Here is a 71564-nt window from a genome sequence, read left to right on the forward strand (position 1 = left end):
TCATTGGAATTTATAGTGATTTTGCACTGTACAAAACAAGAACATTTCAGACACGTGTCAGTGATATGGTGGTGGGGAAGGCACAAGCGATGTTAGCATTCATTTCGAGAGGACGAGAATATAAAAGCCAGGATGCAATGCTGAGGCTTTATAAAGCACGGGTGAGGTCTCACTTGGAGTATCGTCAGTAGTTTTCGACCTCTGGTATTAGGAAGGATGTGCTGACACTGGTGAGGGTTGAAAGGAGGCTCATGAAAGTGATTCCAGGCTTGAATGGCTTGTCATATGAAGAGTGTCTATATTCACTAGAATTCAGAAGAATGAGGGGTGACCTCATTGAAACCTATCGAATGGTGAAAGGCCTTGATAGAGTGGATGTGGAGAGGATGTTTCCTATAGTGGGGGAGTCTAGGACCAGAGGACACAGATAGAGTGGATGTGGAGAGGATGTATCCCATGGTGGGGGAGTCTAGGACCAGAGGGCACAGATAGAGTGGATGTGGAGAGGATGTTACCTATAGTGGGGGAGTCTAGGACCAGAGGGCACAGATAGAGTGGATGTGGAGAGAATGTTTCCTATAGTGGGGGAGTCTGGGACCAGAAGACACAGATAGAGTGGATGTGGAGAGGATGTTTCCTGTAGTGGGGGAGTCTAGCACCAGAGGACACAGATAGAGTGGATGTGGAGAGGATGTTTCCTATAATGGGGCAGTCTAGGACCAGAGGACACAGATAGAGTGGATGTGGAGAGGATGTTTCCTATAGTGGGGGAGTCTAGGACCAGAGGACACAGATAGAGTGGATGTGGAGAGGATGTTTCCTATAGTGGGGGAGTCTGGGACCAGAGGGCACAGATAGAGCGATGTGGAGAGAATGTTTCCTATAGTGGGGGACTCTAGGACCAGAGGACACAGGTAGAGTGGATGCGGAGAGGATGTTTCCTATAGTGGGGGAGTCTGGGACCAGAGTACACAGATAGAGTGGATGTGGAGAGGATGTTTCCCATAGTCGGGGGAGTCTAGGACCAGAGGACACAGATAGATTGGATGTGGAGAGGATGATTCCTGTAGTGGGGGAGTCTAGGACCAGAGGACACAGCCTCAGAATGGAGGGGCATCCTTTTAGAATGGAGATGAGGGGGAATTTATTTCGCCAGAGGGTGGTAAATCTGTGGAATTTGTTGCCACAGGTAGCTCTGGAGGTCAAGTCATCGGGCAGAGGTTGAAAGATTCTTGACTAGGCAGGGCATGAAGGGACACGGCGATGGGTGGAGGGCGTGAGGAGGGAGATTGGGGCTGAGGGGGAAAATGAAATGGTGGAGCAGACTCGACGGGCTAAATGGCCTAATCCTCTCCTCTATCTCATGGTCTGATGACGAGCCTATTTTCTGACTCTTTCCGAAGGTCCCCCAGGTTGGACCGGTTGCCCCTCGGTCGCCTGCCCCCGCGGAGCGACTCCTTCGCAGGGACCCCGCCGCATCCCCTGGGCTGCGCTCGGAGATCAGATAAACCCCGCCCGGTCACGGCCAGAAAGTGGAGAATTAGATGCATCTGCGCCCAGCCTGCAGGTTGACAGAGATGTCCATCAGTGATAACGGTGTTTACCGCAGTCCCTGCACCTCGCTAATGAAATCATCCTGACTCCTGCCCCCGGGGCTGCGGTCTCTGCGCCGAGCATAAATACCTCAACACCGCCCGCCTGCTCTCGGCCACACAGCTCGCTCCGCCGTGTGCATCTGGCCAGACGGCGAGAACTGACCGCCACCGCCCCGTGACTGGACAGTGCCGGTGTGCACCACGGACACGGTCAGGGTCACCTTGGCGGGAGGGATGGCGCAAGATGCCGACAGGTATCAGCTTTTTAACCCCCGAGCTTACCTGCAAAACAACTACACACCTCCCAGGGCCAACTTCGAGCGGGAGGACAGCGTGGTTCCCTGGAAACTCCGCTGTCTCGCTGATTCCTTCTCCACAGGTCAGGGGCCGGCGTGGCTGGGTGGGTGGGGGTGGGGTTGCAGGGGCCGCAGAGCGGGTGGGGGGAGGGAAGGGATCAAGTCTTGTCCAGTGGCCAGAGAGAAGCGCGTGGAGGGGAGGAATCAGGTCTTGACCAGGGGCCAGAGAGGGGTGGTTGGAGGGGAGAGGCCAGTCCAGAGGCCGGATTGGAGTGGAGCGGGGGGGGGGGGGGGTCGGTGTTGTCTCGGGGCCGGAGAGTGGTGGGTGGAGGGGAGAGGTCAGTCTTGACCGGCGGCCGGAAGGTCTTGTCCAGGGGCCGGAGAGGAGAGCGTGGAAGGGAGGAGGTCAGTCTTGCCTAGGGGCTGGAGAGTGGTGGGTCAAGGGGAGAGGTCAGTCTTGCCTAGGGGCTGGAGAGTGGTGGGTCGAGGGGAGAGGTCAGTCTTGACCAGGGGGCTGGAGAAGAGTGGAGAAGGGAGAGGGGTGGGTAGAGTGGGGGGAGGGGGCTTCTCTCTTGTCCAGGGGCTAGAGAGGTGTGGGTGAAGTGGGGGGCTTCCCTCCTCTTCAGGGGCCTAAGAGGGGTTGGTGAAGGGGATGGGATGAGTCTTGCCCAGGGGCCAGAGAGGGGTCGGTAAAGTGGGGGGGGGGGGCTTCTCTCTTGTCCAGGGACTGGAGAGGGGTGGGAGAAGGGGAGGGGTTCTCTGTTGTCCAGGGGATAGAGAGGTGTGGGCGAAGAGGAGCGGTCAGTGTTGTCCAGGGGCCAGAGAGGGGCAGTTGGTGGGGGGGGGGGTTGTCAAGCATGTCCAGGGACCGGAGAGGGGTTGGTGGAGCAGAGGGGTCAGTCTTGTCCAGGGACCAGAGAGGGGTGGTGGTGGGAAACGGGTTCTGTCTTGTCCAGGGGTCAGGCACCCGAGGACGGAGAGGGGTGGGTGAAGGGGAGGGCTCAGTGCGGTGTGTGGATGTGTACAGGTGTGGTCAGGTGTGTGTGGATGTTCTCAGGTATGGCAAGGTGTGTACGGCCATGGTGAGGTGTCTGTGGATGTGTACAGGTATGGTCAGATGTGTGCGACCATAGTGAGGTATGGCCAGGTGTGTGTGGGGATGTGTACAGGTATGGTCAGGTGTGTGTAGCTGTGCTCCGGTAGGGTCCGGTGTGTGCAACCAAGGTGAGGTGTGTCCAGGTGTCTGTGGATGTTCTCAGGTATGGCCAGGTGTGTGCGACCATGGTGAGGTGTGTCCAGGTGTGTGTAGATGTGATCAGGTATGGTCAGGTGTGTGCGACCATGGTGAGGTGTGGCCAGGTGTATGTGGATGTTCTCAGGTATGGCCAGGTGTGTACGACCATGGTGAGGTGAGGTCAGGTGTGTGTGGATGTGTACAGGTAGGGTCAGGTGTGTGCGACCATGGTGAGGTGTGTCCAGGTGTCTGTGGATGTTCTCAGGTATGGCCAGGTGTGTGCGACCATGGTGAGGTGTGTCCAGGTGTGTGTAGATGTGATCAGGTATGGTCAGGTGCGTACGACCATGGTGAGGTGAGGTCAGGTGTGTGTGGATGTGTACAGGTAGGGTCAGGTGTGTGCGACCATGGTAAGTTGTGTCCAGGTGTGTGAGTGGTCGTGAAGAGGTGCACGTTCAGGCCTGCTTCTGTGTCGGGCGGCCGGGGTGAGGGGCAGCTGTAACCAGAACCCCGTGCTGTCCACAGGAGAGATCCGGGGCCAGACCCTGCTGGACATCGGCTCCGGACCCACCCTCTACCAGGTCATCAGCGCCTGTGACTTCTTCACCACCGTCATCCTGTCCGACTACCTGGAGAGCAACCGGGAGGAGCTGCGCAGGTGGCTGCGGGCCGAGCCAGGCGCCTTCGACTGGAGCCCCTACGTCAAGTACGTGTGTGGCCTGGAGGGCAGGAGGTGAGTCCGCCGGGGGCCAGTCTGGTGGCGTTGGGAGAGGGGGGGGGGTCCTGCTCCTGCTGAGTGTCTCCCTAATCGGTCAGTGTGAGGGGGTCAGTGTGAGGGGTAAGGGCAGCGACCTCAGTAGATCCGGTGTGAGTGACCAGGTCAGCCATTGAGTAGAGGTTGGTTAACCAGGGCACAGCCTCCGAATAGAGGGACACCCATTTAGGACAGAGACGAGGAGGAATTTATTTAGCCAGAGGGTGGTGAATCTGTGGAATTCATTGCCACGGACGGCCGTGGAGGCCAAGTCATCGGGGTGCATTTAAAGCAGAGGTTGACAGGTTCTTGATTATTCGGTGTGTCAAAGGTTACGGGGAGAAAGCAGGAGAATGGGGTTGAGAGGGATAGTAAATCAGCCGTGATGGAATGGCGGGACAGAGTCGACGGGCTGAGTGGCCCCTCCAGTGCCTTGTGGTCAGTATCAGTGACAGATGTCGGAATCGCACTGAGTTAAAACATAGAAACTTAGAAAACCTACAGCACAATACAGCCCCTTCGGCCCACAAAGCTGTGCCGAGCAGCAACACCTCATATACCGTCTGGGTAGTCTCCAGCCCCTTGGCATAAACATAGAATTCTCCAACTTCCGGTAATTCCCTCCCCCTCCCTTCCCCTATCCCTATCTCACTCTGCCCCCTCCCCCAGCTGCCTATCACCTCCCTCATGGTCCCGCCTCCTTCTACTACCCATTGTTTTCCCCTATTCCTTCTTCACCTTTCCTGCCTATCACCTCCCTGCCTCCCCTCCCTCACCCCTTTATCTTTCCCCTTACTGGTTTTTCACCTGGAACCTACCAGCCTTCTCCTTCCCACCCTCCCCCATCTTCTTTATAGGGCCTCTGCCCCTTCCCTCTACAGTCCTGACGAAGAGTTCCGGCCCGAAACGTCGACTGATCGTTTCCGCAGATGCTGCCCGACCTGCTGAGTTCCTCCAGCGTGCTGTGCGTGAAGTTGTGCCGAACATCTCCTTACTTTGGAAATTACTAGGCTTACCCATAGGTCTCTATTTTTCGAAGCTCCATGTACCTATCCAAAAGTCTCTTAAAAGACCCTATCGTATCCGCCTCCACCACTGCCACGGGCAGCCCATTCCACGCACTCACCACTCTCTGTGTAAACAACTTACCCCTGACATCTCCTCTGTACCTACTCCCCAGCACCTTAAACCTGTGCCCTCTCGTGTTAGCCATTTCAGCCCTGGGAAAAAGCCTCTGACTATCCACACGATCAATGTCTCTGATCATCTTGTACACCTCTATCAGGTCACCTCTCATCCTCCGTCGCTCCAAGGAGAAAAGACCGAGTTCACTCAACCTATTCTCATAAGGCATGCTCCCCAATCCAGGCAACATCCTTGTAAATCTCCTCTGCACCCTTTCTATGGTTTCCACGTCCTTCCTGTAGTGAGGCGACCAGAACTGAGCACAGTACTCCAAGTGGGGTCTGACCAGGGTCCTATATTAGATCTTCCCTCCTAAACTCAATCCCACGATTGATGAAGGCCAATGCACCGTATGCCTTCTTAACCACAGAGTCAACCTGCGTAGCAGCTGTGAGTGTCCTATGGACTCGGACCCCAAGACCCCTCTGATTTGGAGTTAGTCAGGTCCCTTCTGGTGGGGTAAACCCATTCGCCCCGCACCAGGCTGGGAGGGCGTGAGATCACATCCCGAGTCGCCTTGTGCGGGGACAGGTGTCAGTGCTTTGAAAGCAGTTTGGGTTGACGCTCAGGAAAGAGTTGGTGGGCTGCGACTTGACTGGAACTCAAAAAGGCCCGGGGGTCTTGGAAGGATCGGGCTGGAGTGGACGCTTCTTCGTGACGGAGAGCCGTTAACCCAACGCCGTTACTTAGAGGTTAAGGGGTGAACGAGATGGAAGTATCTCCAGGGTGGGTGATGAGGAAAGGAATTTTTTTGGGGGGGGGTGTTAATTTTTTTTTGACTAACTTTATTTGTGACATGCGCATCGAAACACACGGTGAAGTGAGTCGTTTGCATCAGCGGCCAGCACCGCTCGCAAGCGCACCCGCACCCGCACCTCACTCACCCTAACCCGCACCGTGGGAAGAAAGCGCAAGCACCCGGAGGAAACCCACGCGGCCACGGGGGCCGAGGTCCAGACCCCTCGCAGGCGGCGGCGGGAATTGAACCCCGGGTCGCTGACCGCGACGCTACCGTGGGTGGAGGGCACGTCTCGGTATTTGTGAGGCCGGGGTTGGGGAGCGGGCACTGGACGGAGGGTGACCGTGGGGGGGTGGGGTGCTGTGACCGGTGTGGGACGTCTGGTGACATGTTGATCCGCTGACGCAGTGACCAGTGGCAGGCGAGGGAGCAGCGGATGCGGGAGGCCATCAAAGACGTCTGTCACTGCGACATCATGAAGGCCGAGCCCCTGCACCCACGGGTGCTGGAGCCAGTCGACGCCATCAGCACCACCTTCTGCCTGGAGTCGGTGTGCTCGGACAAGGAGTCGCTGGAGCGGGCCCTGAGCAACATCACGTCTCTGCTGAAGCCCGGCGGCTTCCTGCTGATGATCGGGGCGCTGGGCGAGTCCTACTACCTGGCCGGGGAGGTGAGACTCAGCGTCGTCCCCGTGGACGAAGGGTACGTGAAGGAGGCGGTGAGCAGGTCCGGCTACCGGATCTGTGTCTTCAAAACCTACACCATGCCCCCCGAGCTCAAAACCGGCGTGGACGACGTGACGGGCGTGTTTTACCTTCAAGCGCAGAAGCTCTGACCGGAAAACATTCCCATTCAAAGTGCCGAGACGTCGCATGTGGTCTCGTCTTTCAGTTTCAGGCGAGTTCATTCGGCCCGCACCCTGCCACTCCCCGGGGAACGACCCCATCGATCCCACCACCCCTCTCCCAGTACACGTACAGCTAGTTCTCCCTGCTCCCCGCCTCACCCTTTGATCAGGGATAAACACGATGAGTTAGTCTTGATTCAGAGATACAGCACGGTCACAGGCCACTCCGGCCAACGCTGCTACCTCATTGTTTCTTTTATAGCTGCTCGGGCTAACCACTGCTCCGAGCAGGAAATATTTACACGGCCTGAAAACTGCGCAGTACTTTGTGTGATATGCCTACTCTGAATATGAAAATCGAAAAATCACACACTTTTTATTAATTAATTGAAGGGTAAAACGAAACACAGTACAATAATCTTCAACGTTTCACAAACTTTTTCGCATCTGTCTTTATTACAGCTGTGCGGCAACGAAGGCTATGTGCGTGGGAGCATTTCAGTTACGGCGCTGCCGCGCAGCTTAGAGAGAGGGGGGCGGGGTTCCCGCACAACAAGATCGCACGGCCCAATGACAGCCTCGCGAACAATTAACCCACTCACCCGTACGTCTTTAGGCTGTGGAAACACCCGGAGGAATCCCGGGAGTCACGGGGATAAAGCACAAACTCCACACCGACAGTGACGGGAACTGAACCCGGCCGCTGGTGCCATTAGGCCATTTGGCCCATTGATTTCCCTCTCAGCCCCAATCTCCTGTCTTCTCCCTGTACCCCTTCAGGCCCAACCAATCAATAAGTATCAACCTCCCCTTTAAACTTACTCAGTGACTTGGCCCCCACACCCATCTTTCGCAATGAATTCCACAGATTTCCACTGGCTGAAGTAATTTCTCCTCATCTCTGTTCTAAACGGACAGCCCCCAATTCTGAGGCTGTGCCCTCTGGTCTTAGACTCCCCCCACTATAGGAAACATCCTCTCCACATCCACTCTATCTGTGCCCTCTGGTCCTAGACTCACCCACTATAGGAAACATCCTCTCCACATCCACTCTATCTGTGTCCTCTGGTCCTAGACTCCCCCACTATAGGAAACATCCTCTCCACATCCACTCTATCTGTGTCCTCTGGTCCTAGACTCCCCCCACTATAGGAAACATCCTCTCCACATCCACTCTATCTGTGTCCTCTGGTCCTAGACTCCCCCCACTATAGGAAACATCCTCTCCACATCCACTCTATCTGTGTCCTCTGGTCCTAGACTCGCCCACTATAGGAAACATCCTCTCCACATCCATTCTATCTGTGCCCTCTGGTCCTAGACTCCCCCCACTATAGGAAACATCCTATCTACATCCACTCTATCTGTGTCCTCTGGTCCTAGACTCCCCCACTGTAGGAAACATCCTCTCCACATCCACTCTATCTGTGTCCTCTGGTCCTAGACTCCCCCACTACAGGAAACATCCTCTCCACATCCACTCTATCTGTGCCCTCTGGTCCTAGACCCCCCCACTATAGGAAACATCCTCTCCACATCCACTCTATCTGTGTCCTCTGGTCCTAGACTCCCCCACTGTAGGAAACATCCTCTCCACATCCACTCTATCTGTGTCCTCTGGTCCTAGACTCCCCCACTGTAGGAAACATCCTCTCCACATCCACTCTATCTGTGTCCTCTGGTCCCAGACTCCCCCACTATAGGAAACATTCTCTCCACATCCACTCTATCTGTGTCCTCTGGTCTGAGACTCCCCCCACTATAGGAAACATCCTCTCCACATCCACTCTATCTGTGTCCTCTGGTATTGGACTCCCCCACTACAGGAAACATCCTCTCCACGTCCACTCTATCTGTGTCCTCTGGTATTGGACTCCCCCACTACAGGAAACATCCTCTCCACATCCACTCTATCTGTGTCCTCTGGTCCTAGACTCCCCCACTATAGGAAACATCCCCCCCGCCCACTGTATCCAGGCCTTTCACCATTCGATAGGTTTCAGTGAAGTCACCCCCCCCCCACCCCCCGATTGTGGAGTTTGGAGTTCAGAGTGCGATTCCGACGTCACCCATAAGGATTTTGTGCGTTCTTCCCTGTGAACGCGGGGGTTCCCCCCCCCCCCACGGCCCAAAGACGGGCCGGTAGGTTACCGGGTGATTGTAAATTGTCCCGTGATTAGGCTGTGGTCAATCGGCGGCTCGAAGGGCCTGCTGCTTGCTGTATCTCTAAATAAATCGAGAATACGGAGAGTGGTGGGGAACCGGCCGGGTCACTGGACCAGTAACAGCAGGACACTGCCACGATGTCACTACGGTATGGCCAGAGCATCGTCCCTGGCTACTCTGTGTCGGAGCACGAGTAACGCCCTCACTGAGAGTCACCCCGGGAGTCTAACGCCACCGCCCCCGCAAATTACACCGTCACTCCCGGTCCCGCGCTCCCTGTGTCCACTGGCTGACTGCCGCATTTAAATACAATCTGATAATAGCTGATACATTCAAACCGCAGACAGGACAGGGAATAAAGGAAGACCCTTCACCAGGACTGGAAAGGAAGGTGGCAGAAGTCAGGAGAAGATGATGATGGCGGGGGTGGGGGGGGGGGAGGAGAGGAGGATGACAGGTAACAGGTGAGGGGGGGAAGGTGGGTGGGTGGGGGAGTACGAGCTGGCAGGTGAGGGGGAAGGTGGGATAAGCAATGATCGGCAGACTCCCTCACGCACACAAAACACTGGCGGAACTCAGCAGGCCAGGCAGCATCTGCGGAGAGTAGAGAATAGTCGGCGTTTTGGACCCAGGCCCTTCATCGGGATCTGATTTTAAATTTTAAAGACGCCACACCTCGTGTTCTCGATATTTATTGCTTATTTATTTACAATTATTCCGTGTTCTCTTTTATATTGACACATTTTGCCCAGTGGTTGTTTGCCCGTCTCTGTCGTGCGGGGTTTTTCCATTGATTCTACTGTTTCTCTTGGCATCTACTGTGAATGCCCGGCAGTGCATGAATCTCAGGCTGGTAGATGGTGACAGATAACAACCTTACTCTGAACTCTCCCTCCAGGGACGCTGCCTGACCTGCTGAGAACACCTCCGCCGTTTTGTCTGCTTTGCAGCACCTGCGGACCATTGTCAGGGGGCTTTGGGTCACCAGCTTTACCACCGGGGCCACGACCCCTCCCATACCCCCTGGCTGCCCCGACTGGCACACGGGCACGTGGCCAGGACGCTGCTCTCCGACATAATATCCCCTCCCTCATTTCGCGGTATCGGGAGGTGAGGGGTTTTACCGGAAGGGTGGGTGGGGAAAGAGCCAGAATGCTGCCCCTCCCAGACCACAAGGCCAGAGAGAGGAACTGACAGCGGCAGCGGGGCACAACGTGACCCTCCCCTACCCACATGGGCCCTTCCGGCAGCCCCAGCTTCACCCCCTCCTACCACACCCCCCCCACTCTGTGTCAAAAGACACAGGAACAGAATCAGGCCATTTGGCCCATCGAGTCTGCTTCACCATTCCATTGCGGCTGGTTTGTTATCCCTCTCAACCCCACTCTCCTACCTTTGACACACTTACAGATCAAGAATCTATCAACCTCTGCTTTAAATTTACCCGATGACTGGTCCTCCACAGCCGCCTGTGGCAATGAATTCCACAGATTCACCACCCTCTGGCTAAATAAATTCCTCCTCATCTCTGCTCTAAAGGGACGTCCCTCTATTCTGAAGCTGTGCCCTCTGGTCCTAGACTCCCCCACTATAGGAAACATCCTCTCCACATCCACTCTATCTGTGTCCTCTGGTCCTAGATTCCCCCCACTATAGGAAACATCCTCTCCACATCCACTCTATCTGTGCCCTCTGGTCCGAGACTCCCCCACTATAGGAAACGTCCTCTCCACATCCACTCTATCTGTGTCCTCTGGTCCTAGACTCCCCCACTATAGGAAACATCCTCTCCACATCTACTCTATCTGTGCCCTCTGGTCCTAGACTCCCCCACGACAGGAAACATCCTCTCCACATCCATTCTATCTGTGTCCTCTGGTCCTAGACTCTCCCACTACAGGAAACATCCTCTCCACATCCACTCTATCTGTATCCTCTGGTCCTAGACTCCCCCACTATAGGAAAAATCCTCTCCACATCCACTCAATCTGTGTCCTCTGATCCTAGACCGCCCCCCCCCCCCCACTATAGGAAACGTCCTCTCCACATCCACTCTATCTGTGTCCTCTGGTCCTAGACTCCCCCACTACAGGAAACATCCTCTCCACATCCACTGTATCTGTGCCCTCTGGTCCCAGACTCCCCCACTATAGGAAACATCCTCTCCACATCCACTCTAACTGTGTCCTCTGTTCCTAGACTCCCCCACGATATGAAACATCCTCTCCACATCCACATTACCGAGGACTTTCAGCATTTGTTAGGGTTCAACGAGGTTATCCCTCGCTCTTCTAAACTCCAGTGAGTAGAAGCCCACAGCCATCAAACGCTCCTCATACGTTAACCCTTTCATTCCTGTGAACCTCCTTTGGGCGCTCTCCAATGCCAGCCTATCCTTTCCGAGATCAGCAGCCCCATCACGTTGCTGGGGTCAGAACCTCCCTCCGCCCGGCAGTCCAGACGGGGAAACTTTCTCAGACTCCGTTCACGTGTCTGGTGAGGAAAGGCTGAGTGCGTTCCAGCCTTCCTCTCTGCAGCGAAGGATAAGGGGTGCCTCTCCATTCTCGGTCTCAGTGCCGAGGAGACTCAACAGGGTGCTGCCTGGATTGGAGAGCCTGGCTTATGACGACGGGCCGAGCCAGCTTGGGCTTCTCCCTTTGGAGTGAAGGAGGATGAGAGGTGACCTGATAGAGAGGTGTACAACATGATAAGAGGGCATAGGTAGAGTGGACGGCCACAGACTTCTTCCCAGGGCAGAAATCGCCATAATTTTCAAGCGATTGGAGAAAATTATAGCGGGGATATCAGAGGTAAGTGTGTGGAGCGCCCTGCCAGGGATGGTGACAGAGGCGGGTACATTAGGGACATTTAAGAAATAGAGGGGAGGGTTAGATTGATCTTAAAGGTCGGCAGAGCATTGCGGGCCGAAGGGCCTGTACTGTGCTGTGGTGTTCTATGTTGTATAAGGTCAGACTCCCAACCAATCATGTTCAGACTCCTGTCCCACAGGGAATGATCCGCGCTTTTTCAGACTCTCCACTTTGGCGTAAAACCTCTTCTGTTGTCCCGGAATCACGCTTCCAGCTCCAGCCGCGGTGTGGTGTCTCACCGCGGGACAGGTCGCCAGTGGGGCCACATGACTGAACGTTCAGTAAAACGTCCGCGGCAGGCAGGTCTGCAATTGGACCGCGCTCCTAACTTCCCCGCCATGATCGACCGCGCCTCGGCCTGAGCAGAGCTACTCCGTCGTGTCCTCGCGCGCCGCACTCTTCCGAACTCATCTGTAAAGCTTCACCTGCGTCGCTCGTGTGTGAAAGCAAAACTTCCGCAAAACTTTTGAGAATAAAGGCAAAGTGGAAATACAAAACTGTCTCAGGCCCACTTCACGTCAAAATCACCCGCTCCTGACAAGACGGAAATCCTCTCGTTTACACGCAGTCAGGAGTCGGGAATCATTCGGAAGCTTTAGCACCCCTGGGTGGCGCGGATACTCCCACCGACGGGGGGGTGAATGACTCACAGTGCCAAGGGTCAGGAGGCCAAAGGTTACGTACTGGCCACAAAGTGCGAAGAAAAGTCACAGATTTATCAACGTTATTCAGAACATTTCCCTGACTTTCAGCGGGCAGAGTTCGCAGGCCAGGGTCACTCAGTGTGCTCTGGGTCCCGGGACCCAGGGAATGGTGGGTGAGAAAGCAGGGAGCAGGCTTTGGAGGAGGATGGGGGATGGACAGGGGTAATGCATTAGGAATGGCTGCTCGCAAGGCAGGCCTGCTGACGGGCGGAAGCTGTTCCCTGGGCAGACACGACGCCACAACATACTGAGGCCCAAAACCGCACCAGCGGCATTATCAGCGCAGAAGGCAGGGCGGTTCAGAAGGGCTATGTTGGGCTGGCGTTCATTAGTTTTAGAGATTTGAGTTCAAGGGCTATGAGGTAACGCTGCAGTTCTGTAAAACCCTGGTTAGAACACACTTGGGAGTATGGTTTCACTGGCACACATCAAAGTTGCTGGTGAACGCAGCAGGCCAGGCAGCATCGCGAGGAAGAGGTACAGTCGACATTTCGGGCCGAGACCCTTCGTCAGGACTAACTGAAAGAAGAGTGAGTAAGAGATTTGAAAGGGGGAGGGGGAGATCCAAAATGATAGGAAAAGACAGGAGGGGGAGGGATGGAGCCAAGAGCTGGACAGGTGATTGGCAAAAGGGATATGAGAGGATCATGGGACAGGAGGCCCAGGGAGAAAGAAAAGGGGGAGGGGGGGAAACCCAGAGGATGGGCAAGGGGTATATTCAGAGGGACAGAGGGAGAAAAAGGAGAGTGAGAGAAAGAATGTGTGTATAAAAATAAATAACAGATGGGGTACGAGGGGGAGGTGGGGCATTAGCGGAAGTTAGAGAAGTCAATGTTCATGCCATCAGGTTGGAGGCTACGCAGATGGAATATAAGGTGTTGTTCCTCCAACCTGAGTGTGGCTTCATCTTAACAGTAGAGGAGGCCGTGGATAGACATGTCAGAATGGGAATGGGATGTGGAATTAAAATGTGTGGCCACTGGGAGATCCTGCTTTCTCTGGCAGACAGAGCGTAGGTGTTCAGCAAAGCGGTCTCCCAGTCTGCGTCGGGTCTCGCCAATATATAGAAGGCCACATCGGGAGCACCGGACGCAGTATATCACCCCAGCCGACTCACAGGTGAAGTGTCGCCTCACCTGGAAGGACTGTCTGGGGCCCTGAATGGTGGTAAGGGAGGAAGTGTAAGGGCATGTGTAGCACTTGTTCCGCTTACAAGGATAAGTGCCAGGAGGGAGATCGGTGGGGAGGGATGTGTGTTGCTGGGAGTGTGGTGCTCAGTTCTGGTCCAGTATAAGGAGGAAGCGGGACTTTCAGAGAGGGTGCGGAGGAGATTTACCAGCCAGTCTTTCGAGGAAGGGCTGAGCGACCTCGGGCTTTTCTCTTTGGAGCGAAGTGATTTGATAGAGCCGTACAAGATGGCACAAGGCATAGATCGAGCGGGCAGCCAGAGACAATTTTAAGCTGATCGGAGGGAAGTATAGGGCTGACATGAAAGGTAGCTTTCCTTACACAGAGTGGTGGGTGCGTGGAACGCGCTGCCAGGAATGGCAGTATAGGCAGGTACATCAGGGACTTTTAAGAGAGTCTTGGATAGACACATGGGTGGTAAGATACAGGGCTATGTAGGAGGGAAGAGTAGGTTAAAAGGCTGGTACAACATCGTGGACTGAGGACCTGTACTGTTCTACATTCTAGGCTAGGCAGCTCAGGGCTTTGGCTGGTGTGGTTTGGATTCCGCAGGTGGTGGGCAGAGGGGAGGGGGTGACGTTGGCACATGGAGGTCCGGAGTCACTGAAGCCGTGGCAGAGTGTGCCCCTCGGTGGCGGCGTCTGGTATCGCGCGCACACACCACACACACCTTTACCTCCAACTTCACACCTCGAATCATCAAACCCTTCACCGAAAATCACGTCCTCCCCGACGCAGGATCAGAAGCCCGGGCTCCAACACTGTCCGCAGACTCACACGCCAGGAATGGACCCACACAGTGAAGAGTTCAGAAAAGGTGCAACAATATCAGTGCCAACGTCTCGTTCAGTTATACAGCCGTCCCCGGCTCATTCCACCTTTCGATAGTCTCTCCTCACGGCCAGAAGGTGCAGGCTGTCGTCAACCAGAAAGCTATGTGGGGTGGGGAGGGCCAGGGAGGGGTTGGTTGGGGGGGGTGGGGAAACAAAGAACAACTGTTAATACGCAGTGGCCACTTAATCAGGTACAACTGTTGGTTAATAGAAATATCTCATCAGCCAATCGTGTGGCAGCAACTCAATGCATAAAAGCACGTGGACACGGTCAAGAGGTTCAGTTGCTGTTCAGACCCAAACATCAGAACGGGGGGAGGAAATGTGATCTAAGTGAATCTGACTGTGGAATGATCGTTGGTGCCAGATGGGGTGACTTGAGTGTTTCAGAAACTGCTGACCTCCTGGGATTTTCACGCATAACCATCTCTAAAGTTTACAGAGAATGGTGCGAGAAACAAAAAAAAATGCAGTGAGTGGCAGTTCTGTGTTAACGAGAGAGGTCAGAGGAGAATGGCCAGACTGGTTCAAGCTGACGGGAAGGTAACAGTAACTTAAACAACCACACGTTACAACAGTGGTGTGCAGAAGAGCATCTCTGAACACACATGTCAGACCTTGAAGAGGACGGGCGACAGCAGCAGAAGACCACGGACGCACACTCAGTGACCACTTTAATAAGGACAGGAGGTTCCCTAACAAAGTAGCTACTGAAGTTTTAGCTGCAGCTCTTTGTGAAGCACCTTGATGTCAGAGTTCTGCAATGCCAGGAACTCCCCCCTTTAGGAAATATAGGACCCATGATGGAGCTGGCTGAGTTTACAACTTTCTGCAGCTTTTCCTGATCTTGTGCACTGGCCCCCACCCAACATACCAGGCGGTGATGCGACCAGTCAGGATGATCTTCATAGTACATCGGTAGAAATTTACTGGAGTCTTTGGTGACATACCACATCCCCTCATACTCCCAATGAAATATGGGCCCTGTCGTGGCTTCTTCGCAATAATGATATGCTGGTTATGTGGCGACTTCTTTAAAACTTTGATTAGGTCGCATTTGGAGTATTGTATACAGTTGTGGTCACCCCACTGTAGGAAGGACCCTGAGGCTTTGGAGAGGGGGCAGAAGAGGTTCACCAGGATGCTGCCTGGTTTAGAGAATGTGCGCTATCACGAGAGGCTGGACAAAGTTGGGTTATTTTCCCTGCAGCACCGGAGGCCGAGGAGAGATCTGATAGAGGTTTACAAGATTATGAGAGGTGTAGACAGAGTGGACGGGGAGTATCTGTCTCCCAGGGTTGAAATGTCTAACACCAGAGGACATTGACGGTGAGAGGGGGTAGGTTCAAGGGGGATGTGCGGGGTAAGTGTTTCACTCAGAGAGAGTGGTGGATGTCTGGAATGTGCTGCCTGGAATCTGGTGGTAGAGGCAAATACATTAGAGGGTTTTAAGAGGCGTTTGGGTAGGCACATGCATGCGAGGGAGATGGAGGGAGATAGACCTGGTGCAGGTCGGAGGGATTAGTGTTTGGAGTATTTTAATTTACGTTTTAGCTGGATTGGCACAACGTTCTGGGATCCAGCTAAAAAGTAAATTAAGATGGCCTGTTCCTGTGCCGGACTCTTCTCTGTTCCACGTGCTGCTGCCACAAAACGACAAAGCACGTGACCAGGCTGCGCGTCTCCAAGTGTCTGGAAAGGAATAAACGAAAGGCAGGAGAGATGCGAGCGGCAGTAAATCCTGATCAGCAGCCTCAGAGCGAGAGGGGAAAGATCTCCCTTTAGGCAGGGGCCTCGCGAACAACAATGTTTATTTATTTGTTTGTTCAGAGTGACAGTGCAGGAATAGGATCTTCTGCCCCTTCGAGCTGTGATGCCCAGCATGTCGAATTTACCCTAGCCTACGCGTGGGACAACTTACAAAGACCAATTAACTTACCAACTAGTGCGCCTTTGGACTGGGGGAGGGAACCGGAGCACCCGGGGGGAAATCACGTGGTCACCGGGAGGACGTACAAACTGCTACATTGTGCGGTACAGTTAGCACGGCGCCTTCCAGAACCAGCGACGCAAGTTCAATTCCCACCACTGCCCGTGTACGTTCTCCCCCTGACCGCGTGGGTTTCCTCCCACAGTCCAAAGACGTACCGGTTGGTCGGGCTAATCGGTAGCTTAAGAAGGCAAGACAGTGGCTATATCTCATTAGGAGTTTGAAGAGGTTTGGTTTGTCACCTAGAATGCGAAAACTTCCTCAGATGTTCCAGGAGAGCCTTCTAACTGGTTGCATCATCATCTGGTATGGGGGTTGGGGAGGTGGGGTTCACTGCACAGGATCATAAGAAGCTACAGGGAATTGTAAACTTAGTCAGTCCATCGCGGGCATCATCCTCTGTCGCATCCAAGACACCTTCAAGGAGCGGTTCCCCCAGAAAGGCAGCGTCCCATCATTTAGGATCGCCACCACCCAGGACATGCCCTCTTCTCATTGTTACCGTCAGGAAGCCTGAAGACACACACTCAACGATTCAGGAACAGCTTCTTCCCCTCTGCCATCAGGGAGGAGGTACAGGAGCCTGAAGACACACACTCAACGATTCAGGAACAGTTTCTTCCCCTCTGCCATCAGGGAGGAGGTACAGGAGCCTGAAGACACACACTCAACGATTCAGGAACAGCTTCTTCCCCTCTGCCATCAGGGAGGAGGTACAGGAGCCTGAAGACACACACTCAACGATTCAGGAACAGCTTCTTCCCCTCTGCCATCAGGGAGGAGGTACAGAAGCCTGAAGACACACACTCAACGATTCAGGAACAGCTTCTTCCCCTCTGCCATCAGGGAAGAGGTACAGGAGCCTGAAGACACACACTCAACGATTCAGGAACAGCTTCTTCCTCTCTGCCATCAGGGAGGAGGTACAGGAGCCCGAAGACACACACTCAACGATTCAGGAACAGCTTCTTCCCCTCTGCCATCCGATTTCTGAACTGAACCCATGAACACTACCTCTCTACCTTCGTTTTACTATTTCTGTTTTTGCACTATCTTTAATTTAACTATTTTATATAAATATATACAGTTACAGAAATCAATCGAATTAATTATTTATATTTTTCTTCCTACATTATCAGCTGCCGCTAAGTTAGCAAACTTCACGACATTTGCTGGCGATATTAAATCTGATTCTGATTCATTGTAAATTGAACCGTGATTGGGCTAGATTATATCAGGGGATTGCTAATCGGTGAGGCTCGATTTACTGTATCTCAGTAAACAGATATTTTGAAAATGAAGATGAAGAGGGGAGATCGAGAACAAACAAAAACCCACAGGAGCATAAAACTGACAGCTGAACCTTCTGTGAATGTGGAAGGGAATAGTAAATATCTCTGCTTTGGAGATGGTGTAAATCCTCACTGGGAACCAAGAAATGGGGAATACACCACACACAGATACATACACAAAACGCTGGAGGAACTCAGCAGGTCAGGCAGCACCTCTGGAGCGGGACAAACCATCGACGTTTTGAGCCGGGACCCTTCTTCGGGACGGGAAAGGGAAAGCGGGAAGAAGGCAGAATAAGAAGGCAACGGGAGGGGAAGGAGGAGACACGAGACGGTGACAGGGGGAAGCCAGGTGGGTGGGGGCGGGGGTGATGAAGTGGGAAGCTGGGAGGTGGTGAGTGGGAAAGGGAAAGCGCTGGAGAGGAAGGGATCTGACAGGAGAGGAGAGCGGACCGTGGGAGAAAGGGAAGGAGGACAGGAGGAAGAAGGAGGTGATAGATGGAAACGGCAAAGGGCTGGAGAGGAAGGGATCTGACAGGAGAGGAGAGTAGACCGTGGGAGAAAGGGAAGGAGGACAGGGGAAAGGAGAAGGTGATAGATGGAAACGGCAAAGGGCTGGAGAGGAAGGAATCTGACAGGAGAGGAGAGCGGACCGTGGGAGAAAGGGAAGGAGGAGGGGACCCAGGGAGAGGTGAGGCCGAGTGGGGAATGAGAGAAGAGGGAAGGGGGAGATGAAAATAAAAATCACTGGAAGGAGAAATGGAGGTTCTTGCCATCAGGTTGGAGGCTGCCTGGATGGAATATAAGATGTACTGAATCCTAAAGTTGGAAGCGTAGAGAAGTCGGAGACGGCGAGCGGGAGCTGGGAACCTGATTCAGCGTGGGAGCCGTGCACCAGTTCTCGAAAGGTGACACTGGCCCGGGAAGCAGCCGGGTTTATGGTGCTGGAAGACCTGCTCAGCTCGGGGAGGGGGGGTTACCCAGTCTGACGGGAGAAGACCCCAGAATGAGAAGTTGAGGGGAAGGATGACAGGCCAGAAGGTGAGAGGTGGGTCTGGGAGGGGCCGGCCACAGCAAGCGGAGCTGTGAAAGGGTGGGCTCACTCACCTGTAGAAGAGAAACGGTACGGGGACGGTGCTGAAGTGCCAGATGGCGTGAGCGTCGAACGCCCAGAGCAGCGGCGGGAAGTCGAGCAGCTCGAGGAGAGCCAGCCCTTGCAACATCACCATCACCAGCGCGCACTTCCACACGTAGGGCAGGCGCGTACGGTTCTGCAGACACCAGGCCAGCCACCACAGCATGTTCAGCAGCCCTGGAAGCACACATGGCACAGTGTCAGCACCAGAGAACAGCGGAACCATAGGACACCGTCCTATCACACATATCCACAGTCCAATGTCCGGTCACACACATCCACAGTCCAATGTCCGGTCACACACATCCACAGTCCAATGTCCGGTCACACACATCCACAGTCCAATGTCCGGTCACACACATCCACGGGACAACGTCCCCCGTCCCACACGTCCACACACCAACGTCCCGTCACACACGTCCACAGTCCAATGTCCGGTCACACACGTGCACAGTCCAATGTCCGGTCACACACATCCACGGGACAACGTCCCCCGTCCCACACATCCACAGTCCAATGTCTGATCACACACGTCCACAGTCCAATGTCCGGTCACACACATCCACGGGACAATGTCCCCGTCACACACGTCCACAGTCCAATGTCCGGTCACACACATCCACGGGACAACGTCCCCCGTCCCACACGTCCACAGTCCAATGTCCGGTCACACACGTGCACAGTCCAATGTCCGGTCACACACATCCACGGGACAACGTCCCCCGTCCCACACGTCCACAGTCCAATGTCCGGTCACACACGTCCACGGGACAACGTCCCCGTCCCACATGTCCCCATTCCACACGTCCGCGGGACAACGTCCCCCGTCCCACACGTCCACACACCAACGTCCCGTCACACACGTCCACAGTCCAATGTCCGGTCACACACGTGCACAGTCCAATGTCCGGTCACACACATCCACGGGACAACGTCCCCCGTCCCACACGTCCACAGTCCAATGTCCGGTCACACACGTGCACAGTCCAATGTCCGGTCACACACGTCCACGGGACAATGTCCCCGTCACACACGTCCACAGTCCAATGTCCGGTCACACACGTGCACAGTCCAATGTCCGGTCACACACGTGCACAGTCCAATGTCCGGTCACACACATCCACGGGACAACGTCCCCCGTCCCACACGTCCACAGTCCAATGTCCGGTCACACACGTCCACGGGACAACGTCCCCGTCCCACATGTCCCCATTCCACACGTCCGCGGGACAACGTCCCCGTCACACACGTCCACAGTCCAATGTCCGGTCACACACGTGCACAGTCCAATGTCCGGTCACACACATCCACGGGACAACGTCCCCCGTCCCACACATCCACAGTCCAATGTCCGGTCACACACATCCACGGGACAACGTCCCCCGTCCCACACGTCCACAGTCCAATGTCCGGTCACACACGTCCACGGGACAACGTCCCCGTCCCACATGTCCCCATTCCACACGTCCGCGGGACAACGTCCCCCGTCCCACACGTCCACACACCAACGTCCCGTCACACACGTCCACAGTCCAATGTCCGGTCACACACGTGCACAGTCCAATGTCCGGTCACACACGTGCACAGTCCAATGTCCGGTCACACACGTCCACGGGACAATGTCCCCGTCACACACGTCCACAGTCCAACGTCCCCCGTCCCACACGTCCACAGTCCAATGTCCGGTCACACACGTGCACAGTCCAATGTCCGGTCACACACATCCACGGGACAACGTCCCCCGTCCCACATGTCCCCATTCCACACGTCCGCGGGACAACGTCCCCCGTCCCACACGTCCACACACCAACGTCCCGTCACACACGTCCACAGTCCAATGTCCGGTCACACACGTCCACAGTCCAATGTCCGGTCACACACGTCCACGGGACAACGTCCCCCGTCCCACACATCCACAGTCCAATGTCCGGTCACACACATCCACGGGACAACATCCCCCGTCCCACACGTCCACAGTCCAATGTCCGGTCACACACGTCCACGGGACAACGTCCCCGTCCCACATGTCCCCATTCCACACGTCCGCGGGACAACGTCCCCCGTCCCACACGTCCACACACCAACGTCCCGTCACACACGTCCACAGTCCAATGTCCGGTCACACACGTGCACAGTCCAATGTCCGGTCACACACATCCACGGGACAACGTCCCCCGTCCCACACGTCCACAGTCCAATGTCCGGTCACACACGTGCACAGTCCAATGTCCGGTCACACACATCCACGGGACAACGTCCCCCGTCCCACACGTCCACAGTCCAATGTCCGGTCACACACGTCCACGGGACAACGTCCCCGTCCCACATGTCCCCATTCCACACGTCCGCGGGACAACGTCCCCCGTCCCACACGTCCACACACCAACGTCCCGTCACACACGTCCACAGTCCAATGTCCGGTCACACACGTGCACAGTCCAATGTCCGGTCACACACATCCACGGGACAACGTCCCCCGTCCCACACATCCACAGTCCAATGTCCGGTCACACACGTGCACAGTCCAATGTCCGGTCACACACATCCACGGGACAATGTCCCCGTCACACACGTCCACAGTCCAATGTCCGGTCACACACGTCCGCGGGACAATGTCCCCGTCACACACGTCCACAGTCCAATGTCCGGTCACACACATCCACGGGACAACGTCCCCCGTCCCACACGTCCACAGTCCAATGTCCGGTCACACACGTGCACAGTCCAATGTCCGGTCACACACATCCACGGGACAACGTCCCCCGTCCCACACGTCCACAGTCCAATGTCCGGTCACACACGTCCACGGGACAACGTCCCCGTCCCACATGTCCCCATTCCACACGTCCGCGGGACAACGTCCCCCGTCCCACACGTCCACACACCAACGTCCCGTCACACACGTCCACAGTCCAATGTCCGGTCACACACGTGCACAGTCCAATGTCCGGTCACACACATCCACGGGACAACGTCCCCCGTCCCACACATCCACAGTCCAATGTCCGGTCACACACGTCCACAGTCCAATGTCCGGTCACACACATCCACGGGACAATGTCCCCGTCACACACGTCCACAGTCCAATGTCCGGTCACACACGTCCGCGGGACAATGTCCCCGTCACACACGTCCACAGTCCAATGTCCGGTCACACACGTCCACGGGACAACGTCCCCGTCACACACGTCCACAGTCCAATGTCCGGTCACACACGTCCACGGGACAACGTCCCCGTCACACACGTCCACAGTCCAATGTCCGGTCACATACGTCCACAGTCCAATGTCCGGTCACACACGTCCACGGGACAATGTCCCCGTCACACACGTCCACAGTCCAATGTCCGGTCACACACGTCCGCGGGACAATGTCCCCGTCACACACGTCCACAGTCCAATGTCCGGTCACACACGTCCGCGGGACAATGTCCCCGTCACACACGTCCACAGTCCAATGTCCGGTCACACACGTCCACGGGACAACGTCCCCCGTCCCACACGTCCACACACCAACGTCCCGTCACACACGTCCACAGTCCAATGTCCGGTCACACACATCCACAGTCCAATGTCCGGTCACACACATCCACGGGACAACATCCCCCGTCCCACACGTCCACAGTCCAATGTCCGGTCACACACGACCCCGTCCCACACGTCCACACACCAACGTCCGCGGGCAACCATCCCGTCTCACACGTCCGCGGGCCAACGTCCCCCGTCACACACGTCCACACACCAACGTCCCGTCACACACATCCACGGGACAATGTCCGGTCACACACGTCCACGGGACAATGTCCGGTCACACACGTCCACGGGACAACGTCCCCGTCACACACGTCCACGGGCAAGCATCCCGTCCCACACGTCCACACACCAACATCCCGTCACACACGTCCACGGGACAACGTCCCCGTCACACACGTCCACGGGACAATGTCCGGTCACACACGTCCACGGGACAACGTCCCCGTCCCACACGTCCACGGGACAATGTCCGGTCACACACGTCCACGGGACAACGTCCCCGTCACACACGTCCACGGGCAAGCATCCCGTCCCACACGTCCACACACCAACATCCCGTCACACACGTCCACGGGACAACGTCCCCGTCACACACGTCCACGGGACAATGTCCGGTCACACACGTCCACGGGACAACGTCCCCGTCCCACACGTCCACGGGACAACGTCCCCCGTCCCACACGTCCGTGGGCAAGCATCCCGTCCCACACGTCCACACACCAACGTCCCCCGTCACACACATCCACGGGACAATGTCTGGTCACACACGTCCACGGGACAACGTCCCCCGTCACACACGTCCGCACACCAACGTCCCGTCACACACGTCATCGTCCGGTCACACACGTCCATGGGCCAACATCCCCGTCACACACGTCCACGGGACAACGTCCCGTCACACACGTCCACGGGACAACGTCCCGTCACACACGACCACGGGACAACGTCCCGGTCACACGCATCCACAGACCAACGTCCCCATCACACACGTCTGGGAGAGTGGGAGAGAGGGAGAGAGAGAGAAGCGCACACGCGCGCACACACACACACAGACACTGACTGACGTTGTCCCAAGATTCTTCAGTCAGCTTCACCGGCCTAGAATCAGCCAGTCCCCAGGGCCGTGAAACCTTGGAACACCGAAGGCGCACTCATCTCCTCAGCTGCCCCCCTGGGGTATTGAGAAGCGGCCAGTCACGAGCCCGAGAGCGAGCCTCGCCACCACCATGGTTTGTAGGTTCACCCTGTGACCCCGTGGCAATCTTCCTATCCCCCTACAATGGGCAGCACCGCAGTGTAGCGGTTAGCGTAATGCTTTACAGCGGGAGTAATCCAGGTTCAATTCCCGCCGTTGACTGTAAGAAGTTTGTACGTTCTCTCCGTTATCGCGTGAGCTTCCTCTGGGTTACCAGTTTCCGTCCCCGGTCCGAAGATGCACGGGTTAGGGTTAGGAAGTTGTGATGTTGTTGTGTTGGCACCGGAGGTGTGCTGACATCTATGGGCTGCCCCCAGTAGATCCCTAAACTATCTTCATCGTAGATGCAAAAGATACGATGTACGTACGTGTGACAAATAAAGCTAATCTTTTATCTTTATCTATATCACCGTCCCATCACACACTCCCACCCTCCTACAGCAAGGACAGGCTCACAGAGTGAAACTCCCTCTACACTGTCCCATCAAACACTCCCACAGAGGGACAAAGTGAAACTCCCTCTACACCGTCCTCTCACACACTCCCACAGCACGGACAGGCTCACAGAGTGAAACTCCCTCTGCACTGTCCCATCACACACTCACACAGAGGGACAGAGTGAAACACCCTCTACACCATCCTCTCACACACTCCCATAGAGAGACAGGCTCACAGAGTGAAACTCTCTCCACACTGTCCTCTCACACACTCCCACAGCCTGGAAGGCTCACAGAGTGAAACTCCCTCTACACTGTCCCATCAAACACTCCCACAGAGGGACAAAGTGAAACTCCCTCTACACCGTCCTCTCACACACTCCCATAGAGAGACAGGCTCACAGAGTGAAACTCTCTCCACACTGTCCTCTCACACACTCCCACAGCCCGGACAGGCTCACAGAGTGAAACTCCCTCTGCACTGTCCCATCACACACTCACACAGAGGTACAGAGTGAAACACCCTCTACACCATCCTCTCACACACTCCCACAGCACGGACAGGCTCACAGAGTGAAACTCCCTCTACACTGTCCCATCAAACACTCACAAAGAGGGACAGAGTGAAACTCCCTCTACACCGTCCTCTCACACACTCCCACAGCACGGACAGGCTCACAGAGTGAAACTCCCTCTACACTGTCCCATCAAACACTCCCACAGAGGGACAAAGTGAAACTCCCTCTACACCATCCTCTCACACACTCCCACAGCACGGACAGGCTCACAGAGTGAAATTCCCTCTACACTGTCCCATCAAACACTCACAAAGAGGGACAGAGTGAAACTCCCTCTACACCGTTCTCTCACACACTCCCACAGCACGGACAGGCTCACAGAGTGAAACTCCCTGACGATGCTGAGGATGTTCTACGAGTCTGTGCTGGCCAGTGCGATCATGTTTGCTGTTGTGTGCTGGGGCAGCAGGCTGAGGGTAGCAGACACCAACAGAATCAACAAAGTCATTCGTAAGGCCAGTGATGTTGTGGGGATGGAACTGGACTCTCTGACGGTGGTGTCTGAAAAGAGGGTGCTGTCCAAGTTGCATGCCACCTTGGACAATGTCTCCCATCCACTACATAATGTACTGGTTGTGCACAGGAGTACATTCAGCCAGAGACTCATTCCACCGAGATGCAACACAGAGCGTCATAGGAAGTCATTCCTGCCTGTGGCCATCAAACTTTACATCTCCTCCCTTGGAGGGTCAGACACCCTGAGCCAATAGGCTGGTCCTGGACTTAATTCCTGGCATAATTTACATATAACTATTTAACTATTTATGGTTTTATTACTATTTATTATTTATGGTGCAACTGTAACGAAAATGAATTTTCCCCAGGATCAATAAAGTATGACTATGACTATGACTATGTTGCCCGGTTTCTATCGGGACTTACTGAGAGTCTGGAACATGGCTGCCTCTGGCAGCGGGTGGAGTCCTGTCCTGCCTCAACGGACGTGGGCGCGGAACGACTCGGGCCGGGCTCAGCTCTGCACCGCCGGAGATGCTTGTCGGGGCCCAGGCCCCGCCATCTCATCCGAGAGCCGAGCCCACACAACTGGAGCCGCCTCTCATCGACACCCACAGCCCCATCCAGGGATGCAGGCAGGAGGTACCTGTATGGGCTGCTGCTCCACACCCTCCACTTCCTCGCCCTTGTCCACCGTCCCGACATGCCATGGCGGTCAGTCTTTCCACCTGGAGGCGAGGGTGGGGCCCCCAGAGGGAGTTCTACCCATGCACCTGGGGGATCTGGGGTGGAGGCTGCTGCATAGAGCGGGGCCCTGCAGTAAGTTCTCTAGTTTGGACACGGATCTCCCAGCCGCATGTCATTTCTGTGGGCTGGAGGAGACCGTGTACCACACGTACATGGGGTGTGTGAGGCTGCAGCCCCTTTCTGCATATCTGAGTGGGCTGCTTCTCACCTTCTGGTTCTATTTTAGCCCCACCCTATTTATATAGGTTATCCAGTAAGGAGGGGGGCATGGGGGGGGGATGAGGACATCCTTGTAAACTTGCTCCTGGGGCTGGTGAAAACAGCTATCCGTGCCTCCCAGAAACAGGTGCCGTGGGGATCTGCCTGGGCAGACTGCCTGGCTATGTTCGGGGGGTATGTTTGTGCCTGGGTAAGCAGTGAGAGGGAACACGCACTGTCCACAACGACCAAAGAGGTGGTCCAGGACCACTGGGGGATTAGGAGATTAGCACCATCATTGACAGAGATGGAAGCATTTTAGTTTAACGTCGTTTGTCTAGTAAATGTAGAAAACCTACAGCACAATACAGGCCCTTCGGCCCACAAAGCTGTGCCAAAAAAGTTCTCATCTTAGAAATTACCTGGGGTCACCCATAACCCTCTATTTTTCCAAGCTCCATGTACCTTAAAAGACCCAATTGTATCCACCTCCAACCCCTGTCCACCTCCAGTCCATTCCACACACTCACCACTCTCTGCGTAGAAAACTTACCCCTGACATCTCCTCTGTACCTACTTCCAAGCACCTTAAAACTGTGCCCTCTCGTGCTAGCCATTTCAGCCCTGGGAAAAAGCCTCTGACTATCCACACGATCAATGCCTCTCATCATCTTGTACACCTCTATCAGGTCACCTCTCATCCTCCGTCGCTCCAAGGAGAAAAGGCCGAGTTCACTCAACCTATTCTCATAAATGCTCCCCAATCCAGGCAACATCCTTGTAAACCTCCGCTACACCCTTGCTATGGTTTCCACGTCCTTCCTGTAGTGAGGCGACCAGAACTGAGCACAGTACTCCAAGTGGGGTCTGACCTGGGTCCTATATAGCTGCAACATTACCTCTCGGCTCTTAAACTCAAAAGAGTTTAGTCAGAGGCTGAAATGGCTAGCACGAGAGGGCACAGTTTTAAGGTGCTGGGAAGTAGGTACAGAGGAGATGTCAGGGGTAAGTTTTTTACGCAGAGAGTGGTGAGTGCGTGGAATGGGCTGCCGGCGGCAGTGGTGGAGGCGGAAACGATAGGGTCTTTTAAGAGACTCCTGGATGGGTACATGGAGCTTAGAAAAATAGAGGGCTGTGGGTAAAGCCTAGGTAATTTCTAAGGTAGGGACATGTTCAGCACAGCTTTGTGGGCTGAAGGGTCTGTATTGTGCTGTATATTTTCTATGTTTCTATCCACACGATCAATGCCTCTCATCATCTTGTACACCTCTATCAGGTCACCTCTCATCCTCCGTCGCTCCAAGGAGAAAAGGCCGAGTTCACTCAACCTATTCTCATAAGGCATGCTCCCCAATCCAGGCAACATCCTTGTAAATCTCCTCTGCACCCTTTCTACGGTTTCCATTAGCTTCAGTAGTTGTGTAGTCACGTCACTGATTGTAGATATTGTAGCCCTGAATTTGTAACAGAGACATTTTGTAAAAATAAACGGAGAGAGGTAGCAAGAGTTAGGCACCGAGACAGCCTGCCCCACCACACTCCCAGGACAAGCAGAGCACTGGTGGTGTCGAGTGAAGTTCTCTTTCACTGACAGTCTATACCTGAACTCAGAACACCTTCAGATAAGACGACGGCGTCTTCAGGTAAGACACAGCTGCTTCTAGGGGGCATTCAAGGGTGTTATTGCCTTTTTTAAAAGTATTTTCCACTGTTGCAGGAAGACCCTGCTGGACATTCAAGAACTTACTACACTGCAGATTTACCCCATCAGTTGGCAGAGAAAATGAAGGAGCTGGACGGTGCGGACCACGATGCTGCCCGCAAGAGAGGCATCGGTGTGCAGTCTAACCGCGAGTGACCATCTTAGTCGCCTTACTTGCGATCGCAAGACCCTGCTGGGACATTTTTTTTGAACGTGGAATGATGCAAGTCTGATTCACTGATGTATCGGCGGACGGCGGGGCTGCTGTGGACTAGGCCTCAAGCCGCGGTGTCGCCTATCCAGAGAACAGGCGCCGGAGTCGGCGCCCTCCACCGGAGGCAGTGTGGTGTGGCGCCCGAGCTGGAGTCAGTGCTGCCCTCTAGTGTTTGCTCAGCAGAAGACAAGCTGCATTGTTTTTGACTGCAGACTGCTGCAACACACACGGATTCAGGGACTTGGACGATGTTCTTCGTGTGTGTGTGTGTCTATATTTCACTTATATCTTATATGTGAATGGCTGTTGATACTGTGTTTTGCACCCAGAAGGACCACAACCTCGTCTTGCGTGCCTCAGTGACCTGGAGAGCTATGCTGGCTGGAGTCAGGGCTTTATGCTTTGGCCCCTGGTAGGGTCACCCATACTAAACAGGTCAAAGGGTAGAGGCCAGACTGAGAGTGGACCACCGGACCTCCAAGTTCGGGGAGGTCAGCTTAGAGCTAACAACCCTGACTGTTACGGAAACAGCAGTGAAGAATCCTACTACATCTGAGTGTGAGGGTATTCCTGAGTGTCCAACTGGGACTTCCATGGCTGACGGTAGTGAGAACGGAGAGGAGGCTACTGACATGATGAAGGAAGCCCAGAGGTGAAGAGCCTTCATGGCTGCCCTAAACCCCAGTGGCGTAACGGGCAGTAAGTTTGCACTTTGGCCCCAGGGTAACGCGGTTTCGCTTGGCTAGATTCCTGTATGGCTGTATGACAATTAGGCTTGGACTGAAATAAACAAGCATTTACAATTAAGACTGAAGGAGCTGGCTCGTGTGTTGGACTCTCTCACCTATGCAAACGTTGGCAGCCATGTTATAGCCATAGTCGAAGTGCACGTAGCTGAGGTACCAGATGTGGCCCGTGAAGAGTACGATGAGCAGCGTCCCGAACAGACTGGCCACCCGGGGGCGGTTCAGGCCCAGAGTCCTGTGGAGGAAACACACGCGGACGATGAGCCAGGCTCCAGCAGAGAGGGCGAAGCAGGCGGACGCCAATCAGGTCCCACCCCTTTGCAATCTCAACGCACCAGGCCAAGGTGCAGGGTGTAAGAGGGCGGAGTGAGGGGAGAGGAGCCCCCTGGACAGGTGGGACACCGCAGGCACGGGGCTGGGTAGTTCGGTGCACTCTTGTCGTTACAGAGTGCGAGAGTTGGCTGAGGTTACTACAGCTCGGGGTGTCGAGTACAGAGTTCGATTGCGCCTCTGCCCACGAGGAGTTTGTACGTTCACCCTGTGGGTTTCCTCCCACCTTCCAAAGACGCAGCAGTCGTTTGGCTAATGAGTCATTGTAAACTGTCCTGTGATCTGGGCTGCGGTTAAATAGGTGGGAGTTGTTGCGGCTCATGACAAATAGGGTGGTGAAGAAAGCTTTTGGTTTGCTGGCCTTTATTAATCAGAGCATTGAGTATAGGAGTTAGGATGTAATGTTGAATTTGTATAAGGCATTGGTAAGGCCAAATCTGGAGTATTGTGTACAGTTCTGGTCACCGAATTATAGGAAGGATGTCAATAAAATTGAGAGAGTACAGAGGAGGTTTACTAAAACGTTGCCTGGGTTTCATCTCCTAAGTTACAGAGAAAGGTTGAACAAGTTGGGTCTTTAGAAGGTTGAGGGGGGACTTGATAGAGGTGTTTAAAATGATGAGGGGGATAGATAGAGTTGACGTGAATAGGCTTTTTCCATTGAGAGTGGGGAAGATTCAAACAAGAGGGCATGGGTCGAGAATTAGAGGGCAAAAGTTTAAGGGTAACATGAGGGGGAACTTCTTTACTCAGAGAGTGGTAGCTGTGTGGAACGAGCTTCCAGCAGAAGTGGTTGAGGCAGGTTCGATGTTGTCATTTAAAGTTAAATTGGACAGATATATGGACAGGAAAGGAATGGAGGGTTATGGGCTGAGTGCAGGTCGGTAGGAATAGGATAGGGTAAGAGTTCAGCATGGACTAGAAGGGCCGAGATGGCCTGTTTCCCTGCTGTAATTGTTATATGGTTATATGGTTATATATGGTGACCGTGCTCTGCGCTGAACCTCCAAACAGCTGAATAAAATTCAATTAAAAAATAATACTCTTCCGCTACCAAAGCAGAAACCTCCCACCATCTTAAACGCTTCTTCCCCCAGACAGCTAATCTGATCAAACCTTCTGGCTCGCCTGTCACTGCATTGTAAACAATTTAAACCACTTTTGAAAGCTGTTTCCATTGTAAACACCTCCAGTAATTTCATTCCATATCCATAGTTTAACCTCCAACTTTAATTTTATGTATAATTCTTTATTCTGTATAACTATTGCTTTTTTGTTACATGTCGTACCCTGGCCCACATACCACATGCCAACGTCCACTCACAGGCCACTTTATGAGATGGGGTGTGACATCAAGCTGCCTCACAAACAGCTGCAGCCAAAACCTCAGTGGGATAACACAACCAGCGGCCACTTTGTTAGGGACCTCCTGTCCTTAATAAAGTGGTCACTGGGCGCACGCTCGTGGCCTTCTGCTGATGTAACCCGTCCGCTTCAAAGTCCAACATGTCATGCGTTCAGAGATGCTCTTCTGCACACCACTGTCGTAACCTGTGGTTATCTGAGTTACTGTCACCTTCCTGTCAGCCTGAACCAGTCTGGCCATTCTCCTCTGACCTCTCTCATTAACAAGACGTTTCCACCCACAGAACTGCCACTCACTGGATGTTTTTTCCCTTTTCAGCAAACTCTAGAGACTGCTGTGTGTGTGAAAACCCCAGGAGATCAGCAGTTTCTGACATACTCAAACCACCCCATCTGGCACCAACAATCATTTCAGGATCAAAGTCATTCAGATCACATTTCTGCCCCGTTCTAGGATGGTCTGAAACAACTGAACCTCTTGACCACATCTGCAAGCTTTTATGCATTAAGTTGCTGCCACATGATTGGCTGATTAGATACTTGCATTAATGAGCAGGTGTACAGGTGTACCTACCTGATAGAGTGGATACTGAGTGTATATGGCGAATAACGTTGACTGTCACCTCGTCCCCCCCGGTTATTGGCATACAGGAGTTGGGTGGGACACTGGGTCCTGGTTACTGTGACAGTGAAACTACTCGAGTTAGCGAGCACCAGGCCTACAAACATTGGCCGAGCAAACAACTCCTTCTGCACTTCCCAACTCACTGCTTCTTATCACCTGCAACACACACACAATGCTGGAGAAACTGCACGGGTCGGGTAGCGTCAGTGGAGGGGAATAAACAGTCAATGTTCTTGGCTGAGACCCTTCATCAGGACTGGAAAGGGGGGGGAGAAGTGGTGGGGGTGGGGGGAGAGGGAAGAGGACAAGCTGACAGGTGAGACCAGGTGAGGGGGAAGGTGGGTGGGGGAGAGGGGGAGGAGGACAAGCTGACAGGTGAGGGGGAAGGTAGGTGGGTGGGGGAGGGGGAGGTGTAGAATCTGACAGGTGAGATCAGGTGAGGGGGAAGGTGGGTAGGTGGTGGGGGAGAGGGAGGTGTACAAGCCCACAGGTGACAGGTGAGGGGGAAGGTGCGTGGGTGAGGAAGGGGGAGGAGGACAAGCTGACAGGTGAGGGGGAAGGTGGGTGGCTGGGGGAGGGGGAGGTGTACAAGCCCACAGGTGACGGGAGACCAGGTGAGGGGGAAGGTAGGTGGATAAGGGATCGGGGGGGGGGTGAAGTTAGAAGCTGGGAGGTGATAGATTGGTGGAAGAGGTAAAGGGCTGGAGAAGAAGGAATGTGATAGGAGAGGAGAGTGGACCGTGGGAGAATGGGAAGGAGGACGGGGAGCAGGGGGAGATAAGAGAAGGGGTGATAGGCGAACTGGACTGGTGAACAGTGAAAGCCGGGAGGAGGGACGGGAGAAGTATTACTGGATGTTGGAGAAATCGATGTTCATGCCATCAGGTTGGAGGCTACCTACACAGAAATCTGGTGGCCCACAATATCCAGACATGCCGCCTGACTGGGGGTGGGGGGGGGAAGGGGGGGGTGTGTGTGTGTGTTTTGCTCTGGATTTCCAGCATCTGCAGGATTCTTCTGCTTGTGCCCCCGATTGCCTTCACACCGACACCACCCACCCTCACCTTCTGCTCCCTCCCCACCACACCAAGGCGACGGTGACCAGGCAGGGGGTCAGACAGGACAGTGGAGGGGGGTTGTGGCTGCAGGAGACTCTGGTGAAATTGCAACTGGCGAATTGTAACGTGCACCGGGACTTGTCTTGCATACTGCCCACGCAGATTCAATTCATGGCTCAGAGCGTTGGGGCAGGACAAGGGGAGGTTAACGTGATTTTAAGGTGACTGGAGGAAAGTCAGAGTGAAATCGCACACAGACAGGGGTGGGTACGTTGGATGGACCTGCCTGGGTGCCGAGAGAGGCAGGTACATCAGGGGCATTTAGGAAGCTCTGCGAGAGGCACGTGGACGATATAAAAATGGAGGGTTATGTGGGAGGGAAGGGTTGGGTTGATCTTGCAGCGGGTTAAAAGGTCGGCGCAGCGCTCTGGACCGGGGAGCCTGTTCTGTGCTGTAGTGTTCGATGTTCGACAGCAGCAATGCAGTCACAGTGGAAAAATCGCAGTTCAGGTACACGATAATGAGGTAGGTAATGACTCGGAGAGCGCTTCAGTGCAGAAACAGGCCCTTCACCCATCTAGTCCATGCCGGACCATTTAAACTGCCTAGTTCCAGCAAATTACACCCAGACCATAGACCTCCATACCCCTCCCATCCATGACCCAATCTAAACTTCTCTTAAATGTTCAGATCGACTCTGCAAACCATCACCAGGGATCCCCACCACCCAGGGCATGCTCTCTTCTCCCTGCTGCCATCAGGAAGGAGGTACAGGAGCCTCAGGGCCCACATCACCAGGTACAGGAACAGTTATTACCCCCTTAACCATCAGGAAGGAGGTACAGGAGCCTCAGGACCCACACCACCAGGTTCAGGAACAGTTATTACCCCTCAACCATCAGGAAGAAGGTACAGGAGCCTCAGGACCCACAAAAACCAGGTTCAGGAACAGTTATTACCCCCTCAACCATCAGGAAGGATGTACAGGAGCCTCAGGACCCACAAAAACCAGGTTCAGGAACTGTTATTGCCCCGATCACTGAAATGTTCCCTCAACCAATGATCTCACTTTAAGGACTCTTTATCTCACGTTCTCGTTATTTATTGCTATTTCTTTATATTTGCACTTGCAGAGTTTCTTGTCTTCCTCACTCTGGCTGATCTTTCATTGATCCTGTTACTGTTAGGATTCTGTAGCAACACACACAAGGTGCTGGAGGAGCTCGGCAGGCCAGGCAGCATTTGTGGTAAAGAGTGAACAGCCGACGATTCCGGCCGAGACCCTCCAGCATTTTGTGCGTGCTGTTCGCTGGATCTCAGGGCTGCTGATGCTGACCTATTAGGTACTTTACTTTGAACTTTTGAGACCACCGCGTGCGCTGGCAGCTCGTCCCACCCCCTCAGTGAAGAGTTCCCCCTCCGATATGCCCCTCCATCACCTCACCCTGCACCTCTGGTTGGGCCGTCTCACCGAAACTCAGTGAGGCGAAGCCTCCAGGACGTGAGACACTCACCGCACACAGCACAGGTAGGTGGAGTACAGCAACACTGCGGAGGCACAGAAGTAGTCCATTCTCTGCAGAAGGGGAAAAGAGAAACAGAGGGGCAATGAATTCACCAAGGGTGGGTTCCGTCAGGGCAGAGCGAGCTCAGAGCGGGCGGAGCACGGCCACTCACCTCTGTCAGCGCGGTGTCGCGGGTGTGGAAGACGGTGGACCAAAGCCAGGCGTTCAGCGTGACCTGCCAGGAAGAGAGACGGTCACCACTTGGCAGCATTAGTCAGTCGTGACCCAGTGAGTTCAAATGGGCCAATATCATATCGGGGAATGTACACAGTACGCCACCTGAAATTCTTACTCGTCACAGACACCCACAAAACGGAGAGAAGCCCAAGGTATGACAGAAACATCAGTGTACCAAAGCTCCGGCCCCCCTCCCACGCACAGGCAACAGCCGAAACATCAACCCTCATCCCTACCCCTCGCCCCACTTGCACCAGCAAAAGTAACGATCCACCCCTCACCATTGGCTCCAAAGAGACCTTGATCTACAGTCCATTCCAGCACTTCATGTACTGTGCTCAGTTCTAGACGCCTCACTACAGGAAGGACGTGGAAACCGTAGAAAGGGTGCAGAGGAGATTTACAAGGATGTTGCCTGGATTGGGGAGCATGCCTTATAAGAATAGGTTGAGTGAACTCGGCCTTTTCTCCTTGGAGCGACGGAGGACGAGAGGTGACCTGATAGAGGTGTATAAGATGATGAGAGGTATTGACCGTGTGGATAGTCAGAGAACTTCAATGATGGGGCAATCAAGAGAATTGAGGGGGTAATAACTGTTCCTGAACCTGGTGGTGTGGGTCCTGAGGCTCCTGTACCTCCTTCCTGATGGTTGAGGGGTAATAACTGTTCCTGAGCTGGGTGGTGTGGGCCCTGAGGTTCCTGTACCTCCTTCCTGATGGTTGAGGGGTAATAACTGTCCCTGAACCTGGTGGTGTGGGTCCTGAGGCTCCTGTACCTCTTTCCTGATGGTTGAGGGGTAATAACTGTCCCTGAACCTGGTGGTGTGGGTCCTGAGGCTCCTGTACCTCTTTCCTGATGGTTGAGGGGTAATAACTGTCCCTGAACCTGGTGGTGTGGGCCCTGAGGCTCCTGTACCTCCTTCCTGATGGTTGAGGGGTAATAACTGTTCCTGAACCTGGTGGTGTGGGTCCTGAGGCTCCTGTACCTCTTTCCTGATGGTTGAGGGGTAATAACTGTCCCTGAACCTGGTGGTGTGGGTCCTGAGGCTCCTGTACCTCTTTCCTGATGGTTGAGGGGTAATAACTGTCCCTGAACCTGGTGGTGTGGGTCCTGAGACTCCTGTACCTCCTTCCTGATGGTTATGGGGTAATACCTGTTCCTGAACCTGGTGGTGTGAGTCCTGAGGCTCCTGTACCTCCTTCCTGATAGTTGAGGGGTAATAACCGTTCCTGAACCTGGTGGTGTGGTTCCTGAGGCTCCTGTATCTCCTTCCTGATCACAGCAGTGAGAAGAGAGTGTGTCCTGGGTGGTGGGGGTCCCTGATGATGGATGCTTCTTTCCTGCAACAGCGTTTCATGTAGATGTTCTCAATGGTGGGGAGGGCTTTACCCATGACAGACTGGACCGTATCCACTACTTTTTGTAGGATTTTCCATTCAAGGGCATTGGTGTTTCCAGACCAGGCTGTGCTGCAGCCAGTCAGTATACTCTCCACAACACATCGATAGAAGTTTGTCAAAGCTCTGGGGTTTTGGGATAACAATGATTTTGTCTCCTTTACATTTGTATTCTGAAGATTGACAATAAACATTCTTAATCTTGAAGGTGTAATGAATTGATGGTGGACCGGGAAGGGGAAAACGAGGGAAGACACATCAGTCTTCATCGTCGGGGGGTGGGGGGGGAGCAGCCTCAGGTTCCTGCATCCCTGAGGATCTATCTATCCTGGGCCCAACATATCCATGCAGTCAGATGTCAGACAAGACAGCAGCTCGACTTCGTCAGCAGTTTGAGGAGATTTGGTACGTCGCCAAATTTACTGTGCCGTGGGGAGCACTCTGACCGGTTGCTCCAGTGTCTGGTGTGGGACGGCTCGCCACTCCATCATGGGCACTGGCCTCCCCAGCACCGAGCAATGCCTGAGAGGGTGGTATCCATCATTAAAGGTCCCCCCCCCCGCCACCCAGGACATGCCCTCTGCTCTCTCCTTTCAAAGATGAGGTACAGGAGCCTGAAGACACACACACACCCACACAACACTCCAAGAGCAGCTTCTTCCCCTCCGCCATCAGTTTTCCAGATGATGAACCAATCCGTGTACACTACCTGATTATATTTTGATCCACTTTTGTATTATATATATCTTTCTTATTGTAACTTACAGTTATTTTAAGTCTGTTTTGCAATGTACCGCTGTTGCAAAACGACAGATGTCATGACACGTGCCAGTGACATTAAACCTGATTCTAATACTTGGGGAATTTCCCGGTGGCCATCCTGGAAATTCCCATTCCCATTCCGACACGTCAGCCGTCTCTTGTGAAGAGATGAGGCCACCCTCAGAGTGGAGGAGCAACAACTTATATTCCGTCTGGGTGGCCTCCAAACTGGTGGCTTGGATATCAATTTCTTCTTTCCAATCACTCTTCATTTCCCCATTCTGGTCTCCCACCTCGTCTCCTCAACTGCACCTCCCCCTGGTGCCCGTCCTCCTTCCCTTTCTCCCATAGTCCACTCTCCTCTCCTATCAGATTCCTTCCTCTCCAGCCCTTTATCTTTCCTACCCACCTGTCATCTCCCAGCTTCCCTCTTCATTCCCCCTTCCCCTACCCACACACCTGTCACTTGTCAGCTTGTCCTCCTCCCCTCCCCAACACACCCACCTTCCCCCTCACCTGGTCTCACCTGTCACCTTGTCCTCCTCCCCTCCCCAACACACCCACCCCTCACCTGTCAGCTTGTCCTCCTCCCCCTCCCTCACCCACCCACCTTCCCCCTCACCTGGTCTCACCTGTCAGCTTGTGCTCCTCCCCCTCCCTCACCCACCCACCTTTCCCCTCACCTGGTCTCACCTGTCAGCTTGTGCTCCTCCCCATCCCTCACCCACCCACCTTCCCCCTCACCTGGTCTCACCTGTCACCTGTCAGCTTGTACTCCTCCCCCTTCCCCACCCACCCACCTTCCCCCTCACCTGGTCTCACCTGTCACCTGTCAGCTTGTACTGCTCCCCCTCCCCCACCCACCTTCCCCCTCACCTGGTCTCACCTGTCACCTGTCAGCTTGTCCTCATCCCCCTCCCCCACCCACCTTCCCCCTCACCTGGTCTCACCTGTCACCTTCAGTTTGTCCTCCTCCTCCCCCTCCCCCACTTTCTTCCTCACCTGTCAGCTTGTACTCCTCCCTCTCCCACACCCACCCACCTTCCCCCTCACCTGGTCTCACCTGTCACCTTCAGTTTGTCCTCCTCCTCCCCCTCCCCCACTTTCTTCCTCACCTGTCAGCTTGTACTCCTCCCTCTCCCACACCCACCCACCTCCCCCCTCACCTGGTCTCACCTGTCACCTTGTCCTCCTTTCCCTCCTCCCTTCTTATTCTGGCTTCTTCCCCCTTCCCTTCCAGTCCCAAAACACCGACTGCTTATTCCCCTCCAGAGATGCTGCCCGACCCGCCGAGTCCCTCCAGCAATTTGTGTGAGGTTCGCTCCGATTTGGATTCTGGTTTACGGAGGCAATTCTGACTCCTGGGCACCAGTCCGCATTCCCCTGCCCCGAGAGAGAGCCGGAGACAGGCCCGATTCCCCAGCGATCCGCCTGGAGGACCGGTGATCTGCTTACGATGGCAAAGGAGACGCAGGTGCTGTACATGGGGCATTCGCTGGGCACCGCAGACCGGTACCTGGCCAACATCAGCAGGTTAGCCACTCCGTTCAGCATCGAGGCAAAGGCCGAGGCGGGCTCCTGGAAGAACAGGAACCGGTAGAAAGGCCACTGCGGGAGAAAACGAGACAAAGGAGAAAATCAGCTGGTGCACTTTCATTCACCCCCAGCGTATCCCAATCCCACCATCCCTCCCTCACCCCTCGGACACAAACCGCTCCACTCTCAAAGTTCAAAGTCATTATCAAAATCCTCCGAGAGGACCACAAGGGTTTGAAGACTTGCATGCCTCAGTGACCCGGAGAGCTGTGTTGGCTGGAGTCAGGGGCTTTATGCTGTGGCTCTTGGTAGAATCACCCAAGACAAAGAGGTCAGAGGGTAGAGGCCAGACTGAGAGCAGTCCACCGGTCCTCCTGGTTCGGGGGGGTTCATCTCAGGGTAACAACCCTGACGGGTCAAACGAAACTGTCACAGAAACAGCAATGAAGAATCCTTCAACATCTGAGTGTGACAGTATTCCTGAGCCTCCACCCAGGACTTGCACGACTGACAGTGGTGAAGACCATGAGAAAGCTACTGACACGACGAAGGAAGCCCCTGAAAACCACCAGGGATGGAGCATCTTCACTGCTGCCCTGAACACTAGTGTTGTAACGGTCAGTAAGTATTATCAAAGTACATATACGTCACTATATACAACCCAAAGATTTGTTTTCTTGTGGGCATTCACAGTAATTCCAGTAAACACACCAGAGTCACTGAAAGACCACACCCAACAGGACAAAAGACAACAAAATCCTCAAATACAAAAGAAAAAAAGATGAAATAATAATAATAGTTAACTAAGCAATAAATATCCAGAACGTGAGATGAAGAGTCCTTGAAAGTGGGTCCATAGGTTGTGGGAACAGTTCAGTGATGGGGCAAGAGCCTGATAGTTGAGGTGGTAATAACTGCTCCTGAACCTGGTGGTGTGGGTCCTGAGGCTCCTATACCTCCTTCCTGATGGTTGAGGGGGTAATAACTGTTCCTGAACCTGGTGGTTTGGGTCCTGAGGATCCTGTACCTCCTTCCTGATGGTTGAGGGGGTAATAACTGCTCCTGAACCTGGTGGTGTGGGTCCTGAGGCTCCTGTACCTCCTTCCTGATGGTTGAGGGGGTAATAACTGTTCCTGAACCTGGTGGTTTGGGTCCTAAGGATCCTGTACCTCCTTCCTGATGGTTGAGGGGGTAATAACTGTTCCTGAACCTGGTGGTGTGGGTCCTGAGACTCCTGTACCTCCTTCCTGATGGTTGAGGGGTAATAACTGTTCCTGACCCTGGTGGTGTGGGTCCTGAGGCTCCTGTACCTCCTTCCTGATGGTTGGGGGGTAATAACTGTTCCTGAACCTGGTGGTGTGGGTCCTGAGGCTCCTGTACCTCCTTCCTGATGGTTGAGGGGTAATAACTGTTCCTGACCCTGGTGGTGTGGGTCCTGAGGCTCCTGTACCTCCTTCCTGATGGTCGCGAGGTAATAACTGTTCCTGAACCTGGTGGTGTGGGTCCTGAGGCTCCTGTACCTCCTTCCTGATGGTTGGGGGGTAATAACTGTTCCTGAACCTGGTGGTTTGAGTCCTGAGGCTCATTGGAGGTGAACAATCCATGTCAGCAGTGCGTGAAAACAACTACTTTTTAAATAGGGGTGGAATGAAGATTTTGTGGCAGTTTTTCTGATTTGATAAGCAACCAGTCAGGAAGCGGGGCAATAAGAATTCACGCTCAAGTGGAGCGGCCATTCTACTGAGTGTACCAGTCTTTAGAGTAGCTTTGGCTCATCAGGCTTGGGTCAGGTAGATTGTCTTGTAAATTCTTTTTCTTTTTCTTTTTTTTTCTCTCTCTCTCTCTCTCTCTCTCTCTCTCTCTCTCTCTCTCTCTTCCCCCCCCCCCCCACCTTACTTGTTCATTCCTCATGGGTTAGGACCTGGTTAATAAGTGGGAATGACCCCAGGGCCAGTGTTTTGTAATGTCTGTGGGGATGTGTGAAGTCCGGGAGACATCCCCTCTCCCAGCTAACTGCACCAGGTACACCAAGCTGCAGCTCGCGGTCCTTCCACACGCACTGGAGATAGACAGGAGATGCATCTCGATCTCCTTCCACACACACAGGAGATAGACAGGAGATGCATCTCGATGTCCTTCCACACACACAGGAGATAGACAGGAGATGCATCTCGATCTGCTTCCACACACACAGGAGATAGACAGGAGATGCATCTCGATCTCCTTCCACACACACAGGAGATAGACAGGAGATGCATCTCGATGTCCTTCCACACACACAGGAGATAGACAGGAGATGCATCTCGATGTCCTTCCACACACACAGGAGATAGACAGGAGATGCATCTCGATGTCCTTCCACACACACAGGAGATAGACAGGAGATGCATCTCGATGTCCTTCCACACACACAGGAGATAGACAGGAGATGCATCTCGATCTCCTTCCACACACACAGGAGATAGACAGGAGATGCATCTCGATGTCCTTCCACACACACAGGAGATAGACAGGAGATGCATCTCGATGTCCTTCCACACACACAGGAGATAGACAGGAGATGCATCTCGATGTCCTTCCACACACACAGGAGATAGACAGGAGATGCATCTCGATGTCCTTCCACACACACAGGAGATAGACAGGAAATGTATCTCGATCTCCTTCCACACACACAGGAGATAGACAGGAGATGCATCTCGATGTCCTTCCACACACACAGGAGATAGACAGGAGATGCATCTCGATGTCCTTCCACACACACAGGAGATAGACAGGAGATGCATCTCGATCTCCTTCCACTCATACAGGAGATAGACAGGAGATGCATCTTGATGTCCTTCCACACACACAGGAGATAGACAGGAGATGCATCTCGATCTCCTTCCACTCGTACAGGAGATAGACAGGAGATGCATCTCGATGTCCTTCCACACACACAGGAGATAGACAGGAGATGCATCTCGATCTCCTTCCACTCATACAGGAGATAGACAGGAGACGCATCTCGATGTCCTTCCACACACACAGGAGATAGACAGGAGATGCATCTCGATCTCCTTCCACACACACAGGAGATAGACAGGAGATGCATCTCGATGTCCTTCCACACACACAGGACAGAGACAGGAGATGCATCTCGATCTCCTTCCACTCATACAGGAGATAGACAGGAGATGCATCTCGATGTCCTTCCACGCACACAGGAGATAGACAGGAGATGCATCTCGATCTCCTTCCACTCATACAGGAGATAGACAGGAGACGCATCTCGATGCCCTTCCACGCACACAGGAGATAGACAGGAGATGCATCTCGATCTCCTTCCACACACACAGGAGATAGACAGGAGATGCATCTCGATGTCCTTCCACACACACAGGAGATAGACAGGAGATGCATCTCGATGTCCTTCCACACACACAGGAGATAGACAAGAGATGCATCTCGATCTCCTTCCACTCATACAGGAGATAGACAGGAGATGCATCTTGATGTCCTTCCACACACACAGGAGATAGACAGGAGATGCATCTCGATCTCCTTCCACTCATACAGGAGATAGACAGGAGATGCATCTCGATGTCCTTCCACTCACACAGGAGATAGTCAGGAGATGCAGGAAGGTAGTTACCCCAAGGTTGTAGGAGACAGGTAACTGGGTGACTGTCAGGAGAAAGGGGGAAAATAGACAGCCAGTGCAGAGTATACCTGTGGCCGCTCCCCTCAATATTAAGTATATATCTTTAGATACTGTTAAGGGGGATGACCTACCAGTGGGAGCCACAGTGACCAGGTCTCGGGCACTGAGTCTGGTGCTGTGGCTTAGAAGAGCAGAGAGGTGGAGAGGACTGTAGTGCTGATAGATATTCCTTACTCAGAGGAACAGAGAGGAGGTTCTGTGGGTGTAATACAGACACCCAGATGGCACGTTGCCTCCCAGGTGCCAGGGTCAGGGATGTCTCGGATCGGGTCCACAGCATTCTCAAGAGGGAGGGTGAGCAGCCAGAAGTCTTGGTGCACCCTGGCACCATTGGCACAGGCAGAGAAGCTGAGGAAGCCCTGAAGGGAGATTTTAGGGAGCGAGGTAGAAAGCTGAGAAACAGCACCTCCGGGGTAGCAATCTCTGGATTGCTGCCTGTGCCACGTGCCAGTGAGGGTAAGAATTGGCAGATGAATGCGTGGCCGAGGGATTGAAGCAGGGGGTAGGGGTTCAGGTTTATGGATCATTGGGATCTCATCTGGGGAAGGTATGACCTGATTTGGCAGGGGGTTGGGAACCGGAGAGACGGTGCTGAGGGTGAACTCGCTGGTTTGCAGACAAGAGGCAGTGTGCAGTGAGAGTCTGAGCAAGGAGAGGCTGACGACAGGACAAAATGGCAGTCAACAGGATGAGCTGCAACGTCAAAATCGGAAAGGGTGAACACAGGACTGAAGGCGTTGCATTAGAATACACGCAGTATACGGAATAAAGTAGCACTGATTCTTGAGACTTCAGCAAAAACACATCCCAGTATGAAAGTGCTAATTCCGTTGAAAATGAGTAACATTTACTTATTTAAAATAATCAGGGTTGATCATCTGAGGGTCTTTTGCGCAAATGCAACTTTTTTTGATAAGTTTGTTTTTAATTTTATAAATTATATGATTATATGATAGCCCAGTACCCACAAAATCAGTTGTCCTCAGACAAGAGATTATCACTTCAATTTGATGAAAAAGTGTGGAAAAAATCATTTAAAATGTATAATATACGTGCCAGATGAAAGAGTAGAGTGAAAAACCTCTTTAGATAGATAGATAGATATACTTTATTGATCCCGAGGGAAATTGGGTTTCGTTACAGCCGCACCAACCAAGAATAGAGCATAAATATAGCAATACAAAAACCACAAACAATCAAACAACAAAATGCAAACTATGCCAGATGGAAAATAAGTCCAGGAGCAGCCTACTGACTCAGGATGTCTGACCCTCCACGGGAGGAGCTGCAAAGTTCGATGGCCACAGGCAGGAACGACCTCCCGTGACGCCCAGTGTTGTATCTCGGTGGAATATGGCCGGAGTCCAACAGCAAAAAGTTCAATATCCAGTCTACAAGCACTTTCCCCAATCGTAATATGACCCGGATTGCACCATCCGTTGTTAATCAGAAGAGTAAGCCCCCAACCCCTTTACATAGAAACATAGAGACATATAAAACAGGTGCAGGAGTAGGCCATTCGGCCCTTCAAGCCTGCACCGCCATTCAGTATGATCATGGCTGATCCTCCAACTCAGAACCCTGCACCAGCCTTCCCTCCATATCCCCCGATCCCTTTAGCCACAAGGGCCATATCTAACTCCCTCTTAAATATAGCCAATGAACTGGCCTCAACTGTTTCCTGTGGCAGATAATTCCACAGATTCACCACTCTCTGTGTGAAGAAGTTTTTCCTCATCTCGGTCCTAAAAGGCTTCCCCTTTATCCTCAAACTGTGACCCCTCATTCTGGACTTCCCCAACATCGGGAACAATCTTCCTGCATCTAGCCTGTCCAATCCCTTTAGGATTTTATACGTTTCAATAAGATCCCCCCTCAATCTTCTAAATTCCAACGAGTATAAGCCTAGTTCATCCAGTCTTTCATCATATGAAAGTCCTGCCATCACAGGAATCAATCTGGTGAACCTTCTTTGTACTCCCTCTATGGCAAGGATGTCTTTCCTCAGATTAGGGGACCAAAACTGCACACAATACTCCAGGTGTGGTCTCACCAAGGCCTTGTACAACTGCAGTAGTACCTCCCTGCTCCTGTACTCGAATTCTCTCGCTATAAATGCCAGCATACCATTCGCCTTTTTCACCGCCTGCTGTACCTGCATGCCCACTTTCAATGACTGGTGTACAATGACACCCAGGTCTTGTTGCACCTCCCCTTTTCCTAATCGACCACCATTCAGATAATAATCTGTTTTCCTGTTTTTGCCACCAAAGTGGATAACCTCCCATTTATCCACATTAAATTGCATCTGCCATGGATTTGCCCACTCACCTAACCTATTCAAGTCACCCTGCATCCTCTTAGCATCCTCCTCACTGCTAACACTGCCACCCAGCTTCATGTCATCCGCAAACTTGGAGATGCTGCATTTAATTCCCTCATCTAAATCATTAATATATATTGTAAACAACTGGGGTCCCAGCACTGAGCCTTGCGGTACCCCACTAGTCACTGCCTGCCATTCTGAAAAGGTCCCGTTTATTCCCACTCTTTGCTTCCTGTCTGCTAACCAATTCTCTATCTACATCAATACCTTACCCCCAATACCATGTGCTTTAAGTTTGCACACTAATCTCCTGTGTGGGACCTTGTCAAAAGCCTTTTGAAAATCCAAATATACCACATCCACTGGTTCTCCCCTATCCACTCTACTAGTTACATCCTCAAAAAATTCTATGAGATTCGTCAGACATGATTTTCCTTTCACAAATCCATGCTGACTTTGTCCGATGATTTCACCGCTTTCCAAATGTGCTGTTATCACATCTTTGATAACTGACTCCAGCAGTTTCCCCACCACCGATGTTAGGTTAACCGGTCTATAATTCCCCGGTTTCTCTCTCCCTCCTTTTTTAAAAAGTGGGGTTACATTAGCCACCCTCTAATCCTCAGGAACTAGTCCAGAATCTAACGAGTTTTGAAAAATTATCACTAATGCATCCACTATTTCTTGGGCTACTTCCTTAAGCACTCTAGGATGCAGACCATCTGGCCCTGGGGATTTATCTGCCTTCAATCCCTTCAATTTACCTAACACCTCTCCCCTACTAACATGTATTTCGCTCAGTTCCTCCATCTCACTGGACCCTCTGTCCCCTACTATTTCCGGAAGATTATTTATGTCCTCCTTAGTGAAGACAGAACCAAAGTAATTATTCAATTGGTCTGCCATGTCCTTGCTCCCCATAATCAATTCACCTGTTTCTGTCTGCAGGGGACCTACATTTGTCTTTACCAGTCTTTTCCTTTTTACATATCTATAAAAGCTTTTACAGTCTGTTTTTATGTTCCCTGCCAGTTTTCTCTCATAATCTTTTTTCCCCTTCCTAATTAAACCCTTTGTCCTCCTCTGCTGAACTCTGAACTTCTCCCAGTCCTCAGGTGAGCCACTTTTTCTGGCTAATTTGTATGCTTCTTCTTTGGAATTGATACTATCCCTAATTTCTCTTGTCAGCCACGGGTGCACTACCTTCCTTGATTTATTCTTTTGCCAAACTGGGATGAACAATTGTTGTAGTTCATCCATGCGATCTTTAAATGCTTGCCGCTCTCAGTGCACTTACGGTCAGCCCCAGAAACTAAAAGCAGTGAATTTTCAACAATGTTTACTCTTATTTGGTGGTTGCTCAAAATGTGTCCCAAGTTTTTGTCAGCACCATCAGATATTTATATATTAAAAAAAGCAATAAAATCAGGCAAGCACATGGTCAACTATATTCCTGAGGACCCCCTTTCCGCCCTCCACATCTGCTAAATGCAACAAGGTCGAGCAAGCTCCTCTAAGTTTGCTATTTTTTCAATAAGTTTTACATATTTATTGATGTTGCTACTGTCACAACCATGACGTGTCAACTTTGTCTCTTTTGTATGGAAAGAATTATTTTAAATTATGACATAAATTTATGCATTTTTAAGTAGAGGCCAGAGGCAGCTAGCAGCAGAGGGGAAACAAGATGCCTCCTGTATACAACTCACGCATGTCATGTTAAAAAAGGGTGCTCTTGTCACTACTGTCGGACGTCAACGCCATCAGGTTTTCTGTCTGATAGTGGTGACAAAAACATCCAAATCATCCTCAGTGGAGGCTTGAATATAATGTACGAGCACAATAGATAGCAACATGGCTTGTAATGTTTCATTAACCACTTTATTTATAATATACATAATTTCCCCTTTATTTCTTCCACACACAGGCTTACAATATTTCCTGACTATAGGTTTCTCCAATGAGTAAAACTATAAATGAGCAACACACATCAAAGTTGCTGGTGAACGCAGCAGGCCAAGCAGCATCTATAGGAAGAGGCGCAGTCGACGTTTCAGGCCGAGACCCTTCGTCAGGACTAAGGTGAAGGGTCTCGGCCTGAAATGTCGACTGTACCTCTTCCTACAGATGCTGCCTGGCCTGCTGCGTTCACCAGCAACTTTGATGTGTGTTGCTTGAATTTCCAGCATCTGCAGAATTCCTGTTGTTTGCGTAAAAAAACTATAAATGAATTTAGTTGCACCATTTCATAATCATTAAACATAATTAAATTCATAGTGATTTTGCACAATTTCATAGCAACTCCATCAGATTCTGACCTTCCTTTTATGTTTTTTAGGAAGTCATGGCTAGGCAGCAGCTATCAGTGAAGGAGAGCAAACAGGGAATACCAAAAAAGCAGAGAGAGAAAATTGTAAGCCAGAGTTAAAGGAGGAATACCTGAGAAAGGAAAAGCAAGGAGGAAGAAGAGAGTAGAAGATGGGAAGATAAAAACTATCAGTGATTTGAATGAAAGGAAAAAGAGGAGTAAGGGAAAGGCGTGGAAAAGTAGACAGCAAGAGTCAAGAGAGCGTAAGAGAAAGGGCCCAGAACGCCCAGAAACTCCCCCAGATAGTCCATCGGATCAGACCATACAGGAGCCAGCTGGTAGTAGGCAGTCTATAGCAGGGGAAAGGGAATGAAAGAAACCAACAGCAAGATACTTGAGAGAGATGAAAGCTTTGAAAAATAAACTTCAAGAGATATTAAAAGATAGGAACAAACTGAAAAAGCGTTGGCGACCACAGCAAACTAGAAATTAAAAAAAAACCACAAGAATCACCAAGAGAAAGAACAGAGCAGATGCTACAGGGAAGCAAACTCAAAAACCCTGCTCTTCCGCAACTGTCTCGTTCAAGAATTTAATCAAAAGAAAAATAATTGACAATCTGCTCAAACATCAAAGAACTCGATTCTGGAATGGTTCTGGAAAACTAGAGCATTCATTCAAATATACATAGAACATAGAATAGTACAGTACAGGCCCTTCGGCCCACAATGTTGTGCCGACCCTCAAACCCTGCCTCCCATATAACCCCCCACCTTAAATTCCTCCATATACCTGTCTAGTAGTCTCTTAAACTTCACTAGTGTATCTGCCTCCACCACTGACTCAGGCAGTGCATTCCACGCACCAACCACTCTCTGAGTAAAAAACCTTCCTCTAATATCCCCCTTGAACTTTCCACCCCTTACCTTAAAGCCATGTTCTCTTGTATTGAGCAGTGGTGCCCTGGGAAAGAGGCACTGGCTATCCACTCTACTTATTCCTCTTATTATCTTGTACACCTCTACCATGTCTCCTCTCATCCTCCTTCTCTCCAAAGAGTAAAGCCCTAGCTCCCTTAATCTCTGATCATAATGCATACTCTCTAAACCAGGCAGCATCCTGGTAAATCTCCTCTGTACCCTTTCCAATGCTTCCACATCCTTCCTATAGTGAGGCGACCAGAACTGGACACAGTACTCCAAGTGTGGCCTAACCAGAGTTTTATAGAGCTGCATCTTAAACTCTATCCCTCGACTTATGAAAGCTAACACCCCATAAGATTTCTTAACTACCCTATCCACCTGTGAGGCAACTTTCAGGGATCTGTAGACATGTACCCCCAGATCCCTCTGCTCCTCCACACTACCAAGTATCCTGCCATTTACTTTGTACTCTGCCTTGGAGTTTGTCCTTCCAAAGTGTACCACCTCACACTTCTCCGGGTTGAACTCCATCTGCCACTTCTCAGCCCACTTCTGCATCCTATCAATGCCTTTCTGCAATCTTTGACAATCCTCTACACCATCTACAACACCTTTGTGTCGTCTGCAAACTTGCCAACCCACCCTTCTACCCCCACATCCAGGTCGTTACTCAACTCTTCAAGAAGGGAGAGAGACGGAAGAAAGGAAATTATAGGCCAGTTAGTCTGACCTTAGTGGTTGGGAAGATGTTAGAAATGATTGTAAAAGGTGTGGTTTCGGGGGTACTTGGAGGCACATGGTAAAACAGGTCATAGTCAGCATGGTTTCAAGGGAAAATCGTTCCTGGCAAATCTGTTGGAATTCTTTGAGGAAACAACAAGCAGGATAGACAAAGGAGAAACAGCGGACGTTGCGTCCTCGGATTTTCAGGAGACCTCTGACAAGGTGCTAAACATGAGGCTGTTTAACAAGCTATGAGCCCATGGTATTACAGGAAAGATTCTAGCATGGATAAAGCAGGGGCTGATTGGCAGGAGGCAAAGAGTGGGAATAAAGGGGGCCTTTTCTTGCTGGCTGCCAGTGACTAGTGGTGTTCCACAGGGGTCTCTGTTGGGACCGATTCTTTTCATGTCGTACGTCAATTATTTGGGTGATAGAATTGATGGCTTTGTTGCAAAGTTTGCAGACGATATGAAAATAGGTGGAAGGACAGATGGTTTTGAGGAAATAGGGAGGCTACAGAAGGACTTGAAGACACATTAGGAGAATTAGCAAAGAAGTGGCAGACGGAATACAGTGTTGGGATGTGTATGGTCATGCTCTTTGGTAGAACAAGTGAAAAGGTTGACAACTTTCTAAATGGAGTGGAAGTACACAAAACTGAGCTGCAAAAAGACTTGGGAATCCTCGTGCAGAATTCCCTAAAGGCTCATTTGCAGGTTGAGTCTATGGTGAGGAAAACAAATGCAAAGGTAGCATTAATTTCAAAAGGACAGGAATGTAAATGCAAAGATGCAATGTTGAGGCTTTATAAAGCAATCGAGAGGCCCCATTTGGAGTATTGTGTACAGTTTTGAATGCGTTAAAACTGCAGAGGGTTCAAAGGAAGATCGCAAAAATGATTCCAGGATTAAGTGGCTTGTCACATGAAGAGCGTTTGATGGTTCCTGGCCGGTACTCACTCGACATCAGAAGGAAAAGGGGTGACCTCATTGAAACCTATCGAATGGTGAAAGGCCTCGATACAGTGGAGGTGGAGAGGACGAGTCCGATGGTGGGAGCGTCCAAACCAGAGGACACAGCCTCAAAATAGAGGGGTGTCCTTTTAGAACAGAGATGAGGAGGAATTTCTTCAGCCAGAGAGTGGAGAATCTGTGCAATCCATTGCCAAAGGCAGCTGCGGAGGCCAAGCCCTACGTATATTTAAGGCAGAGGTTGATAGATTCTTGACTGGTCAGGGCATGAAGGGATACAGGGGCGGGAGGGCAGAAGCAGGTTGGGGCTGAGATAAAAATGGATCAGCCATGATGAAAAGGTGGAGCAGACTCGATGGGCCAAATGGCCTCATTCTACTCCTATATCTTATGCTCTTCCTGATGGTCGAGCGGTGATAACTGTTCCTGAACATGGTCCTGTGAGTCCTGAGGCTCCTGTATGTCCTTCCTGATGGTTGAGGGGTAATAACTGTTCCTGAACCTGGCGGTGTGGGTCCTGAGGCTCCCGTACCTCCTTCCTGATGGTTGAGGGGTCATTAACTGTCCCTGAACCTGGCGGTGTGGGTCCTGAGGCTCCTGTACCTCCTTCCTGATGGTTGAGGGGTAATAACTGTTCCTGAACCTGGCGGTGTGGGTCCTGAGGCTCCCGTACCTCCTTCCTGATGGTTGAGGGATCATTAACTGTCCCTGAACCTGGCGGTGTGGGGCCTGAGGCTCCAGTACCTCCTTCCTGATGGTTGAGGGGTGATAACTGTTCCTGAACCTGGTGGTGTGGGTCCTGAGGCTCCAGTACCTCCTTCCTGATGGTTGAGGGGTAATAACTGTCCCTGAACCTGGTGGTGTGGGGCCTGAGGCTCCAGTACCTCCTTCCTGATGGTTGAGGGGTGATAACTGTTCCTGAACCTGGTGGTGTGGGTCCTGAGGCTCCAGTACCTCCTTCCTGATGGTTGAGGGGTAATAACTGTCCCTGAACCTGGTGGTGTGGGGCCTGAGGCTCCAGTACCTCCTTCCTGATGGTTGAGGGGTGATAACTGTTCCTGAACCTGGTGGTGTGGGTCCTGAGGCTCCAGTACCTCCTTCCTGATGGTTGAGGGGTAATAACTGTCCCTGAACCTGGTGGTGTGGGGCCTGAGGCTCCAGTACCTCCTTCCTGATGGTTGAGGGGTGATAACTGTTCCTGAACCTGGTGGTGTGGGGCCTGAGGCTCCAGTACCTCCTTCCTGATGGTTGAGGGGTGATAACTGTTCCTGAACATGGTGGTGTGGGGCCTGAGGCACGCCTCTCTCAGTATATCCATCCCAGTATAGCTGCTGTTCGCCCTCCCCCGACCCCCAACCCACCTTTTCACGCTACTCATCGCTCGTCTCCCACGCAGCACTGGGTCTGAGCTGACCCTTCAGGGAATGGCTGCCAGTCGTCACCAGGAGTTGCAATGTGCACCGGATGCTACCACGGCTTCACGGGACCCTGATCCCAGGGTGGGGGGGGGTGTTATGCGCCTTGCCCATGGGTGACCTGCAGGCTGGCACCTCCCCTTTGGTGGAGACACAGCTCCACCCCACCACCCAGTGGTGAGTTTTTGTTTCACACAAAGAGTGGTGGGTGTGTGGGAAACCCGGCCAGGGGCAGTGGGAGAGGCAGATACATTACGGGCATTGAAGAGACTCTCAGATGGGCACACTGATGATAGAAAAACGGAGGGTTATGTGGGAGGGAAGGGTCAGTTTGATCCTAGACCGGCACAACATCATGTTCTGAAGGGCCTCTACTGGACAGTCCTGCGTTCATTCGAAAGAATTTAACTGAAATACTCCTCTGAGCCAGAGCGGTGTTTGCCGTTCACCCTGGTGCAGGGTCCCTGGAAAGGGAAGCCCACGGGGGTGGTGGGGGCCGCGCTGCACTGACGGACTCGATGAGGCGCTGACAGACGGTGCTGGCTGGGTGGAAGCCCGTCTCTGCGCTGGAAATGCCGGCTTACCCTGCGCCCCCCCCCACCCGTCTCACACCACCAGGTACACCAGGACGAGGACTGAGGGGGTGGGAGGCAGCTTCTCTCACCACCTGCACCCACCCCCCAGGCCGTCAGACCGCGGGGGGTCCCCGCCACCACCCAGGGCTCGGCAACGTACGAAGCGCCAGTACTGTCGGACTCGTGTCACAGCTGGGCGCCGTGGTCATTACAGCTCGGGGCCTGGAGTTCCGGGCCCTGCCAGGAGTCTCTCCGTACGGCCGCCCTGTGGGATGCCCGGGTTTTCCCCCGGGTGTGGGGTCTGGGGTTTGGCCCTGCCAGGAGTCTCTCCGTACAGCCGCCCCGTGGGATGCCCGGGTGCGGGGCCTGGGGTTTCGGGCCCTGCCAGGAGTCTCTCCGTACAGCCGCCCCGTGGGATGCCCGGGTGCGGGGCCTGGGGTTTCGGGCCCTGCCAGGAGTCTCTCCGTACAGCCGCCCTGTGGGATGCCCGGGTGCGGGGCCTGGGGTTTCGGGCCCTGCCAGGAGTCTCTCCGTACAGCCGCCCCGTGGGATGCCCGGGTGCGGGGCCTGGGGTTTCGGGCCCTGCCAGGAGTCTCTCCGTACGGCCGCCCCGTGGGATGCCCGGGTTTTCCCCCGGCTGTGGGGTCCGGGGTTCCGGGTCCTGCCAGGAGTCTCTCCGTACGGCCGCCCTGTGGGATGCCCGGGTTTTCCCCCGGGTGTGGGGTCTGGGGTTTGGCCCTGCCAGGAGTCTCTCCGTACAGCTGCCCCGTGGGATGCCCGGGTTTTCCCCCGGCTGTGGGGTCTGGGGTTCGGCCCTGCCAGGAGTCTCTCTGTACGGCCGCCCCGTGGGATGCCCGGGTTTTCCCCCGGCTGTGGGGTCCGGGGTTCCGGGTCCTGCCAGGAGTCTCTCCGTACGGCCGCCCCATGGGATACCCGGGGTTCTCCCCGCCCCCGGGTGTGGGGTCTGGGGTTTGGCCCTGCCAGGAGTCTCTCCGTACGGCCGCCCCGTGGGATGCCCGGGGTTTCCCCCGGGTGTGGGGTCTGGGGATTGGCCCTGTCAGGATTCTTTCCGTACGGCTGCCCTGTGGGATGCCCGGGGTTTCCCCCGGGTGTGGGGTCTGGGGATTGGCCCTGTCAGGATTCTTTCCGTATGGCTGCCCCGTGGGATGCCCGGGGTTTCCCCCGGGTGTGGAGTCTGGGGTTTGGCCCTGTCAGGATTCTCTCCGAACGGCCGCCGCTCCCACAGCCCAAAGACATAACGGTCAGCAGGTTAACCGGTCATTGTAAAGTGTCCGTGGTTAGGCTAGGGTTAAATCGGGCGGGGGGGTCGTGGCTCGAAGGGCAGGAAGGGCCTGTCCCACACTGTATCTCAATAAAAGGCATGACATGCAAGTGTCGATTAGCTGGGATATATTTCAAGCAACACACATAAAAGTATTGTTTTGCACTGCTGTAACTATATGTTATAATTATGTGGTTCTGTCAGTGTTAGTCTTTGGTTTGTCCTGTTTTCTGTGATATCACTCTGGAGAAACATTGTATCATTTCTAAATGACAATAAAAGAGGACTGAGTGTTCCCATAATCTAATCTAATCTAAAAGTTGCTGGTGATCGCAGCAGGCCAGGCAGCATCTCTAGGAAGAGGTACAGTCGACGTTTCGGGCCGGGACCCTTCGTCTGGACTAACTGAAGGAAGAGCTAGTAAGAGATTTGAAAGTTAGAGGGGGAGGGGGAGATCCAAAATGATAGGAGAAGACAGGAGGGGGAGAGATGGAGCCAAGAGCTGGACAGGTGATAGGCAAAAGGGATATGAGAGGATCATGGGACAGGAGGCCCAGGGAGAAGGAAAAGGTGGGGGATGGAAACAGAGGATGGGCAAGGGGTATAGTCAGAGGGACAGAGGGAGAAAAAGGAGAGAGAGAGAAAGAATGTGTGTATATAAATAAATAACGGATGGGGTACGAGGGGGAGGTGGGGCATTAGCGGAAGTTAGAGAAGTCGATGTTCATGCCATCAGGTTGGAGGCTACCCAGACGGAATATAAAGTGTTGTTAAAGTTATCTGTGGTAATATTAATTTGGGGTGTGTGTGTGTGTGTGTGTGTGTGTGTGTGTGTGTGTGTGTGTGAGTGAGAGAGAGTTATATGTACTACGTGGTGCACCTCGGTCTGGAGCAAGGGGATTCCCAGCTTTCTTTGTGCCGAGGGGCTCCGACCATTAACGAGAGGGAGGCTCTTTCTCTTGGCGGTACACCTGCGCCTGGCAGGACGGCGATGAGCTCGTAGCCGAACCTGGACCCGAACCGAGGGCGAGGTCCGATCTGGCAAAGGTCGGGTATGGGCTGGGACGTGGCAGCGGGGGATCCGGGCCCAGATCTCTCAAATTAATATATGAACTTCCATAAACAATGAACTGACTTTCAAGGACTCTGTAATTCATGTTCTCAATATTATTTATTTATTGTTATTAATAGTTTTGCATTTTTTCTCAGTACTTTGCAAGCATCTAAGGTGTGTGTGTGTGTGTGTGTGTGTGTGTGTAATTTTATATATATATATATACATACACACACATATATATACATATACACATATATATACATACACACACATATATACACACACACACACACATATATATATAAAATATAGCTAGAGTGCCTAAGACTTTTGCTCAGTGCTATAGTAACTTTACGCATTGCACTTTGTACTGCTGCTGTATACATGAGGGATGATAAGCCTGATTCTGATGTGGGTCTCTATTGCGGACTGAGAGTGGAAAGGAGGCAGGGAGAGGGGAATCATGTTTAGGAAAGGGGGAAAGGCGAGGGGAGGGAGCAGGAAGCAGCAGAGAGAATTTCTGGAATGATGAATAAGCCAGTTGTTTGGAATGAAATGGCCATGCCTGGTATCTCAGGGCTGGGCGTGTCTGCACCTGTACCATCCCCCACCACTGGCTTTCTTTTCGTTTCTGTTCTGCGGCTGTCTGAATGTCGAGGCGGTGAAATGCACACACATACACACACCTTAGATGCTTGCAAAGTACTGAGAAAAAATGCAAAACTATTAATAACAATACAAGTACAAAGAAGGTTCACCAGATTGATTCCTGGGATGGCAGGTCTTTCATATGAAGAAAGACTGGATGAACTGGGCTTGTACTCGTTGGAATTTAGAAGATTGAGGGGGGATCTGATTGAAACGTATAAGATCCTAAAGGGATTGGACAGGCTAGATGCAGGAAGATTGTTCCCGATGTTGGGGAGGTCTAGAACGAGGGGTCACAGTTTGAGGATAGAGGGGAAGCCTTTTAGGACCGAGGTTAGGAAAAACTTCTTCACACAGAGAGTGGTGAATCTGTGGAATTCTCTGCCACAGCAAACTGTTGAGGCCAGTTCATTAGCTATGTTTAAAAGGAAGTTAGATATGGCCCTTGTGGCTACAGGGGTCAGGGGGTATGGAGGGAAGGCTGGGTTCTGAGTTGGATGATCAGCCATGATCATAATAAATGGCGGTGCAGGCTCGAAGGGCCGAATGGCCTACTCCTGCACCTATTTTCTATGTTTCTATGTTTCTATACTTTGATCATAACTTCGTACACTTGTCACGACGGACTAAACAGGTTGGGTCCTTCGCCGTAGGGAAGGCTGAAAAGACGTTAAACACTACTTTATTACCTTGCCGTGAAACTGAGGCACCCTGTGTCCGTCCTGGATGTACAGACCAACCGTGTCCCACATGCAGTCATACTGGCAGTCGTCAGTACAGGTCCAGCCTGCCGGCACAAACAGACACCGCGATCAGTCTCACCACCCACCAGCACGCTGAGTTCAGAGCAGCCGCCTCCCTGCCGATATCCACCTACAAACACCCTCTCTCTCTCTCTCGAACACCGACTGGAAGGTCACAGAATCTGCAACCAGTGCCCCACCATTGGCCAATTGCGTGAAATTTGTTGCTTTTGCTCGGCGGTAGGCAAACTGGATCGAGTTGTCTGCAGTCGAGTGAGATGAGGTACTGCTGCGGACTTGTCCAGCAGAAACACGGCTTCAGGCCAACATCCCATCTGCAGGCTGTGACGCTCAGGGATTTGGGCGAGATTATTTAATTTTTTTTTTGTAACTGTTATCTTTTTCTGCTATCATAATTACCACGGTAGTGTAGTGGTCAGCACAACGTTTTACAGTACCAGTGACCCGGGTTCGATTCCCATCGCACGGTAGTGTAGTGGTTAACACGTTTTACAGTCCCAGTGACCCAGGTTCGATTCCCATCACACGGTAGTGTAGTGGTTAACACAACGTTTTACAGTCCCAGTGACTGGGTTCGATTCCCATCGCACGGTAGTGTAGTGGTTAACACAACGTTTTACAGTCCCAGTGACCCGGGTTCGATTCCCATCGCACGGTAGTGTAGTGGTTAACACAACGTTTTACAGTACCAGTGACCCGGGTTCAATTCCCATCGCACGGTAGTGTAGTGGTTAACATATTTTACAGTCCCAGTGACCCGGGTTCGATTACCATCACACGGTAGTGTAGTGGTTAGCACGTTTTACAGTCCCAGTGACCCGGGTTTGATTCCCACCGCACGGCAGTGCAGTGGTTAGCACAACGTTTTACAGTCCCAGTGACCCGGGTTCGATTCCCATCGCACGGTAGTGTAGTGGTTAGCACAATGTTTTACAGTCCCAGTGACCCGGGTTCGATTCCCATCACACGGTAGTGTAGTGGTTAACACAACGCTTTACAATCCCAGTGACCCGGGTTCAATTCCCATCGCACGGTAGTGTAGTGGTTAACACAACGTTTTACAGTCCCAGTGACCCGGGTTCAATTCCCATCGCACGGTAGTGTAGTGGTTAACACAACGTTTTACAGTACCAGTGACCCGGGTTCAATTCCCATCACACGGTAGTGTAGTGGTTAACACAATGTTTTACAGTACCAGTGACCCGGGTTCAATTCCCATCGCACGGTAGTGTAGTGGTTAACACAACGTTTTACAGTCCCAGTGACCCGGGTTCAATTCCCATCGCACGGTAGTGTAGTGGTTAACACAACGTTTTACAGTCCCAGTGACCCGGGTTCAATTCCCATCACACGGTAGTGTAGTGGTTAACACAACGTTTTACAGTCCCAGTGACCCGGGTTCGATTCCCATCGCACGGTAGTGTAGTGGCTAACACAACGTTTTACAGTCCCAGTGACCCGGGTTCGATTCCCATCACACGGTAGTGTAGTGGTTAACACAACGTTTTACAGTCCCAGTGACCCGGGTTCAATTCCCATCACACGGTAGTGTAGTGGTTAACACAACGTTTTACAGTCCCAGTGACCCGGGTTCAATTCCCATCACACGGTAGTGTAGTGGTTAACACAACGTTTTACAGTCCCAGTGACCCGGGTTCGATTCCCATCGCACGGTAGTGTAGTGGTTAACACAACGTTTTACAGTCCCAGTGACCCGGGTTCGATTCCCATCACACGGTAGTGTAGTGGTTAACACAACGTTTTACAGTCCCAGTGACCCGGGTTCGATTCCCATCGCACGGTAGTGTAGTGGTTAACACAACGTTTTACAGTCCCAGTGACCCGGGTTCGATTCCCATCACACGGTAGTGTAGTGGTTAGCACAACGTTTTACAGTCCCAGTGACCCGGGTTCGATTCCCATCACACGGTAGTGTAGTGGTTAACACAACGTTTTACAGTCCCAGTGACCCGGGTTCGATTCCCATCACACGGTAGTGTAGTGGTTAACACAACGTTTTACAATACCAGTGACCCGGGTTCGATTCCCATCGCACGGTAGTGTAGTGGTTAACACAACGTTCTACAGTCCCAGTGACCCGGGTTCGATTCCCATCACACGGTAGTGTAGTGGTTAACACAACGTTTTACAGTCCCAGTGACCCGGGTTCGATTCCCATCACACGGTAGTGTAGTGGTTAACACAACGTTTTACAGTCCCAGTGACCCGGGTTCAATTCCCATCACACGGTAGTGTAGTGGTTAACACAACGTTTTACAGTCCCAGTGACTGGGTTCAATTCCCATCACACGGTAGTGTAGTGGTTAACACAACGTTTTACAGTCCCAGTGACCCGGGTTCGATTCCCATCACACGGTAGTGTAGTGGTTAACGCAACGTTTTACAGTACCAGTGACCCGGGTTCGATTCCCATCACACGGTAGTGTAGTGGTTAACACAACGTTTTACAGTCCCAGTGACCCGGGTTCCATTCCCATCGCACGGTAGTGTAGTGGTTAACACAATGTTTTACAGTCCCAGTGACCCGGGTTCGATTCCCATCACACGGTAGTGTAGTGGTTAACACAACGTTTTACAGTACCAGTGACCCGGGTTCGATTCCCATCACACGGTAGTGTAGTGGTTAACACAACGTTTTATAGTACCAGTGACCCGGGTTCGATTCCCATCACACGGTAGTGTAGTGGTTAACACAACGTTTTACAGTCCCAGTGACTGGGTTCAATTCCCATCACACGGTAGTGTAGTGGTTAACATGTTTCACAGTCCCAGTGACCCGGGTTCGATTCCCATCACACGGTAGTGTAGTGGTTAACACAACGTTTTACAGTCCCAGTGACCCGGGTTCGATTCCCATCACACGGTAGAGTAGTGGTTAACACAACGTTTTACAGTCCCAGTGACCCGGGTTCGATTCCCATCACACGGTAGTGTAGTGGTTAACACAACGTTTCACAGTACCAGTGACCCGGGTTCGATTCCCATCACACGGTAGTGTAGTGGTTAACACAACGTTTTACAGTCCCAGTGACCTGGGTTCAATTCCCATCGCTACCTGTAAGGAGTTTGTACGCTCTCCCTGTGACCGCGTGTTGTTTCCTCCGGGTGCATCTCATAGTCCAAAGACAGACCGGTTCGTGGGTTAATTGGTCATTGTAAATTGTCCCGTGGTTAGGCTAAAAGTTACCAAAATTTCATGACAGATGCTGGTGATATTAAACCGGATAAGGATTCTGTAATCAGATCTTCGCTGGACAGCGCGGCTCTGAGGGCCAAATCCGCGATGCGCCTCAACAAATAAAATAAAAAATTATATTTGCTCTACATTGGGGGGGGGGGTTGCTGCGTGTGACTGTCTGCACTGTCTTGCACCATGGCCCCCGCAGGAACGGGGCTGTGTTGATATGTCTGGTTGAGCTTGAACCCCAGCAGCAGTACAGACTGCAAGATTACTGCAAAACTTACACAGGGACGTACACAGTAAATGGTAGGGAACTGAGGAGTGCGGAGGAACAAAGGGATCTGGGAGTTCAGATACATCATTCCCTGAAAGTGGCATCACGGGTAGACAGGGTTGTAAAGAAGGCTTTTGGCATCCTGGCATTCATAAATCAAAGTACTGAGTATAGGAGTTGGGATGTTATGGTGAGGTTGTATAAGACATTGGTGAGGCCAAATTTGGAGTATTGTGTGCAGTTCTGGTCACCTAACTATAGGAAGGATATCAGTAAGATTGAAAGAGTGCAGAGAAGATTTACTAGGTTGCTGCTGGGTCTTCAGGAGTTGAGTTACAGGGAAAGATTGAACAGGTTAGGGCTTTATTCCTTGGAGTGTAGAGGAATGAGGGGAGATTTGATAGAGGTTTACAGACAGAGTAAACGTGAATAGCCTCTTTTCACTTAGATTAGGAGAGATAAATATGAGAGGACACGGCTTTAGGGTGAAAGGGGGAAGATTTAGGTGGAACTTCTTCACTCAGAGAGTGGTGGGGGTGTGGAACGAGCTGCCATCTGACGTGGTATATGCGGGCTCACTCTTAAGTTTTAAGAATAAATTGGGTAGATACATGGATGGGAGAGGTCTGGAGGGTTATGGACTGGATGCAGGTCAATGGGACTAGCGGAATAATGTTTCGGCACAGACTAGGAGGGCCGAATGGCCTGATTTCTGTGCTGTCGTGTTCTGTGGTTCAAACTAAAAGGAATAATAGGGGAGTGTTTGGGTATTCAGGGAGTTTTCAGAAACCTGGTGATGACAGGCAGCGTAACGCTTCACGGTCCCAGTTGTACAACGTGGGGGGGGGGAGCGGTCCCTGTCCGGAAGGAGCTCGTACGCTCTCCCCGTGACCGCGCGGGCTTCCTCGAGGCGCTCCGGTGTCCTCTCACAATCCGCGGACACGAGGGCTGGTGAGTCACGGGCACGCTACATCAGCGCCAAGCATGGCAACCCTTGCGGGCTGTCCCCCCAGCACACCCTCGGACTGCGTTGGTCATTGATGCAGACAGCACGCCTCGCTGTACGTTATCCCACCTTCGGCTTTCAAGATGCAGCGAAAGGCTGGTCTTGCACACTACTGGTGCTGATCAGACCATCACAGAGTGAACTGAGGGAGGACGATACCCCTACAGAATAAAAACTGTAACAGCTACTGAAACGTGCCCTGTATTTATGAAGGGCAAGATCACAACGCCATTGATAGAATAACTGTATCAGGACTCATCTCGGCTCAAAACTTCAACCATTTATTAATTTCCACAGATGCTGCCTGACCTGCAGAGTTCCTCCAGTTTTCCTGAGTTACTCCAGACCAGGGGTAGGCAACCTTAAGCACAAATGATTTTCTAGCATGCGTTATTCATTAATTTGAGGCAAAACATAACTAGATGTATCTAAATGGATAATTCCAATATTTCAAATTCTTTATAGGATTTATCTGGCCCACTGTCCACTCACTAATACGAGATCCGGCCCACAGAGGCCAAAGGTTGCCGACCCCTGCTCTAGACTTTCAGTATCCCTGGGATGGGGGGGGAGTGAAGGGTCAGGGGTTGAAGGATACCTGGGGTGGGGTGTCAAGATTTGAAGGATCCCTGACATGGGGGACTTAAGGGTCAGGGGTTAAAAGATGCCTGGAGTGGGGGTGAAAGGTTGAAGGATCCCTGGGGTGGGGGGGGTGAAGGATCCCTGGAGTGGGGGGAGGGTCAAGGGATGAAGGATTCCTGGGGTAGGGTGAAGGGTCAGGGGTTGAAGGATTCCTGGGGTAGGGTGAAGAGTCAGGGGTTGAAGGATCCCTGGGGTGGAGGGGTGAAGGATCAGGGGTTGAAGGATCCCGGGGGTGGAGGGGTGAAGAGTCAGGGGTTGAAGGATTCCTGGGGTAGGGTGAAGGGTCAAGGGATGAAGGATTCCTGGGGTAGGGTGAAGGGTCAGGGGTTGAAGGATCCCTGGGGTGGAGGGGTGAAGGATCAGGGGTTGAAGGATCGCGGGGGTGGAGGGGTGAAGAGTCAGGGGTTGAAGGATCCCTGGGGTGGAGGGGTGAAGAGTCAGGGGTTGAAGGATCCCGGGGGTGGAGGGGTGAAGGGTCAGGGGTTGAAGGATCCCGGGGGTGGAGGGGTGAAGGGTCAGAGGTTGAAGGATCCCTAGGGTGGGCGGGTGAAGGGTCAGGGGCGAGTGTCCTCACCTGTCAGCTGCATGTGGATGGGCTGCGCCCTGTGGAAAGCCCTCAGCGCGGCGCCGGTGCAGTTCCGGCGCTCACACAGCCGAACGCACTGGCGGTAGTAGGGCTCCCGGTCCCCCTGCGAGCAGCCGACCCCGGCCAGGCCCCACGCCGCCGCAATGTAAACGGAGACCCAGGCCGCGGTCCGCATCCCGGCACATCCGGTGCAACGCGCAACTCCGCCCCCCCTACCGGCACCTCCCGCGGAACTTCCGGTGCGGCGCACAAAACCGCTCCCCGCTTCCCGACCGAGGTTCCGCCCCCGAGGCCGAGTCGGACCCGCCCACTCCACCCGCCGGCCCCGCCCCCGAGGCCGAGACGGACCCGCCCACTCCACCCGCCGGCCCCGCCCCCGAGGCCGAGACGGACCCGCCCCCTCCTACCGCCGGCCCCGCCCCCGAGGCCGAGACGGACCCGCCCCCTCCACCCGCCGGCCCCGCCCCCGAGGCCGAGACGGACCGCCCAGGCACGCTGTGTCCCGCCCCCTCGCCGACTCCGCCCACCCCGCGCCGGCCCCGCCCACCCCGCGCCCCGCCCCCTTCCAGCTGGGGCGAGGGTCAGTGTGGCTCGGGGTGGGGGCCGCTGATCGGACAGGGGAGGCCTGAGGCCTGAGCCGGGCAGCTGGACACTGGCTCGGGCTGGGGACTGGTAGCCAGCAATGGGCAGGGGGGCGGTCAGGGACTGACCAGAGGCTCGGGGCCGTAACTGAGATGGGTACTCGGGGCGCCAGGGACAGGGGCTGAGACTGAGCTGGGGCATGGCGGGAGGTGGAGGTGTGTGGGGGGGGGTTAACCAGGTGCTAACGCGGCCGGCACCCCTCCAATCCCCCCCCAACACCCCGGAGTCTCCTCGACGCCCACCGTCCGGACGAGACTAAACCCCACGCCCACCACAGCTCCCGACAGATCGGGGGCAGCTCCTGCCAATGCATGCCGACTAGGAGGGCGGTTGGCATAAACGCGAGAAAATTTTCGGTGTCCTTCCCTGGTATGTAGGCCTGACCAGCATCGCAGCCCGGCAGAGATTGTATTTTTGTCTCCAAGCCCCATCAGTGACACAAAGCTGGGTGGCAGTGTGAAATGTGAGGAGGATGTTATGAGAATGCAGGGTGACTCGGACAGGCTGGGTGAGTGGGCAGATGCAGTTTAATGTGGGTAAGTGTGAGGTTATCCACTTTGGTGGCAAGAACAGGAAGGCAGATTACTATCTCAATGGTCCTGACGAAGGGTCTCGGCCCGAAACGTCGACTGTACCTCTTCCTAGTGATGCTGCCTGGCCTGCTGCGTTCACCAGCAACTTTGATGTGTGTTGCTTGAAATTCCAGCATCTGCAGATTTCCTGGTGTTTACTATCTGAATGGTGTCAAGTTAGGAAAAGAGGAAGTACAATGAGATCTGGGTGTCCTTGTTCATCAGTCACTGAAAGCAAGCATGCAGGTACAGCAGGCAGTGAAGAAAGCTAATGGCATGCTGGCCTTCATAACAAGGGGAATTGAGTATAGGAGCAAAGAGGTCCTTCTGCAGCTGTACAGGGCCCTGGTGAGACCACACCTGGAGTACTGTGTGCAGTTTTGGTTCCTAAATTTGAGGAAGGACATTCTTGCTATTGAGGGAGTGCAGTGTAGGTTCACTGGTTTAATCCCCGGAATGGCGGGAATGTGATATGTTGAAAGATTGGAGTGACTAGGCTTGTATACACTGGAATTTAGAAGGATAAGAGGGGATCTGATTGAAACATATACGATTATTAAGGGATTGGACACGCTGGAGGCAGGAAGCATGTTCCCGCTCATGAGTGAGTCCAGAACCGGAGGCCACAGTTTAAGAATGAGGGGTAGGCCATTTAGAACGGAGTTGAGGAAAAACGTTTTCACCCAGAGAGTGGTGGATATGTGAAATGCTCTGCCCCAGAAGGCTGTGGAGGCCAATTCTCTGGATTCTTTCAAGAAAGAGTTAGATAGAGCTCTTAAAGATAGCGGAGTGAAGGGATATGGGGAGAAGGGATATGGGGATAAGGCAGGAACTGAATACTGATTGTGGATGATCAGCCATGATCACAGTGAATGGCGGTGCTGGCTTGAAGGGCCGAATGGCCTACTCCTGCACCTATTGTCTATTGTCTCTTGTCTGTTCGCCAGCCAGGCCTCCTGAGTGGAACTCAGGTAGAGGAGGCTGTCAGATGCAAAGGGTCTCAACCCTTCAGCCAGGGAGTTCATCCGCTACCGACTCAGCAGGAACCCCGCACTCTTCTCCCAGTCGACCCTTGCAGGGGACGCGGCCCGCTGGCAGTCTCTCATCCTCTGCAAGACATCCGGGTCGGTGGCCATGAGGAGGGCATTATCAGCGTGAGCTAAAAAGGCCTTTATTATTGGTTTGCGTAGAGCCAGATCCGTTAACCTCTTACGGGCAAGGCACAGGAATGCAATCCCTGACACACCCCTTCCCAAAGCACAAGGGTGCTGCCAAGGACCCGTAGGTCTTCACTATGCACTCTGCGGTGGCGTACAGCAGTCGGACGCGGGACACAAAATGTGGCCCGGGCCCAAACACTCACAGAGTCCCTAAAAGGTACTGGTGGTTCCCCTGCCGCCGGCAAGTCAAATTAGATTAGATTATGAAGACACGCAGTCCTCTTTTATTGTCATTTAGTAATGCATGCATTAAGAAATGATACAATGTTCCTCCAGAATGATATCACAGAAACACAAGACAGACCAAGACTAAAAAAACTGACAAAAACCACATAATTATAACATACAGTTACAACAGTGCAAAGCAATACCGTAATTTGATGAAGAACAGACCATGGGCACGGTAAAAAAAAAGTCTCAAAGCCTCTCGAAAGTCCCATCATCTCACGCAGACGGTAGAAGGGAGAGAAACTCTCCCTGCCATAAGCTTCCAGCACCGCAAACTTGCCGATGCAGCTCCCTGGAAGCACCCGACCACAGCCGACTCTGAGTCCGTCCGACAACTTTGAGCCCCCGACCAGCCCTCCAACACCAAGCACCATCTCTGCCGAGCGCTTCCACCCCGACCCCGGCAACAGGCAACAGGCAGAGCCGAGGATCTGGGGCCTCCTCTCGGTCGAGGGAGAGAAAGGCGACTGACAGACCAGCCTCTCGGGATGGGAAATCAGATCCCAGACGAGGTGCACATCGCCCTGGATGGACCGTCCTCGGGTCAGGGTGGAGCCCTCGAGCCAGCTCAGAGCCCAGGCAACCAGCCGTCGCCCGGGCAAAGACCTTGTTCTCCGCGCTGAGGAGGGATACGGGGTGCCAATTCCGCAGGCTACGGGGATCCCACCCCCCCCCCCACTTTGGCAGCAGGGCCAGGACTGCTCTGCACCAAGAAAGGGGCATCTCGCCCGTCGCCAGTCTCTCCCCCAAAACCCCGGTGTAATCAAACAGCAGGAAGTCCCAGAAGGCTCGGAGAAATTCGACTGTCAGCTCATTCAGTCCTGGGGCGGACGGGGGCTTGCCTCTCCGCTGCTGGTCAGCTTCACCAAGGACAGCGGTGCACCGAGCCGGTCAGCACCCCCCGGGGGCCGACCCTCGGCAAGTCCCCCAACTGAGCCCTGCATGCATCCTCGCCACACGGGGCCAGCCAGAAGACAGCCTCGCGAAAGGAGTGGGCTTCCCTGACAATTCCCGCCGGGTCCGCGACAGAGGGGGCCATCCTCTGCCTGCGGACGCCCCTCCCCTCCTCCCCTCCTCGAGGCCCAGAACCCGCAACATCTGGACCCGCGGCCTCACGGAGGCACCCTGGGACCTCCCCAGCTGCAGGTGCCTCAGTGCCTCCCTCTTCCCCTGGTTTCATCCCAGAGGGGCTGGTCTCCGTGGGTCAGTCCCAGCCACGACAGCCGATCGATCCCGGACATCCGCCTTGCCCACGTCCCACTGGAGCCTCAGAGAGTGTAATCTCCCCCTCTCCTCCAGCCAGGTCCCCTTCCTTTTTTGTCTCTCTGTTAGCTGTTTGATAAAGCTGACGTAACGCTCAGGTCTATCGGCTCGTGTTTGTCTAGGGGAAACCGTGTCTCACGGTTGGTTCATTGCTGTGTAATGTCACTGGCAGACCACAGTACGTGTGCTTGCAACACTATGTGTCCGACAGAGTGATCAGCAGCACTGGGGCTCCACAGGGGACTGTCTTGTCTCCCTTTCTCTTCACCATTTACACCCCGGACTTCAACTACTGCACAGAGTCTTGTCATCTTCATTAGTTTTCTGATGACTCTGCCATAGTTGGATACATCAGCAAGGGAAATGAGGCTGAGTACAGGGCTACGGTAGGAAACTGTGTCACATGGTGTGAGCAGAATTATCTGTAGCTTAATGTGAAAAAGACGAAGGAGCCGGTGGTAGACCTGAGGAGAGCTAAGGTACCGGTGACCCCTGTTTCCATCCAGGGGGTCAGTGTGGACATGGTGGAGGATTACAAATACCTGGAGATACGAATTGACAATAAACTGGACTGGTCAAAGAACACTGAGGCTGTCTACAAGAAGGGTCAGAGCCGTCTCTATTTCCTGAGGAGACTGAGGTCCTTTAACATCTGCCGGACGATGCTGAGGATGTTCTACGACTCTGTGGTGGCCAGTGCTATCATAGAACCATAGAACCATCGAAACTACAGCACAGAAACAGGCCTTTTGGCCCTTCTTGGCTGTGCCGAACCATTTTCTGCCTAGTCCCGCTGACCTGTATACGGACCATATCGCTCCATACACCTCCCATCCATGTATCTGTCCAATTTATTCTTAAATGTTAAAAAAGAACCCGCATTTACCACCTCGTCTGGCAGCTCATTCCATACTGTGTGAAGAAGCCCCACCCAATGTTCCCTTTAAACTTTTCCCCTCTCACACTTAACCCATGTCCTCTGGTTTTTTTCTCCCCTTGCCTCAGTGGAAAAAGCCTGCTTGCATTCACTCTATCTATACCCATCATAATTTTATATACCTCTCTCAAATCTCCCCTCATTCTTCTATGCTCCAGGGAATAAAGTCCCAACCTATTCAACCTTTCTCTGTAACTGAGTTTCTCAAGTCCCGGCAACATCCTTGTAAACCTTCTCTGCACTCTTTCAACCTTATTTATATCCTTCCTGTAATTTGGTGACCAAAACTGAACACAATACTCCAGATTCGGCCTCACCAATGCCTTATACAACCTCATCATAACATTCCAGCTCTTATACTCAATACTTCGATTAATAAAGGCCAATGTACCAAAAGCTCTCTTTACGACCTTATCTACTTGTGACACCACTTTTAGGGAATTTTGTATCTGTATTCCCAGATCCCTCTGTTCCACTGCACTCCTCAGTGCCCTACCATTAACCCTGTATGTTCTACATTGGTTTGTCCTTCCAACGTGCAATACCTCACACTTGTCAATATTAAACTCCATCTGCCATTTTTCAGCCCATTTTTCCAGCTGGTCCAAGTCCCTCTGCAGGCTCTGAAAACCTTCCTCACTGTCTACTACACCTCCAATCTTTGTATCATCAGCAAATTTGCTGATCCAATTTACCACATTATCATCCAGATCATTGATATAGATGAGAAATAACAATGGACCCAGCACTGATCCCTGTGGCACACCACTAGTCACAGGCCTCCACTCGGAGAAGCAATTCTCTACTACCACTCTTTGGCTTCTTCCATTGAGCCAATGTCTAATCCAATTTACCACCTCTCCGTGTATACCTAGCGACTGAATTTTCCTAACTAACCTCCCATGCGGGACCTTGTCAAAGGCCTTACTGAAATCCATGTAGACAACATCCACTGCCTTCCCTTCATCCACTTTCCTGGTAACCTCCTCGAAAAACTCCAATAGATTGGTCAAATATGACCTACCACGCACAAAGCCATGTTGACTCTCCCTAATAAGTCCCTGTCTATCCAAATGCTTGTAGATTCTGTCTCTTAGTACTCCCTCCAATAACTTACCTACTACCGACGTTAAACTTACTGGCCTGTAATTTCCCGGATCATGTTTGCTGTTGTGTGCTGGGGCAGCAGGCTGAGGGTAGCAGACACCAACAGAATCAACAAACTCATTCGTAAGGCCAGTGATGTTGTGGGGATGGAACTGGACTCTCTGACGGTGCTGTCTGAAAAGAGGATGCTGTCCAAGTTGCATGCCATCTTGGACAATGACTCCCATCCACTACATAATGGACTGGGTGGGCACAGGAGTACATTCAGCCAGAGACTCATTCCACCGAGATGCAACACAGAGCGTCATAGGAAGTCATTCCTGCCTGTGGCCATCAAACTTTACAACTCCTCCCTTGGAGGGTCAGACACCCTGAGCCAATAGGCTGGTCCTGGACTTATTTCCTGGCATAATTTACTTATCACTATTTAACTATTTATGGTTTTATTACTATTTAATTATTTATGGTTTTATTACTATTTAATTATTTATGGTGCAACTGTAATGAAAAACAATTTCCCCCGGGATCAATAAAGTATGACTATGATTATGACACCTGGCACAAACTCACACATCAATTAACAGACAGCACACAATGTACGATTTACAGATTACACTTTAATCGATCTTACTGGAACTATGTAATTAATAGAGGTACAATATAAAAGGAAAGTAAAAGGCGCCAGACTTATCAGAGTTCCACCACTTCGTGCACAACCGTGGGAGCTCAGTTAACGGAGTCCTCGTTCCGCCATGCGACCCCCTCGACTCGCCGCTCGGGACCAACCATGGTGGTTGACCAGAGAGCTGCCAGCAGGTCCGTCCTCTTCGGGTCTCCTCCCGAGAAAACCCCGCCAAACCACACGGTTCCCAGCCCTACAAGACAGAATATCATCCACAAGAAGAATAACATGGACACCCATTGGTTCGTTCCCTCTCTTATCAATAATATAACCCAAACAAGCAGGGAGAGAGAGAACTCCTTACATCGCAGTATTTATTACAGAAAAGCCATTTTTATTATAACATAACAAAGGAGCCATTTTATTAGCCTTAGCAGTGACATAAAAGAAGAAACTCCTTACACTGAAAATTGGTAAATGTACTTGATAAGTTTACACTGGTGTACAATCTGTTATTTCTGGGCTACCAATAACAGAAGGGACACAGCATTCACTCAGATCAAGGTTCCTTTAATTGGAATATCCGGGCGTTCCTGTTTGGGTGAACCCCAAATCGTACTGACCCCAGACATGTAGTGCTTATGAGAGGCGGCGTGGAGCTCTGCCTACACCAGGTGATGGCGGCGGCCGACGGTCGGGAGGCACGCGCCCTGTGGTTGTACAGCTGATCAATCCGCAAGCCTCCAGCCCTTCTGCACCCCCTCGGGAGAGCACAGAGATCAGGGTGAAGGCTGCCCCACACGTCGGCCAAGTCAGGGGGATACGACCGACTCCCCTAACTTCCTCACCAATGCTCGACTGCCCTGGGGAACCAAGGGCGATCCCCCTCCTCGAGGGTACAATTGAAGCCACCTCCCAGGACGACAGGCTCGCTGCGGACCCCGGCAAACCCGGACACCGCTCTCGGAACAGGCGCGCCCGCATCGGGCCGGGCTCGGTTTACAAAGTGCAACCCCCTCAACGACCTCGTACACCCACTTGGCTCGTGAGCAAGCGGCCCCGTGTCTCAGCAGTGAGAAGCAGCACACGTCCAGGTACGGTACGATTCGGGGTTCAACCAGACAGGAACTTTGCGATGTTCTGATTAAAGGAGGAGGAGGAGAAGATGGCGGCGTGACGCAGCTCGCAGCGGCCGCTCCGGTGAATGATATCTGTAATCTGTCAAGTAGGGCGCCGTGCACAATCCTGATTTGATGGAGACAGACATGAGAGAACAGACGAACATCTGGAGAAACTTTTGAGATGCCTTTTTCGCTGCCGCTGCTACTGTGTGGTCCAGAATCTCCGGAGAAGACCCCGAGTCCTCGGCTTTGCTCGTTGCTCGTTGGCCGGGGCGGGGTCGAAGTGCTCGGCAGAGATGGTGCTCGGTGCTCAGTGTCGGAGGCTCAAAGTTTTCGGACGGACTCAAAGTCGGCTGTGGTCGGGTGCTTCCAATGCATCGGCAGTTGTCCGTGCCTGGAGGTTTATGGCAGGGAGAGTTTCTCCCTTCTGCTGCCTGCTATCGGGGACTATCGGGAGTCGATCGGAATTTTGAGACTTTTTTTTTACCGTTCCCATGGTCTGCTCTTCATCAAATTACGGTATTGCTTTGCACTGCTGTAACTATATGTTATAATTATGTGGTCTTGTCAGTGTTAGCCTTTGGTTTGTCTTGTTTTTTTTTGTGATATCACTCTGGAGGAACGTTGTATCACTTCTTAATGCATGCATGCATTTCTAAATGACAATAAACGAGGACTGAGTGTCCTCATAATCTAAAAAAAAGGAGCCTCGATTTGAGTGATGTTGTGGAAATACTGGTCGCACACGGTTATCGGTAGCCCAGAAATGACAGATAGCACACCAGTGTAAAATTATACAGCAAGTATATTTATCAAATTTCAATTTTATCGAATGGCTAACAGGGAAAGAAAAAGAAAGATTACTGTGCTTGTAAATCTGCTCTGCACCCTTTCTATGGTTTTCACATCCTTCCTATAGTGAGGTGACCAGAACTGGACACAGTACTCCAAGTGTGGCCTAACCAGAGTTTTATAGAGCTGCATCATTACATCGCGACTCTTAAACTCTATCCCTCGACTTATGAAAGCTAACACCCCATAAGCTTTCTTAACTACCCTATCCACCTGTGAGGCAACTTTCAGGGATCTGTGGACATGTACCCCGAGATCCCTCTGCTCCTCCACACTACCAAGTGGAAAGAATAGGACCTATCAAGTGTGACAGTGGGAAAGTGTGTATGGAACCAGAGGAAATAGCAGAGGTACTTAATGAATACTTTGCATCAGTATTCACTATGGAAAAGGATCTTGGTGATTGTAGTGATGACTTGCAGTGGACTGAAAAGCTTGAGCATGTAGATATTAAGAAAGAGGATGTGCTAGAGCTTTTGTTCAGCATCAAGTTGGATAAGTTACTGGGATCAGATGAGGTGTATCCCAGGCTACTGTGAGAGGTGAGGGAGGAGATTGCTAAGCCTCTGGTGATGATCTTTGCATCATCAATGGGGACAGGAGAGGTTCCGGAGGATTGGAGGGTTGCGGATGTTGTTCCTTTATTCAAGAAAGGGAGTAGAGATAGCCCAGGAAATTATAGACCAGTGAGTCTCACTTCAGTGGTTGGTAAGTTGATGGAGAAGATCCTGAGAGGCAGGATTTATGAACATTTGGAGAGGCATAATGAGATTAGGAATAGTCAGCATGGCTTTATCAAAGGCAGGTCGTGCCTTACGAGCCTGATTGAATTTTTTGAAGATGTGACTAAACACATTGATGAAGGAAGAGCAGTAGACGTAGTGTATATGGATTTCAGCAAGGCATTTGATAAGGTACCCCATGCAAGGCTTATTGAGAAAGTAAGGAGGCATGGGATCCAAGGGGACACTGCTTTGTGGATCCAGAAATGGCTTGCCCACAGAAGGCAAAGAGTGGTTGTAGACGGGTCATATTCTGCATGGAGGCCGGTGACCAGTGGTGTGCCTTAGGGATCAGTTCTGGGACCCCTACTCTTTGTGATTTTTATAAATGACCTGGATGATGAAGTGGAGGGATGGGTTAGTAAATTTGCTGATGGCACAAAGGTTGGGGGTGTTGTGGATAGTGTGGAGGGCTGTCAGAGGTTACAGCGGGACATTGATAGGATGCAAAACTGGGCTAAGAAGTGGCAGATGGAGTTCAATCCAGATAAGTGTGAGGTGGCTCATTCTGGTAGGTCAAATATGATGGCAGAATATAGTATTAATGGTAAGACTCTTGGCAGTGTGGAGGATCAGAGGGATCTTGGGGTCCGAATCCATAGGACACTCAAAGTTGCTACGCAGGTTGACTCTGTGGTTAAGAAGGCATACGGTGCATTGGCCTTCATCAATTGTGGGATTGCGTTTAAGAGCCGAGAGGTAATGTTGCAGCTATATAGGACCCTGGTCAGACCCCACTTGGAGTACTGTGCTCAGTTCTGGTCGCCTCACTACAGGAAGGATGTGGAAACCATAGAAAGGATGCAGAGGAGATTTACAAGGATGTTGCCTGGATTGGGGAGCATGCCTTATGAGAATAGGTTGAGTGAACTCGGCCTTTTCTCCTTGGAGCGACGGAGGATGAGAGGTGACCTGATAGAGGTGTATAAGATGATGAGAGGCACTGATCGTGTGGATAGTCAGAGGCTTTTTCCCAGGGCTGAAATGGCTAACACGAGGGGATACAGTTTTAAGGTGCTGGGGAGTAGGTACAGAGGAGATGTCAGGGGTAAGTTTTTTACACAGAGAGTGGTGAGTGCGTGGAATGGGCTACTGGCAACGGTGGTGGAGGCGGATACGATAGGGTTTTTTAAGAGACTTTTGGATAGGTACATGGAGCTTCGAAAAATAGAGGGCTATGGGTAAGCCGAGTAATTTCTAAGGTAGGGACATGTTCGGCACAACTTTGTGGGCTGAAGGGCCTGTATTGTGCTGTGGGTTTTCTATGTTTTCTACGTTAGGTTCGGACTTTAATCCATGGAATGTGGAAGATTGAGAGGAGACTTGATGGAGGTGTACAAAATTATGAGGGGCATAGATCGGGTAAATGCAAGCAGGCTTTTTCCACAGAGGTCGGGTGGGACTACAACCAGAGGTCATGGGTTAAGGGTGAAAGGTGAGAGGCTTAAGGGGAACATGAGGGGAAGCTTCGTCACTCAGAGGGTGGTGAGAGTGTGGAACCAGCTGCCAGTGGAAGCGGTCCACGTGAGGTCGATTTCAACGTTTAAGAGAAGTTTGGACAGGTACATGGATGGGGGTGGGGTGGGGGGAAGGGGTTTGGAGGGCTACGCTCCTGGTGCACATTGAAGGGACTAAGCAGTTTAAATGTTTTCTGTGCTGTACTTTTCTATGACTCTGTGTGCCTATCTAAGGGTCTCTTAAATGGCACATCTGCCTCTCTCACCACCCCTAGCAGGGTGTTACTGTGCACTCCCTGTATAAAAACGCTCCCTCTGACATCCTCCCTGTACTTTATACTTCATTGTCGCCAAACAATTGATACTAGAGCATACAATCATCACAGCGATATTTGTTTCTGCGTTTCCCGCTCCCTGGAGTATAAATCAATAGTAAATATTAAAAATTTAAATTATAAATCATAAATAGAAAATTAAAAAATGGGAAGTAAGGTAGTGCAAAAAAAACCGAGAGGCAGGTCTGGATATTTGGAGGGTACGGCCCAGATCCGGGTCAGAATCCGTTCAGCAGTCTTATCACAGTTGTAAAGAAGCTGTTCCCAAATCTGGCCGTACGAGTCTTTAAGCTCCTGAACCTTCTCCTGGAGGGAAGCGGGACGAAAAGTGTGTTGGCCGGGCGGATCGTGTCCTTGATTATCCTGGCAGCACTCCAACCTTCGCCCTCTCCCCCTCTCACATCAGCTGTTTCCACCCTGGGACAAAGTCTCTGGCTGTCTAGTCTATCTCCCCGTCTTACGCACCTCTCTGATCCTCTGTCACTCCGAAGAGGAAAGTCCCAGGTCACTCAGCCGATCCTCATAGGAGACGGTCTCTAGTCCGGGCACATCTCCTCTTCACACCCCCACC

General features: G+C 52.4%; 2 protein-coding genes across 2 annotated transcripts; one reads left to right on the forward strand and one right to left on the reverse strand.

Moving 5' to 3' along the window:
* The first annotated feature begins 1765 nt into the window (after positions 1-1765).
* On the forward strand, positions 1766-10466 carry LOC134340613 (phenylethanolamine N-methyltransferase). Its single transcript, XM_063038056.1, has 3 exons — positions 1766-1974; positions 3651-3858; positions 6212-10466. The coding sequence occupies exons 1-3, from the start codon at positions 1830-1832 to the stop codon at positions 6636-6638; spliced, it is 780 nt and encodes a 259-aa protein (XP_062894126.1). The 5' UTR covers positions 1766-1829; the 3' UTR covers positions 6639-10466.
* A 147-nt stretch (positions 10467-10613) lies between these two features.
* Positions 10614-60058, reverse strand: pgap3 (post-GPI attachment to proteins phospholipase 3). The gene is made up of 8 exons (XM_063038055.1): positions 59844-60058; positions 54071-54168; positions 37370-37522; positions 33690-33752; positions 33527-33588; positions 28733-28869; positions 18801-19005; positions 10614-14511 (listed from the first exon to the last, which is right to left on the reverse strand). Exons 1-8 carry the CDS (start codon positions 60028-60030, stop codon positions 14448-14450), a joined length of 969 nt encoding a protein of 322 aa, XP_062894125.1. The 5' UTR covers positions 60031-60058; the 3' UTR covers positions 10614-14447.
* Positions 60059-71564: the final 11506 nt, after the last annotated feature.

The sequence above is a fragment of the Mobula hypostoma genome, chromosome X1 (genome assembly GCF_963921235.1).
Source record: "Mobula hypostoma chromosome X1, sMobHyp1.1, whole genome shotgun sequence".
Taxonomy (NCBI): Eukaryota; Metazoa; Chordata; class Chondrichthyes; order Myliobatiformes; family Myliobatidae; genus Mobula; species Mobula hypostoma.

Bases quoted from the DNA above. Each gene is read 5' to 3' on its own strand.
- LOC134340613 (XM_063038056.1), top strand. From the start codon at position 1,830: ATGGCGCAAGATGCCGACAGGTATCAGCTTTTTAACCCCCGAGCTTAC. The intron at 1,975-3,650 runs GTCAGGGGCCGG...TGCTGTCCACAG, and splicing joins CGCTGATTCCTTCTCCACAG to GAGAGATCCGGGGCCAGACC. The intron at 3,859-6,211 runs GTGAGTCCGCCG...CCGCTGACGCAG, and splicing joins TGTGGCCTGGAGGGCAGGAG to TGACCAGTGGCAGGCGAGGG.
- pgap3 (XM_063038055.1), bottom strand. From the start codon at position 60,030: ATGCGGACCGCGGCCTGGGTCTCCGTTTACATTGCGGCGGCGTGGGGC. The intron at 28,870-33,526 runs GTGAGTGTCTCA...TTTCCTCCACAG, and splicing joins ACCTACCTGTGCTGTGTGCG to GACTCTGGGCCTGAACCGCC. The intron at 19,006-28,732 runs GTGAGAGAGTCC...GTGTGCTTCCAG, and splicing joins GGCTGCCAACGTTTGCATAG to GGCTGCTGAACATGCTGTGG.